Genomic DNA, 72,089 nt, shown 5'->3' on the forward strand with positions numbered 1-72,089 from the left:
ATAATCTACTTTCAATGTCTCTGGAAGACAGACTTTGTTTGCAGTGGAGACACAGGAATCTGCAGGTGCTGAAATTTGGAGTAAGATAAAACAAACTACTGGAGGATCATCTCTTGCAGCATCTGTGGAGGAAAAGGGATGTTGGATGTTTCAGGTCAAGATCCTGTGTCAGGACTGGCTGTATAGAGAGGAGATGATCATGTATGATCAAACTGAGAGATCACATAGCGTTAGAGATGTATTAAAACTGGTACACAACAGGAGACCAGCCAAAACTGATTTACCTAAGCATGAATTTGTTAGGGCTTTTATATTCACAATCGATGGGATTACCAGTAAAATTACATTTTGATACCATAATAGTGGCTAAAGGAAAATTTAATTTTAACAGACTAGGTCCTGATTACAGAATTATTATGCACAGATTCAATATAAATTCAATTTTCTGTTACAACAATGGGTTGAACTGTCTTGACCCGAAACATCGACTATTTGTTAATTTCCATAGATCCTGCCTGACCTGCTGAATTCTTCCAGCATTTTATATGTGTTGCTACCTTGAAACCTTCTTCTTAACAAAGTTTTTGCTAATCTGTCCTAGATGTCTAGGTGTGGCTAAGTTCCAAATATAAACGTGAGTTGTTGTTTTTATTGGAATGTATATAACTATAAGGTGTGGATTGTTACTGACAGACAGGATTCAGATAAATCTGAAAGCATTTTATGAGAATATTAAGAACAAAAGAATAACTGGGGAAGGAGAAGCCACCATTAGGGACGTCAGGAGCAATCTGTGCATGGAGTCAGATGGTATAGATGGGATTGTAAATTAATTCTTTTCATTGGTATTTACAAAAGGAATAGGTACTTTTAGTTACACACACAAAAAATGCTGGTGAACAGGTCAGGCAGCATCTATAGGAAGAGGTACAGTCGACGTTTCGGGCTGGGACCCTTCATCAGGACCAACTGAAAGAAGAGATAGTAAGTCCCCATAGTAAGAGATATTAAGGGACTTACTATCTCTTCTTTCAGTTAGTCCTGATGAAGGGTTCCGGCCCGAAACGTCGACTGTACCTCTTTTTATAGATACTGCCTGACCTGCTGTGTTTACCAGCATTTTTTGTGTGTGTTGCTTGAATTTCCAGCATCTGCAGATTTCCTTGTGTCTGCAGATATTTTTAGTTGGAGGATGCAGCCATGTGGAAGGCAGAATTCTGTGGCAAGTTTCTACAAATAAAGAGGAGGTACTCGATGCCTTGGTGGGGTTAAAGTTGGATAAATCCTCAAGGTCAAATGAGGTTTATTCCAGGCTGCTATAGGAGGCAAGGGAAAACGTTGCTGGTGTTAGGCCTAATACTGCTGACACCTCCTAACCTGCACATGCAGACCCCTCCCAGTCTCCAACAGCTAATAGGATGTACCTGTCACTCATTCCAGACTCATCAGCCTACTTAACCTCAATCATTCATTGAACCAGCTAGACTCAACCAATTGCTCCTAGCTGGCATTCTCCCTGCTTAAAGTTTACTGTGTTGCCCATTGTGTTTAGTGGCCCTCTGTGGCTTGTTATTCTGAGGTCTATTATTAAAGTTATCGTTCGCTGCTAAATCATCTCTGCTGAACTGCTTTTGTGTCAAGCACCCTCTACATTTCTTGGCAGGATGAGTGAACCTTTGATTGATCCAGCAGAATGTGTTCAGCTAAAGGAAGTTGTCTGCAGACATGAGAACACGATCCAGAAGCAGGGGGAAAGCACTGACATTCTGCCCGTCTCAGCTTTTAGCAGCTTTGGGTCTGTGCCCACTGGAACTTAGAAGAATGTGGGAGGATCGCAATGAAACCTACCCAATATTGAAAGGACTAGATAGGTGGATGTGGAGAGGATGTTTCTTATGGTGGGGGTATCCAGAACTAGAAGGTATGGCCTCAAAATTGAGGGGTGACCCTTTAGAGCAGAGGTAAGGGGGAATTTTTTTTAGCCAGAGAGTAGTGAGTCTGTAGAAAACGCTGCCACGGACTGTGGTGGAGGCCAAGACCATGGGTATGTTTAAGGTGGAAGTTGATGGTTTCCTGATCGGTCAGGGCATCAAAGGATATAGTGAGAAGGTAGGTGTATGGGATTGGGTGGGATCCAAAATCAGCCATGATGAAATGGCAAAACATACTCGATGGGCCACATGGCCTAATTCTGCTCCTATGTCTTATGGTCTTATGATCACTCTCATGAAACTCTCTGCCTTGGTGCAGCAGCTCTGCATCAGTCAACCTCCTCCCTCTGAGCCCTGGAGTCCCAGGCCCAAATGCTTTCAAGGATCTCAAACTTAATGCCACAACTTCCTGTCCCAGTTTATCTTATACTGCAAGCTCCAGCCATCTCTATATTCTACAGCTGCCTGGCTTGCTGAGTTCCTCCAGCATTTTCTCTGTCTTGTCTGTATTCTACAGATTGGGCCAAGATCACCTTCATTGTCTCTCTCTTGACTGGGTGAGTTTGACCTGAACCAGCGCTAAGTAGGACAATAAAGCCACCATTTGCAACAAATATGAGGATTTCACTGCGGAGATGTGCCAGGTTTTGGCCCACCTGGGAAATGGAAGGGAGGCAGTGGATCAGACACTTCTCTTAGTGCTGGATTACACTGCAGAATTCATGACCCTCATGGTAGAGTGTGGCTGGAATGCAGAAGCACTGCTGGCTAAATACCATCATAGACTCTTGAAGTGCTCAAAAGATGAACTGTCTAACCAAGAGACTCATCACTCTGTTGCTCTCTGTTGACAAGTGTATTATAGAATGATCCTCCAGACCATCAGGCAGACCTCAGTTCCATTTCCAGACCCATTTCCGGCTGCAGAACCCTCATCACTAATGCTTCCCGAATATATACAGCTAGGTAAAACTCCCTTAACCACCCCCCCACCCGCCTTTAGTGAGAGCTTTGTTGAAGAAACAACTTGTGTGTCTACAGTGGAATAGCTGACCACCAACTCATCAGATGCCCACTGGCTGAATTGTGCCTCCAGGTAGACATAAGTGTCTTTCTATCCCCGGCCCCTTGTTTCAGCATCCATAATCTCTCTGTCCTCCTCCACACTCCACACTCATTTGGCTCTACATGTACAGAAGGCTCTGGTGGATTCGCTACCGAACCTATCTCTCGCCCCTTCAACATAACAGCCACTGACAGGCGTCCCTTGGTGTTCAGGATAGTCAGTGCGCACACATAACCTGTGCACATGAGCTTCACAGATTACTACGAGTCTATCCAATTCCTCCCAGTCCATTCACTCCTCTCATCCTGGGTTATTCCTTGCTCTCCACTCATAACCTGGTTCATTGCTGAGTTGGGGACTCACCTGTCAGATCCCCTGCCGGCAACCTCAGTTGACTTCACCCCATAGGAATATCATGACTTAGCCCTCGTCTCCAGTAAAAAAAAGGAAACCAGCACCTTGTCACCTCATATACCACATGAATGTGCAATCGACCTCCTCCTGGGTACCATACCTCCTCAAGGTCATCTATTCTTCCTTTCCCCTCCTGATACGCAAGCCATGAATGACTACGCCGTCAAATCCCTACAACATGGCTTCATTCAATCATCCAAGTCCCCAGCTGGTGCAGGATTCTTCTTCATCAAAAAGAAAAATGGGAGGTCTTCATCCCTGTATTGATTACCATGGACTCAACAAAATCACCATTAAATGCTGCTACCCTCTTCCCTTGATGGATAGTAAATTCAAAACACTCCACGGGGCCCAGATCTTCACGAAACTGCACACAACCTGAACCTCATCCAGTGGGATGGCGAGTGGAAGACGGCATTCATAACACTCACAGGACACTAAGAATACTTGGTGATGCCTTTCAGACTTTCCAATGGTCCAGCCATTTTCAAAGCCTTCATTCATGAGATCTTCTGAAACATGCAACACAGATAATGTGTTTGTCTACCTCAATGACATTCTCATCTTCTCCAAGACCCCCCAGACAATGTCTGTCACGCCCATTCAGTCCTTCAGCGTCTCTTCGAAAATCAACTCTACTGCAAGTTACAAAGATATCAGTTCCACACCCCAGACATGTCTTTCCTTGGTTTTGACCTTTCACCTCCAAGGCGTAACCATCAACCTAGAGAAAGTGTGTGTTGCCATTGAATGGTGTCCATGCACCCTCAAACAGCTAACTTCTACCTCCATTTCATCAGAAAATACAGCCAAATCGCCACTCCTCACACCTCCCACACCAAGTCACCTACCTCGTGGATAAGCTGGTTTGCTGCCACGGACCACTCTTTCAAGAAGCTCAAGAGACATTTCACCATCACTTCCGTTCTCCGCCATCCGCCATCCAAACACACCAGACCTTCTGTGGTAGAAGTGGATGCTTCTGATGTGGGCGCTGGGGCCATCCTCTCCCGGCAAGGACTGGATGGGAAGACACACACTTGTGCCTGCTTCTCCCACAAGCTGAACCTCACACAGCACTATTATGGAGTAGGAGACATGGAGCTACTCGCTATTAAATGGGCCTTGGAGGAATGGAGACCTTGGTTGATGACGGAACACTGAGCCCTTGCTGATCCGGACTGACCACCAGAACCTCATATCCATACAACCAACCCTCCAACTCTAATAAAGTTAAGCTTGCTGGGCTTTCAAATTCACCATCTCCTACTGACCCACTTCCAAGAACATAAAGGCAGTTGTCCTGTCATGACAGTTCACCCCAGATGAAACAGAAACTGACCCTCAGCCCACCATTCCATCCTCTCAGATCCTTCCTCCAATCATCTGGGACCTTGAAAACCAGATCCACCAGGCTCTACCGCCACACAAGCCTGCTCCAGTTGACAGTCATGTGGATGTTCCAGTGGCTGAGCACTCAGACGCTTCTACTCCTCACCCCTCTGTGAGTGCATGACAGTGCGGATTTTCTGCGTTGCCAGTTCTGGTTGTTCACCATGATTGCAGGTGTACGTCAGTTGGCCGCTGTTTGCCCTCAGAGCACCTGGTCCAATTCCTCCAGCCAGCAGGCATCTGGGCTGTTGGGACCCCTATGAGTCGCTTGACGCTGGCGGTCCCACATTTCCATGGATTTCATCATGGGTTTGCGACCTTTTGATGGGGCCACTCTGATCATGACAGTGGTGGACTGGTTCTCCAAGGCGGCCCACTTCATGGCTCTGGTCCAGATGCAGGTGGATCGGGCTAGGCAAATAATAGCTTGGCATGGACTAGATGGTCAGAAGAGCTTGGCATGGACTAGATGGACAGAGGAGCCTATTTCTGTGCTGTATTGACCTATGACTCTATGACCTGATCACTCTGTAACAGTGAATCTTTTGCTTCCCATTCGCAGTCAAGTTTAAATGTAAGAGAGTTCTTTACTCTCCTGAGATGCTGCCTGATTTACTTGAGCTTCCCTATAGCAATCTCCTTTATTTCCGATTTTCATAAACTGCTGTGTGGAACGGCCTTTCTTTGTTTTATTTTTTTCTCTTCTCTGTTCTCTTTTCATAACCTGTCCTGCTGTTAACAGTTCTCCGGTGCCTATCCCCATCCCACAGTTGATACTCGTCATGTTATCTGTCTTCATTTGGTCTCAGTGGCTATTTTGTTAGGTACCTCCTGTTTTTCTGCTGCTGTAGTCCAGCCACTTCAAGATTTGATATGTTGTGTATTCAGATACCATTTTTCTGCATGCCACTGTTGTAAATGTAGTTATTTTAGTTAGTTACCTTCCAGTCAGCTTGAACCAGCTGATCATTATCCTCCAACCTGCTGACCATTATCCTCGAACCTCTCTTTCCACCCACAGAAATGCTGCACACTGGATTTTTTTTTTTTGTTTTTCGCACTATTCTCTGTGAACTGCTGTACATAAAAATCCCAGGAGATCAGCAGTTTCTGAGATACTCAAACCACCCTCATCTGACACCAACAGTCATTCCACGCTCAAAGCAACTTAGGTCACAGTTCTTCCCCATTCTGGTGTTTGTGCTGAACAACAATGGAACCGCTTGACCATGTCTGTGTTTTTTTACGCATGGAGTTACTGACACAAGTCTAACTGATTAGATATTTACATTAACAATCCGGTGTACCAGTCTGCCAAATACAGCGGCCACTGAGTGCACGTTCCTTTGGCTTTTGCCCACCCCATCCACTTCTATGCAACTTTAAATACAAATGCTTTCTAGATTTTCCCTTTTCTACTACAAGCCATTGGCCTTAATTGATAACTTGATTTCTCTACCTGATGTGATGAGTATTTTCCGTTTTGTCTTCTGACATAATAATCTGGATTATGAAGATCAAGTAAGGTTGCATGTTGAGCTGCAGACACAATACTTTGCAACATAGGTAGGTGCAGACTGAAGCCTCTACGGCTCTGTCTTATCTCTAACCTCATCAATGGTTTGCTACAGCAAGCCTAACACTTTTAGGTTCCAGAAATAGGTGCACCTGGCTTTCAATGCATACAACAATAGTGTCAATTAGCAGTTTGTACTGTGGATATATGGTCTAAAGAAATTTAGCTCATAGTGAAGTGGCATCTAATGGAGGAGAAATTTGATCTCAATTACATATATTATGCAAAAACCAAAAGATGCTACACAGGTACAATTCCATTACAGCCCAACTGTAAAACTGGCAGTAAGTTTCAGTATTCAAACTGTGTTTGAATTCAATGTCGATTTTTGAGATCATAGGACTCTTTGCTTAATTGGTTATTAAAATTATAAAAGGGTTTCAAAGTTTCAAAGAGTATACTGCATATGAGAAAATATTCCCACTTATAGCTGAACCCAAAAGGGCAGACCAAGGATATAATGTAAAAATTAAAAAGACTGGAAATATTCAGCAGATCAGACAGCCTGTATAACAGCACGATATAATTTCCTAATTGCAATATGATCAGATAAAAAGTAAGTGTTGAGCACATTTCAGAAAATAAAAGCTTATTTTATAATTATGCTCTATCAATAAATTACTGGATTGTCATTGAATAAAAGCATCTGGTTTACGTCTATCAATTGGTAAGGAAATATGACATTTTCCCCAGATTCGTAATGCTGGAATTATAAGATACAAGGAGTGGATTGCTGATTAACCAACAATGTTTAAGTCAATGGACCAGATCAAACAGCAGCCGTGGACAACTGTGAGTTCACAACATTGAGCAGGTCAATTGATTCCTCACTTCTGTGCCTGCACATTGCAACACAAGGATTAACATTGAAAGGATCAATATTGACAAACGCGAGAAAATCTGCAGCAATCCAAAGCAATGCACTAAATGCTGGAGGAACTCAGCAGGTCAGGTAGCATCTATGGGAAAAAGTAAACAGTTGACATTTCAGGCTGAGACTCTTCATCAGAACTCTTTGGAAGGATTAGCATTGACCAGGTGGTTAGTTGCCAGTGCCTCTGCTACTGGACTCAGCGCACAATCCTGGTGGGAGTACACAGTCATCCTGAGCTGGATACACTTCATCAGATGTACTGAGTGCCTGTCAAAACACAAGGTGGCAGGAACAGGCTAGGCAGCGGGGTCTCAGTGTTTGCTGTCTGAGACTATATTTCTGGTTGTGGACTGCTTCACTAATGTGACAAATGTGCAAGTGATGCCCTTGCTCATAGAGATCCACATTATTGAAAAACGTAAGTATAACACAGGACAAGAATGGAGATGGGGCGAAGACATCATGATCTGTCTCAAAGTTAGATCTAGACTGCTGTATTGTGCGCAGAGATGAGGTGAGGTTACTTCAGCTTGTATTCAACTAGTTGAAGCAATATACAAGGTAAAGTAGGAATGTACTGGAGAATTAAAGCAAAAGGCAACTGCAAGTTGTTCTTGCCTTATGCATTCCAAGGAGATGTTGTGCAAAATGGGCCCCCAATTTGTATTTGGTTTCCCCTACATAGAAACCACATCCTGAGCACTAAACACAATATATTAAATTGACAAGTCACTTGGAAAGTTTGTTTGGTTGACTTTAAAAAGTGGTAAGTTGGTTTATTATTGTCACATGTACCAAGATGCAGCAAAAAGCTTTTCTTGCATACTGTTTACACAGATCTAATCATCACAGAGTGTGCTGAGGTAGAACAAGGTAAAACAATAACAATGTAGAATAAAGTATAAAAGCTACAGAGAAAGTGCAGTAAACAATAAAGTGCAAGATCATAATAAGGTAGATTTTGAGGTCAATCATACAAGCAGAACATTCGATAGTATTTTAACAGCAGGATGGAATCTGTCCTTGAGTCCAATGTTACCTGCTTTCAGGCTTTTGTATCTTATGCCCAGAGGGAGGAGGGAGAAGATCGAATGTCCAGATTGGGTGGGGTCTTTAATTATGTTGACTGTTTTATCAAGGCAGAGAAATGTAGACAGAGTCCATGGAAAGGAAAATGGTTTCTATGATCTGCTGAGCTGAGTCCACAACTCTACAGGTTCTTGCAGTCTTAGACAGAGCAGTAGTCGTACTAAGCCATGGTGTATCTGGATAGGATGCTTTCTGTGGTGCATCCAAAAAAAATCAATGAGGAATGATGGAAACATACTGAATTTCTTTGACGTCCTGAGGAAGTAGAGGCCCTGATACACTTTCCTGGTCATGGTATCTATGCCTAGGCCAGGATAGGTCTAAGTTGAAATAATTGCACCACAAAAACTATTACATACTGCATATTAGTAAATTTAATCCTGTGTTGTTCTTTGTGGAAAATCAAATGGCATACTACCTATTGCAGTCAGAACTATATTATATACTATAATGTAGCCTTGGGTTAGGGGTATGTAAACTCACTTCCCCTTTTAGGGCTTCATAGTCCAAAAGATTTCAACTTCCTGAGACCAATTAAAAATGAAACATTCAAGCAGTAAGAATAATTCAGATAAATACATTTTTGTCCTGTTTTACCCATGTTTTCTTGTCTTTTTTAAAATATGGATAAAAATTGTGAAACCAACAACTCAAACTTCTGAGAGTTCTTGCCTTATCTTTTATACATGGTTAAACATCTCTGTTTTCTACAAAACATAGATAACATCAACTCAACGATTTTATCAAATTTGCAAATAGCAGCTTGTTTATAATACACCACAATTCTCACAGAATTTTTTTGCTTTGCTAACAATTTGACTTTTTACAATTTGAGGATAGAAATTCAAAATGAAAAATACAAGCCTCAAGTCAAGAAGTATTAAATAGTTAGCAAATGTAAGGCTCCTATAAAGCAAATTGCATTATTGGACATCATTCAACAATTTAAAAACAAATTATTTGTCAACAATTTAAAACAGCTAAGTTGATACTTCAAAACCCAAAACAATTCATTAAGAATATTTTTATGAAATAATGCTACTTACCAAGAAACACGATTCAAATGCTTGCCATTTCTCAGATTTTTGCATCCATTTTCTCCACATTTTGATTACTTAATTGGATAATTGAGGTAATATAATTAATTTATACCTTTTTTCCTCTGAATGATCAGGAAATGCTTCTTGACTTTAAACTATTTTAAGGAAAGGTTCTATTTTAATCCCAACATAGCTCTGTGCACACCAATTATTGTGATTGGTGATCCTTTAATAGTGTTCGATCAATCAGACAATATTTGGGGAAATCGTTTATGCAAATGAATAATGCATTTCCTGGAAGATTAATTTATTCAATTCTTAAGTAAGTCTAGAATGATCACTCCTCTCTGATGTATACTGTTGCAGTTAGTTTTCCTAAGAATGCTTGCAGGCAGTGTTCAGGAAGCCTGAATTAACAATGAAGAGTAAAAGAAACCAGTTTGCACACACTGCCTAGATGCCCAATGACCGTAATATGTAGAGTTTGAACTGCCACGTCATTCCCACATGAGCCACTGGGAAATAAATCAGAACTTTAATTTCTGTAGGAGAATTGAAGAGCAGAAGGCTTCCAAGAAGATGGTCTTGGGTGAAGAGAGGGGGCACATATCTTGGCATCTGTGGCCACTTCCATTCACTCTATTATCACTGGCACCAACTGTCTAGTGTTAACGGTGAGCCCTAGCCACTGAGAGGAAAGGCCTACCTTTCAGGCGAATATTGCAGCATTGATTTTAATTAATTTAGCCACAATATATATGACCTGTAAGCATCTATATGTTATGAATTTGCTGGTTTGTGCCAGCAGTACAGAGCAAGATATAAAAATTACTGTGTTTAAGTTACAACAAAGTATAAAATAGGTAGGTAGTGTAAAAGAGGAATAGTGAGGTAGTGTTCATGAGTTCATGGACCATTCAGAAATCTGACACTGGAGGAGAATAAGCTGTTTCTGAAGCAGCTGTGCATATTCTGGCTCCTGTACCACCTCCCTGAAGGTAGTAATGAGAAGAAGATTTGCCTTGGATGGCGAAGGTCCCTAATGATGGTTGCTGCCTTCTTAGGAACCACATTTTGAATATGCCCTCGATGGTGAGGAGGCTCATGCCCATGATGGATCTGGCTGAGTCTACAACCCTCTGCGACTTCTTTCAGTCCTGAGCATTAGAACTTCCCTACCAGGCGGTGAAGCAACCAGTTGGAATTCTCTCCAAGATATGTGTAGAAATTTGCTGGAGTTTTTGGTGACATACCAATCCGCTGGCATGCCTTTATTGTGATTGTGTCAATATGTTGGACCAAGGATGGATCCTCCAAGATGTTGTCAGATCCTCTGAGAAGGGACTGACGAAGGGTTCTGGCCCAAAATGTCAACCGATCTTTTCCATGGATGCTGTCCGACCTGCTGAGTTCCTCCAGCGTGTTGTGAGTGTTGCTTTGACCCCAGCATCTGCAGATTATTTTGTGTTTTTGTCCTCTGAGATGTTGGTGCCTAGGGAACTTGAATATGCTCAACCTTTCCATTACTGGCCTCGTGATGGGACTGGTGTGTGTTCTCCCATCCTCCCCTTCCTAAAGTCCATAATCAATTCTTTGTCTTGCTGATGTTGAATGGAGAAGATATTGGAAAATATTCTGACGAGAATCAATAATTATTTCTTGTTTAAGATGGCGCTACTGAACATGTGTGACAGCTCACAATGGTACTTCAAAAGGCAAGAAATTTGACTAAAAGCATTACTAATAACAACTTTTCTGAAGCAAATTGTAGTAAATTATCACACAAATAATGAAGAGGCGAGTGAAGGTGAAGCGAATTCCAGGGATGAACCGTGAAGAATTGACGCAGATGGAGTGAGCCATTCAGAGAGGAGAAGTTGAGGCAGAGGAGGTCCGATGCCCATACAAATGGCCCGGGTGTGAGGTTGGATCATTCTGGGTGCCGTGCTGTGCCGATTTGGAGAAATTGGAAGTGGCTTTGAGCTGGGTAGTGAAATCTAGGCCGGAGCGAGTCACTGGGTGGCATGGTCTGAACTCAGAGCCTTTCACTCCAGCAGTGCCCAGGTCCTAGTGCGAGGTACGATATGCTGTTTGGACAATTTAAGTGCTGGCCCAGACAGGGTGTTGGGATCAGAGGCGAGAACCAACTTTGTTGGCTCTCCCACGATCTTCACTCCTCTCTCCATAGCACAGAGGCTATGAAGACACCTCCTGGCTGCTGTGCTCCGTGCCCGCTAATATGATGGACTGATACCAAAACTTTGGGCCTACTCCTGGGTTCAGATCTGAGAACCCATTTTACTTCGGAATGTTATTGCTTGCTTCTATTGTTTGCATGATTTCTGGCTTTTTCCCCCTTTCCCTGCACATTGGGTGTTGGTCTTTATTTTATTTACTTTTTAATTGGGTTTTTAACTTTTACTTTTTAATACAAATCTCAAGGTTGTATAGTTTATACATTATTTGATATCAATTAACTTTAAATTTGTAAAGGCAAAGATAAATCAGACAGCCAATGTGACTTTGAAAAAGGCAAATCTTCCCAGACCAATCTGAAAGAACTTTTTGAAGAGACAGTGAAGTACGACAGTAGGACAGTAGATGTGACTTTAGTAAACTTCTATTGCAACATGGACTTTAGCAAAACATTAAAAAGGTTTATGGCCCAAGGGACGGAGAGTAAGTTGGCAAACTGGACCCAAAACTAGCTTGGCAATAAAAGAAAGAGGGTGATGGTAGAAGGTTATGTTAGGATTTGGACATCTGTGCTCAGTGTAGTTCCACAAGGACCTTTGTTGCTTGTAATATAACTGATTAATTTGGAATTGGATGTGGAAGGGAAGATTATTAAGTTTGTAGATAGCACAAAGATTAGCAGAGTTGTTGACAGTGTGGAAGGTAATCTTAGGCTGCAGAGAGATTTTTTAAAATTTATTTAGTGGTACATTGCAGAGTAGGCCCTTCTGGATCTTCGAGCTCCGCTGGCCCAGCAACCCCAACAAACTCTATCAAACCTAACCTAATCACGGGACAGTTCGCAATGACTAATAAGCCTGCCCGGTACGTCTTTGGACTGTGGGAGGAAAGTGGAGGAGCTGGAGAAATCCCATGCATTCCTCGGGGAGAACGTATGGTGACTCCCTACAGAATGGCACCAGAATTGAACTCAGAACTCTGGAACGCCTTGAGCTGTAACAGCTTCGCTCTAACTGCTACACCACTATGGTGCTGTGGCGTGGTGAGACTATTTTGGTGAAGTGGACTGGAAAATATAAATGGTGTTTAAACAAACAAATGTGAGGTGATGTGTTTTAGGAGCACCAACGAGTCTACGCCACAGACCATGAACTGTAAGGTCTTGGGAAGTATTGAGGAACTGAGGGACCTCAGAATAGAAGTACATAAAAATCGATGCTTAAAGGTGGCAATGTAGGAGATTGAATAGATTATTACTGGGGTGATTGTTAATGATTGTTAAATTTCTGGATATGAAGGAAATAGAAGGACATAGGAATGGCGTGGGATAATGAAGCTAAGATCAGCCAGAATCTTGATGAATGGCAGTTAGGTCTCAAAGGCAAACTGACTACATTATTTTTCAATTTTTGTTCTGAGGTTTTGGAAACAGCTTTTTATTTGATGTTAAGTACAAGGGAACTATCTTGTAAGTTTTTAAGTTATCACTTCCACGGAAAGCAATATGATGGGGGTGAAACTGTCTGAAGGGTGCAATTACCATAGCTCAACATAAAAAATACAAAGAAATGAAGAGGGTATCAACAAGCTCCACTACTCACAAACAGTGAAGCAGTGGAAAGAGTCTCCAGCATTAAGTTCTTGGGAATGGACATCACAAAGGAGCTCTGGTGGACCACCAGCACCTTCTTGATAGTAGGGAAAGCTCTGCAATGCTTATACTATTTTAGGAGTTTAAAGAGCAAATCTGCCCCAAAAGCTGCTGGTAAACCTTTACCGATGTGTAATCTAAGAGTATGCTGACCTGCTACATGACAGTATAGTACACTAGCTGCACCAAAATCGACCGAAAAGCACTTGAATAAATGATCAGGTCACAACTACCTGATACGGGAACTATCTACAAATCACTATGTCAACACCGGGCTTGCAAAATCGCACCCCAGTAATAGCCTTTCAATCTCTACCATACAGAAACACCTCTCCACAGATACCCAGATTGGAAAACAGCTTTTTTCCCTCAGGGCTGTCGTGCAACTGAACAACGCCCTCCCAGCCACCTATCAACCACAGGCACGATGGATAACCTCTAATTGCAATACATGGGCACAATTCAGGATGATATTTTATAATTTATGTATTTTATAACATGGGCAAGTGCAACACTTGAATGGGGTAGCCACTGTCTCCTTCAATGTTAGATGTTTGTCTTTAATTCAGTTGTAACTTAGATGTCATTCTAAATTACTCAGAGGTTATTTTAAATTTAGTCACTGTGCTTTTAGTAATAATTGAGTCACCTGAAAGCTGTTCTGCACTGAATGGAGTAACATTGCAATCTCGTTGCCCTCGGCAATGACAACAAATCTCCAAATAACTAAAATTACGACGCTGCATGAGCAAGATACTATCTTTAAACAACTTAGTTAAAACTTGGCATTTCCACATATGGCCTAGTCGATGTTTATTTATCTATTTATTTATTTGTCTGCGCATTGCTGTTACACAACTTCAGCCCTCATCACAAAAAGAGCTAATCAGATTCGGCGCCGCCTCGGAAACTCACCTGTCAAGACCCGCGGGGCGTTGCATTGTGGGTTTGTAGTTTTCTTGCCGCCTTGTTGTGGTGAAATGTTGTCAAAGGACCACAGCTCCGACAATCCCTTACCCGTTTAGCCTTCCGGGATTTTGCCCGTCAAAGTGACGAACGAGGTCTTACCGGTTAGTCTAGTTGTCAATCATCACTGAGCCCGCTGCTAGTTGGTCAGTTTTGGGAGCTTTGCCGCAACGCGCCGTTGTCCCGGATACAGAAGGCGTCCGCAAATGATCGATGGCTCATGCCTCCCGAGCTCATCTTTGAATGGCTAATTCTCACGTCAATCCAATCCAAGAGGCTGCGTAGGGAGGTGGAGGCGTTGGGCGGCCGTCGAAGGGTGCTGAGGTGGACAGTGGCGCACTATGTAGGAAAGTAAGCTGGCGGACGGTTGTTTATGTTATTAATAATTGCAATGAAATTATTTTCTTTTGTTGGTAACGAAGGGATTCTTATGATGTGTTAGGAAGTGCGTATGGCGGTGGGGGTGGCTCGGGCCTCTTCTGCTCTGGTGGTCTGTTGGGGTAAAATGATGTCGATTTTCTTCCACTCTGCAGGAAGATGTTGAGGCTTATTTCGGACAGCGATCTCCCACACACCCCTAGAAGATGTTAGATGAGCGACCTTATTATCTTGGGCTGATGTAAGGTTGTGATCAAAACATTGGAGATTCTTGGTGCCAACCCAAATTCTCTCTCTCCATTTTGAGTGCTGTTTGTCTCAGATGCTCAAACGTTGCTGTGGGCAGAATATTTTATGGAAGCTTTGAGTGTATCCTTGAATCTTTTCATTTGGCTGTCTGGTAATCTCTTGGCTGTGACAGGGCTCAGAAAGTGTCTATTTTGAATGTGAGAGTGATTCTTAATGCCAATTAAAAACAAACTGGGTGTAATTGGTACCTTTTAGAGTTGGTGATGGTGGTTGTAGTGAAGATGCTAATGTGCATTTGCAAATACTTTCAGTGGATTTTGAGGGTTTTTTGAAAGTAATGAAGACATCTCTTACGGAAATGCTATTTGTAACTTGGAAGCATAGAAGTGGGCATGCTAAAACATTTTTTAGGGTTTGAGATTTAATCTTTTAAATACTCTTTCCCTCTAATAGGCCAAAGTCTGCCTTCATAGCGAATTTGTTACTCAAGTGGAAAGTTTACCATGTTTACTAGAGTCTTGTGGAGATGGATTTCCACAGGATCTGAGTTTTGCAGATACTAACTCTTGCTTCATTGGAGTTTGGCCTCTGAAGCTTGAATATACAAGCATGTCTGTAGTCTGTAACTGGGATTGGGCTGTTAGAGTACAAGTCAGTTAGATTGAATACTTTCCATTTGTAGTGTAGCTCCACTCCATTGTTGAAGCCAATTGGTTTTACTGTCCAGCATTATGGTGAGATAGCCTGAAATTAATATTGAGGTAATGAACCTCTGCTTGATACCAGAGGTCTTTATGGCCCTGTTGGGTGAGGTACACAAAATAGCAGAAAGCTGCAGATCCAGAGTAACTTTAAGAAATTGACTACTTAAAAAAAACATTTAACTGCTAAGTTGCTGAGATCCAATTACCTACATCATAGGATTTTGGAAACAGTGCCTACTGCTATAATACACTCATTGCCATCTCACAAAACCCTTTGGGTTCTAGAATAAATTTCACAAATTGAAAGGTAGCAAATGCATCCCACAGAGAGAAAGGGCCAGTTATAAACCAACTACATACCTGATAATAATTGAGATGTCTTGGACATCTCAAAGAAAATCTTTGCCAATGTGTTAAAAAAGATTAAGCAAAATTAGAATGCAGTATTTGATGTGATACACTGGTGTAGATTGGTTAGTGAAAAAATAAAGTAAGAATAATTAGGTTTTTTTTGTGGGGATTTGTGCTGAGGCAACATGTACCCTAGTTATCAGTACTGTCAATGAGAAATCAAGTGTTTTATACCCTGATTTGCTGTGGATCTCACCAAAGTGGAAATGAGTTGTGGGGGACAAGGAAATAAGGGACAAACTGAGTACAAATTTTACATTAGTCTTCACTGTGGAAAACTCTAGCAGTAGAGTGGAAGTTCCGGGTGTCAGGAGTCATGAAGTAGTCCGTGAGCCAGTAGGGTTTGTTGGTACCATCTGAGGGGAATAATTCTGATAGTGATTCTTGGCAAGGTATACATCTCTAGAGTTAGAAAATATGTGATAGTATTGCACCAGTGGTAGTTTTATTACTTCAGATAAGTAATTACTTTTTGTGTATATCCTGTGTTAACATCAGTACAGCAGAAAATGTTACCCCCCCCCCCAAAAGGTAAAAAACCTCATTTGGAGAGATTTCTCGAGTTTTATCAATGTCATGATATTTTCCATATTGTTTTATCAAATCAAAACAATCAAAACAATATGCTTTTGTCATTGCATGTAGAATTACAGTACAATAATTCAAATGTGGGGTTCCACGGCCATAACCTAGGCCCCATTTGGTTGTAAGATGAATATATTTAATCAACGACTGCTTTCCATACTTTCATAACCTATTAATAATCTTAATAATTTTCCAAGTCTTCCTGGTTCTCACAGTCTACACATGTCAGTACACCTGAAGCCATTTGCAACACACATACATCTTGGGAGTGAATATTTTTTTTTTTGGACAGTTACAGGCCAGTAGATCCAGGACGACATCGGGTGCTGGCTGGCCTTCCATCCAGTGCACCACCAACTGTTCAGCTTCCTCTTCATTCTCCATCTTCCATCCTCTGCCAATGGGGCTTGGCACTTGTGGGTCCTTCTCCAAACATCATCTTCATATACCAGCCTGGTAGTTGGCTCGCTGTGCATGTTTTGTTAAGCAGTCCTTGCATGGTGGGAGTTGACGACTTTCGATTTCACCTTTTTTGGCACAGAAAAGGTGATACCTGAGCTCATTAATCTTGGTGGTCAATGCTTTTGGGGCATACAGGAGACATGTAAATGCCTCCAGTTTGTCCATCAGTTCTGGGGAGAGGTCCCATTCCTGACCCAACTCTAAGAATGTGTCCTGAGTTTCTCTGTTGCTGGTCAGAAGTTTTTAGGGCACTTGTATTCCCTTTGCCTGCAAAAGCACTTACAATGTCACATCCTGTATATGCGTGCAACCTGATGAGAGCCCTACAAACCTCTGTGCCAAAAGTGGCAGCAATCTTCCTGATGTCTACAAGCCTTGTACGGGTTCTAGTGCCACACTTCTGGAACAATGGGGCCTCAAGCCCAATTTATACTTCTGTGTCAAATGTATGGTGTAGGTACCGCATACCCTACGCCGTAGGGTGATGTGCACCTCCCCAAAAATGTAATTCACGTGTCGCGGTGACGCAGACCGCAACAACTGTGATTGGTCCGCTTGGTAGCATTGCATTTCTGGTTGCTTTTCTCCACCATGTCTGTACACTGATGCAAAATAAATGGTTGGAGACGATGAACTAGCGTTTTGGCAGTAAATTGCAGAGCGACGCAGACACAACTACGCATGCTTGCTATGATGTAGGGCTGTGCAAAAGTATAAATCAGACCTATGGCGTAGGCTCCGGTGTAGCCTGTACGCACCAGTATAAATCAGCCTTCAATCTTGGCATGTGGCCAAGTGGTTAAGGCGCTCGTCTAGTGATTTGAGGGTCGCTAGTTCGAGCCTTGGCTGAGGCAGCGTGTGTGTCCTTGAGCAAGGTACTTAACACACATTGCTCTGCAACAATACTGGTGCCAAGCTGTATGGGTCTTAATGTCCTTCCCTTGGACAACATCGGTGGCGTGGAGAGGGGAGACTTGCATCATGGGCAACTGCTGGTCTTCCATACAACCTTGCCCAGGCTTGTGCCCTGGAAACCTTCCAAGGTGCAAATCCATGGTCTCATTAGACTAATGGATGCCTATAAAAATCTTGTCACAAAATGCTAAAGACACCTGTGTCTTCTGAGCAGATCACTACAGATTGGTATCCCTTGCTTGTGGCATGGGCAGCATGGAGAAGTAGGCGGCCATCTGCTTCTTGTTGACACTGAAGAGCTGACACCTCCTCACTGTCTTGAGATATGATTCTGTAACATTTGTCATTCACAGTTGCATACAGAATCTTCTCCTGTAGCTTTGCTCTGTACTCCGCCTTCCTCCATCCATGGACTATGAAGCTAATGAGACTATTTTTGTTACTGACTTTGGTCACGAAGCTCCTCCACTGCCTCACCATCTGTGTGCCTGTGATGTCTTGCAACTCATGACCAGTCTCTTCACCCCGTAGAGATCTTTCACTATTCTTGATAGAGTTCTCCTTGTATGTGTCGAACACATCTATTCTGCTACTCTGACTGCCTTCCCTCAGAGCCATACCCAGAATTGTTGTGGCAACAGCTCTGAAAGTAACTTGATCACCTTTCACTCTTTGAACCAAGTTCATTCCATCAACCACTGTAGCAGAGTTTCCTGGGAGCCGCTCTTCTACTGCTACACTTTTCTGCAAGGCTGTGGCTAAAGTAGCTTTATTTGTCTTTCTCAGCAATCCTTGTGGTGTGGACAGGGCCCAGGGCAATGGTCCAAGGGGATGAGAAAGGATATTCTCCATACGTAGACTGCGCCTTTGTGCCATCACTATGATGCGTCCAAACAAAGACCTGTCTGCTTTCAAGGTGATCGCCCTCCCATGTGATTTCACTTCTCTCTTCTAACACGTATCACTGAATGTTTTCAGCTTGTGGGTTTTCATTGGGTCATAGAATTTCTTTGCTGGTGGGTCTTCCTCTAGTCTCTCATCCTTGAAGGTTGCATAGCATTGCTCACCAATCTCATATGCCTTCATCAGGTCGGAGGCAATGTCCTTGGGGGCTGCCTTTGCTGCAGAGATGCTAATGAGGTCCCGCTTCTCTGCAACTGGGTTGACCCATTCATGTGTGAGGCTAACCGCTGCTGAAACTGCTTCCTCATCTTTCTGGATTCTTGGCCGCTGTAGCTCGCATGACAAAGCGCTGATTTGTTGCCTTGCACCATCTCCCTTAACTGTCCCAGGAATGCACTGCAGTGCTCAGCTGTTATGTAGTAACACTTGATAGCTCCAGCATTCAGGCTGAATTGTGATGTGCCTCCAGGAGTCTGTGTGTCTTTGTTCACTGTGGCTTCAATAGCCTGGTCCACAAGGATCTGCCCAAAGGGGTTATTACTTGACAGCTGCACTGAGAATTGGCCTGTCTTGAAGGCCTCATACACAGAAGGATTCTTCTCTGGGAGGTTCATCATCTGAGCAAAGTAAGGGGACAGGTACCGGGCATAATTCATCTTATCATAGGAAAAGCACCATAGGATCATGGTTCTTAAAGCATGGAGGTGCAACTCCCAGTCTCCCTCACAGAAAGCTACCACCACTGCAATGCTATCACATATTTTCTAGCACTAGGGGTGTATACCTTGCCAAAAATCACTATAAGAATTATTTCCCCCAGGTGGTACCGGTGGCCGAAATTTGGAGTCTTGGCTCACGGACTAAAGTGTGTGAAGCTCTATTGTATGCCCTCTCTTTGGTTTTTATGTTGGCTTTGACTTCTCTTAGCCATGGCTGTGTCATCTTTCCTTTAGAATACTACTTCTCTTTGGATATACATATCCTGTGCCTTCTGACTTCCAGAAATTCCAGGTATTGCTGCTCTGTGGTCATCCTGCTGGTGTTCTTTTCAATCAATTCTGGCCACATTCTCTCTCGTGCCTCTGTAATTCACTGTAATACTGATACATCTGACTTCAACTTCTTCTCAAATTTCAGGATGAATTCAATCATATTAAGATCACTTGCCCCTAAGAGCTCTTTTACCTTTAACTCTCTAATCAAATCTAATCCAGGGTAGCTGATCATGAGCTCAACCATGAGCTGCTCTTAAAAAGCTATCTAGTAGGCACTCTAGAAATATCCCTTCCTGGAATTCAGCACCAACCTGATTTTCCCAATCTACCTGCATATTGAAATCCTCAATGGCTATTGTAACATTGCCCTTTTGGCATGCATGTTCTATCTCTCGTAGTAATTTGTAGACCACATTGTTACTATTTGGGAGTCTGTATACAACACTCACCAGTGTCTTTTAACCCTTGCAATTCCTTTGCTCTATCCACAATGATCTAATACCTTGCGACCCTATGTCACCTCATTCTGATGATTTGATTTCAGGTAACGGGGGACGGCGGACCATGGAGTGATGGGAAGGTGATGAGGGGAACTGTGGGAGGAGGAAGGTGTGAGTGATTGTCAGATCGAGAGTGCAGGGGACTGGAAAGAAGGGATATATGAGGGCTGGTGGGATAAGGGGAAACAGTGGGTGGACATATTGGAGTGCTTATCTCAAGTTGGAGAAATCAGTATACATACTATTGGGTTGGAGATTACCAAGGAGGAGTATCAAGTGATGTTCCTATAATATGTGCCTGGCCTCAACTTGGATCTTGGCAGCAGAGGAAGCTGTGGATAGACATGTGGTGAAGTAGAATTAAAATGATCAGTCACGGGAGAACCTGGTTGTTACAGCGGTGGGAGGGAATGAAGTTGCTTGACAACGATTTTCTTTCCTCTCCCTACATCACTTCCCCAACCTGCAAATTTTTGTCTGGTCACATGGATTCAGAGGAAGCCAAACTGGGAGCATTGGATGCATTAATTGATTCTGATAGACTTGCACGTGAAGAGCTGCCTCATTGTTAGTGGATTGTGTTGGTGATGGTGTAAGTTACAGATTGATGGGATATATATAGAGGCCCTAAGGGTGACAGTTGAAGACAAGGAGAGCTGTATTCCTGTTATGTTTGGGGGTGGGGGGTGGGGAGAGAAGATGAAGTGAGGGTAGATGTGTGAAATAGAAGTGATGCAGGTGAGGACTGCATTGATAGCAGTAAGGGGTTTCCCATTCATTTTCTGGGGGGGAAAATAGATGACATCTCAGATTTTCAGGAATAGAAAGCTTTGTGATGAAGAGTCTCTGATCAGGAGGCCTGATGAAGAATGTTGGCCCAAAATGTCAGCTATTTATTCTCCTCCAAGGATACAGCCTGGCTTGCTGGGTTCCTCCAGTATTTTGCATGTGAAGAGGATAGTTCCCTTACAAGTGGAAAAAATGTGAAGAAATATAGTTGAGGTAAGTTGGTGGGTTTGTAGGGGATATTGGTGGTTGATCTATTTCTTGAAATGGAGACGGGGATCAAGAAAGGGGAGGGAAGAAAGAGGAGTTGGATATGGACCTAGGGAATTTGAAGTTGGCAGCAAAGGTTTTATGATAGATTAATTAGTAGTTATTTTAAAATATAGAACATTGAAAGTTACAGCTCATTACAGGCCCTTTGGCCCACAATATTGTGCCGACCATGTAACCTACTCTAGAAACTGCTAGAATTTCCCTACCACAAAAAAAAAGTTAAATGAAATTGATTTGTCATCTGGTAGGAGCCATGAAAAGGAGAATTGTTGAATGTGTATTGCTGTGTAGTGGACATTTTCTAATGGGAATAATTTTAGTTCCTCTATGTTTGAAAGGGATTTGATTACTTGGAATTATGAAAGCAGGGATGAAGCAGGTGAGTGGAAATACAGTGATCATTTAATGAAGCGAAGACCTTCTGGTTTAGTAGGTGTTACTTGCATAAAACTGATTTAACAGAAGTTTAAATCAGCACAAAAATGAAATAATGCACTATGGTGTAATGTTAATGCAACTGGCGATTCCTCCACGTTATTGCTGCTTATAATTAAATGCTAAATGTATATTTACCAGTAGAGATGGGGAGGGGAATGGAGGCATCAGGTCCATAATATCTCACACGTTGAACGTGATGTTAATTTTTTGTTAGTCTAATTGTATTTCTGGTGCCTAAAACTTTTTTTGCTGGGCTTGTTGGTGGTTGATAGTCAGTTTTAAAAAATGAATTAAATTGTATTAATTTTGTTTCATTATCTTCATTATTTAGTTCATTTATTTTAAATAGTGCATAGACTAGCACAGCCTAGGATCAGGCCCTTTGACATTAATGTCTGTGCTGACTACTACCACTTGAAACTGTACTTCAACTTGGACATGATTCATATCCTTTTATTCCCTGCCCTCATCTAAATACTTGTTAAATGGTGTACCACCACCCTCTGGCCAAGGAAATTTTTAAATTTAATCTACCAAGTCACTGTGTGTTCTAAGTACTTCAGTCTTTTGAATAAGCCTACCATTAATGGCTTTGCCAAATGATTTAGTAAAGCCTATGGAAACAGCATGCATTGCTTGACCCTCATCATTTTTGTCATCACCTCGAAAACAATTCACATTTGTAAGACCTAGCCTCCCGTGCACAAAACCAAACAAAATTGTCCAAAATAAATTTTGGATTGATTCTGTCTGTAAGAATCTTTAATTATTTCCTTGTTTGTCCTTATTGACCTTAAAGTAATAACAGGCAATTCCCCACTCATCTGGGATTTCCTCTATTGCTAAAGAGGATCTGAAGATCTCTGTCAAAACTCTAGCAGTCTCTTGCTTCTCAATAACTTGGGATATATCCCATCAATCCCTAGAGACATCCGTTTTCTGTCCCTGATCATCTATCCCACTTCTTTTAAATTCCTTTCAGAGTCCTGGAATGTTGAATTACCAGTACTACTCTTCTCTCAACCAAGTTTCTGAAATGGCTACAATGCCTATGTACTAATCCAAGCCCCAGGTTTATATGCATTGTCAATAATAGTGCTTGTATTAATACAAATACACTGCAGCACATCAGACCAGTGTTCGTTAACCTTGCTTGACATGTATTTCCTTCAGACTTGACCCAACCTCTACCTTCCCCACAATCTCTCCATTCACTGACCTATCGTCCTGGTTCCCGCCTTCCCGTCACCCTGACAGTAGTCGGAACCCCCCCCCCCCCCGGGTAGTTCTCTCTAACCTCCTTGTGGGATTTGCTTGTGCAATTCTGGATGGTTTAAACTTATTCAGGTGTGACCTCTTCTTGTACAGATGGTACCTGCCCTGGAAGAGAAATTGATGATTCATGTTCTTGGAGCCTGCCCTCTGCACCAGCTCCTTACCCACACTTTCAACAATACTTACTATGTATCTATTTTGTGATTTCTAACATATGCCACCGGGAGTAATCCTGCAATTAGACTATAAAATATAAAAGCATAGTTAGGCCATTTAGCTCATTGATAATGCTCAGCCATTTAATCATGGTGTTTTTTTCCTCCCAACCCCAGGAATTCTATTTCTTTTTAACTTTCTTCCTAATTCAAATTCTCTCACTCTTCTATTCCTGTCTACTTCATTAGTACCAATGTGGACTGTGATCTCTGACTGTTCTCCTTCCCCTTTCAGGATTTCCTATGCCCACTCAAAAGCATTCTTGACCTGGCCGCAGGGAGTCTCACTTGCAGCTACAGAAACATCTCTCTACCCCTGACTGAAGTGTCTCTCATCACTATTGCTCACCAAATCTTTGACCTCTCCTGTTAAACAACAAAGCCAGTCATGGTGCTACTGATCTGCCTGCTGCTGTTACTCTGAGAAGCTATCCCTCTCCACAACAATTTATAAGGCTGTATAGTTTGAGAGGAGTAGCCATAGATTCCTGAAGTATCTGCCGACTACTGATAGTCACCCATCATTGTATTACATCTCAGAATTGGAAGTAATAAATGTAAAATCAATTTGATTTTAACTTTTGAACTTGGCATTACCAGTGATAACTAGATTAATTGGTTGTTTATAATTGTACATTAGCTCTGAAATCCATAAAACCTTGCTTGTGGTAGAGACCATTGAAATTGAAACACTGAATAAAATTTAGAGGATGTCACATTTTCTCCCAGCAACCTTTGAAATTAGGGAGTCAGATGGGAGTTTTAGTAATTTGCCTCTTGCGTGTCTACATTTGTTTCGCTAAATGGCAGTCTAGTAAGAAGAGGGAATGAAAAAATGACTACGTTCATACTAGAGGCCGAGATTTGCAGATCCTTCCCAGATAGTGACACGGTTCTGTTCATGAGAACCATCCATATCCTGTACAGTTTGTAAATTGGAATTAGAATTCAGTCAGCTTCACTGGTACATTGAGTGAGTGACTGAGTTAGAGGTTGGATAGAGGTGATGGTCAGTGGGGTGGAGAGAAGACAGACAGAAGTGCCTCATTCCCACCCAGCAGTGTTTGGCAACTTCACCTTGCCAGTCTCCCAAAAACTCACTTGCATGTAAAGGCCAGGTGTTTGTAACCTGGGGAGGGCATGAATATATTAATGTTCTGATAGTTAGTGGTATGCAGTGCCTCGGGTAGAAATTTGTGCAATCTCTATGACTAGTTATTTAAGTTAATTGTTGTTAGGACAGTAATTTATCTGAAGTTTTTAACTTTACTCCCTAACAACAGCATTTTCAAGATGCTGGAAAATCTTCAGGAGAAATCTTCATTACATAAAGATTTGGGAGGTATTAAGCACTTTAATATTAGACAACTTTAAAATGGAATAATGCTATAGTTTTCTTACGTTATTAATTTTGGACCACAAGCAGTATTAACAGAATAAATCATGAACCATTACATGGGAGCTTTTTATTTTCAAGTTGAACTTGCATGGTTCAACTTGTACCTGTAGAATTTACTATTTTTCCTACTTTTATTTCTTGTGTAAATTCTGTGTTAACACTTCGAAATTTATGGCAATCTAAGTTGCATCCTTTAATTCCCAACAAAAAATAAGATGAGTTGTTGAAATATGTGCTTTCGGGATTGATATATATAAAATTTATTTTTGGACAAGAGGCATAATTGGTGTTCTGTAGAGTTAACTAGCACTCCATGTTTAATATTTGAGTTGAAAATCAAAACTGCATATGCTAGTAATCTGGAAAACAAGCTGAAAATGTTGGAAACATTCAGAGGCGGACAGTATCAGTTCTGAAAGGTTCTTCTATTTGAAGCATTAACTGTTTCCACTGGTAATGCATGATCTCAGTATTTTCATAATTTTCTGTTGTATATGGTGTTACATTTGAAAGCTGGAAGTTTTACAAGTTAACAAAAATATGGATACTTTGATTTGAAGCTAAGCAGTTATTTGCAATAAATCTAAGCAGTTGTATCACATACATCTGTCTCTCACCTGCTGTACAACTATTTTCATAGAACTTTGCATGTATACAACCTTGGTGGGGAGTGGGAGAACAAGAGGTTTGTTAATAATACAAACATATCTATGCTGAGATCTAATGCAGTTTTCAATTTATATTCCCAAAGCTGCTATTTTGTTAACAATTTCCAAGCTGATTTCTCTCTTTCTTCTCCCCCCCCCCCCGATCTTTGTTGGCAAAGGTGAGCTACTTTAAACAAGATTTAGTGCACTGTGCTCATCTACTGAGTCCATATGTATAGGGCTAATTGAGTTAACCTCCCACACCCAGGCTAAGGTACATTGTAAATTCTCTGTGTGATGTAGCAATGTTATCTGCAGACTGATCTAGGAACTTGGTGTTCCTGTACAAGGAGATGTCTTCGAGTAAACACTGCCAACTGTTACGTTGTAAGGTGTAGGAGAGGGAAGCACTTAATAGGGCATCCAGAAGTATTAGGAACAACTTTAAAAGTCCCGTAGAGGGAAACCTAAGAATGCTGCTTGAGTTTTGCTGTGAGGCTTTTAAATCACTTTCTTTTTTGTATCATTACAGAAACATTGTAATATTTTACCATTTTATCCCAAGGTTGCTGTGATAATTTGAATTTTGCAATATATTGTATTAAATGGATTAATATTAATGCTTGCAGTATGAATTTGCAAATGGATTTAGAATAGTCAGCAGAAATGTTAAAGGAAGTTCCTTACTAGCGAAAAAAGTTAGCTAATTTGAGACAATGCACAAATAACATTAGCACTGATCAATAAATGTGGTGAACTCCAGAAATTTTACTAATTTTCAAGTCAAAAGAATTTCAAAAGAGCATTCAAGATAAGTTAGGGAACTGATATTAGAGAAGCACAAATTTGGGCAAGGGTGCAAGACCACCTCAATGGCAATGAACATACTTCAGAACTTAGTGCAGTTCATCATGGAAAATGCATGAAACCGCACAGCCATACTGCCTAGGTCAAGCCAGCCCTCTAAACTTAGTCACCAGAGATGAATGGCACTTGTAAGAGAGGCTACTATAACATTAACAGTCACTGTGATGAACAACTGGCTGATGAACAGTCGGCGGGAGGAGAGAGAAGCAGCGCGCTGCACATGCTCAGCCCTCCGGTGAAAAATGATATTGTATCCATTAAATAGGGGCCGTGGACAATTCTGATTTGATGGAGATGGACGTGAAAGCACAGAGAAACATCTGGAAAAATTTCTGAAACGCTCGTTCGCTGCTGTCGTTACTGTGCGGTGGGGAATCTTTTGGAGGGAAAGCCTCAAAATCCCCGTCTTTGCCTGCTGTTGGCGACCGAGATGGCGCTCAGTACTCGGTGATGGAGAGCTGATCAGAGCTCGAAGTTTTCGGATGACTCGGAGTCGGACCGTGGTCGGGTATGGCAGGGAGAGTTTTTCTTCCTTCTCCTGTCTACGTGAGATGTGGGACATTTGAGAGACTTTGAACTTTTACTGTGCTCATGGACTACTTCATCAAGTTATGGTATTGTTGCACTGTTGTAACTATATGTTATAATTATGTGGTTTTGTTAGTTTTTTTCCAGTCTTGGTCTGTCTTGTGTTTTGTGATATCACAGCAGAGGAAATATTGTATCATTTCTTAATGCATTCATTACTAAATGACAATAAAAGAGGACTGCGTGTCTTCATAATCTAATCTAATGTATTTACGAGAATTTTCAATCTCTCTCTATCTCAGGCAACGGTTCCCAAGTGCCTGTCCCGAAGAAAACAAACATCAACAATTTGAATGACCATCGTCCGGTTGCCCTCACACCAACAATAATGAAGTGCTTTGAGAGATTGGTCCTCTCCCACATTAAAGTCACTATCCCTGCTACACTGGACTCACACCAGTTTGCCTATAAAGCAAACAGGTCCACGGAGGATGCCATCTCATTAGCTCTTCACAGTGTCCTGACACACCTGGAGGGAAAGGGCACAGATGTGAGGATATTGTTTGTTGATTATAGCTCTGTTTTTAATACTGTCATCCCCAGCAAGCTCATCTGCAAACTCTACCAGTAGGCCTCAGCTCATCACTCTGCAACTGGGTCCTGAATTTCTTGTCAGAGCGTTCACAGGCAGTGAGACTGGGCCCTCACCTGTCCCCCACTACTATCCTGAACGCTGGTACACCACAAGGTTGTGTATTGAGTCCCATACTCTACTCCCTGTTCACTTACGACTGTGTACCTGCATTTAACACCAATACCATCGTCAAATTCGCAGACGACACAACAGTGATCGGGTTGATCTCCAACAGAGACGAATCAGTGTACAGAGCAGAGGTACAGAACTTAGTGAGCTGGTGTTCAGAGAACAACCTGTCTCTTAATACAGCAAAGACTAAGGAGCTAATTATCAATTTTGGAAAGTCACGGGATGACAAGTACGCTGCAGTCTACATTAATGGAGACATAGTGGAGAGTGTGTCCAGTTTCAGGTTTCTGGTAATACATTTCTCAGAAGACCTTACATGGTCCACTAACACCACTACAATAGCTAAGAAAGCACAGCAACGCTTGTTTTTCCTCAGGACACTGAAGAAAGCTGGTCTACCTGAACAGATGCTGGTGACCTTTTACTGCTGCACCATAGAGAACATCTTAACATACTGCATCTCTGTGTGGTATCTCAGTTGTACAGCAGCTGATAGGAAAGCACTTCAGCGGGTCATCTCCAGCGCACAGAAGATCATCGGGACACAGCTCCCAGCCCTGGAGGACAACTACAGCTCTCGCTGCCTAAGGAAAGCTACAAGCATCTGTAAGGACAATACACACCCATGCAATCATCTGTTTGAACTTCTTCCTTCTGGCAGACGTTGTAAGATTTTCTATGCCTGTACTTCCAGACTGAAAAATAGCTTCTTCTCCAGAGCTAGAATTGCTCTGAACCAATTGATCAAGCATCATCCATAAAGGTGTTATATTGCTACTGGTTTTATGGCTGTCATGCATCTGAGTTGCGCTTTTTTGCTGCTGGACAATGCTTGTACTGGCTGGTTTACTTGATTTTATTTATTGTTTATTTATTTTACTTGTTGTTTTATAGCATTGAGTATGAGAGTTGCACACTCATTTTTGCTGTATTGGTGCATGACAGATTGTACTATGCAGTGACAATAAAGATATTTCATTTCATTTCATTTCATTTCATTTCATTTCACTGAATGAGCTGCAGAAATCAGTGGCTGTAACTAGAGATGAAGTTCATAGCTCCACAAACTAAGGCATTGCACAAAAAGAGTATGGAAGAGTGGCAAAGAAGCAGCCCTGTCTTTTTTTTTTAGAAAAAATGCATATACTTGCCGACTTTTAAAAGAAAGATTTTTTTTTTGCAAAGTATCACTTGCTGTAAAGATGTGGAAGGAGGTCTTGTGGTCAGTTGAGACTAAAGTGGAACTTTTTAGCCTTAACACTAAGTGGTACATATGGAGCAAATCCAATACTGCACATCAGCCAGGTAACACCATCCCTACTGTAAAGGTTTGGTAGAAGTAGTATCATGCTCTAGGGATGCTTTTCAGCAGCAGGGACTAGAAATCTGGTCAGGATTGATGTAAAGATGAATGCTGCTAAATACAGAACAATTCTAGATCTAAAAACCTGCTACCCTCTGCCAGAAAGCTTAAACTGGTGAGGAAGTTTAGCTTTCAGAAGGACAACGACCTAAAATGCACTGCCACAGCAACTATATTGTGGCTTCAAATGAAGAAAATTGATGTCCTTGAGTGGCCCAGAGTCCTGAACTTAACCTGATCGAACATTACTGGCAAGACCTCAAGATTGCTGTCCACTGCACGTCTTTAATAATTTTGCAAGGAGGAATGGGCAAACCTTGCCCCGTCACCTTGTGCAAAGCTAATCGAGATTTATCCCAAAGGGCCGCTGGCTCTAATAACTGTGAGCTGGTTCAACTAAGTACAGAGCAAAGGGAGATGAATGTTTTTGAATTGCTGACACTTAAGGTTTTGAATTTTTAGTTTTTCATGCTTCTGCAATTTTATGTGTTTTGGGCTGTACTATGGAAAAAATGAACATGTTAGTCACAAATAAAAATTCTCCGTTGAATTGATCAAAATCCCTGGTTGTAATAGTTATGTGAACACGGGGTTGGGTGCTGAATAGAGTACTTTTATAAGACATTGTATGTTGAGTCAGAGTTACAAAGAGATAGGGAGAATAGGCTGTATGTAAGACTGATGGATTTCTGGGTCCCCTCCAACATTGCAAAGATCAGCTTATTTAGTGGATAAGTATTTTTATATTTTTGAAATACAGTGAGGAATTGCTGGCCCTTCAAACCGTTCCCTCGATTTAATCCTAGAGTAATTACAGAACAATTTACAATGCCCAATTAATCTACTAACCGGGATGTCTTTGGACTGTGGGAGGAAATCCACGTAGTCATGAGAATGTATAAACTCCTTACTGATTTTTGAACAGCTATTACTATAGACATTTGTTTATTCTTTCTGTATTGCACTTGTGCTTGTTCTAATCGTGTTTTCTTGTGATTTTAATACATATGCAGTGTCTCCTTTGTTTGCAAATGCATATGAGAATACCCTGAGCTGAATGAGAAAAGAACCAGATTGATTTCTGGGATGGCAGGACTTTCATATGATGGAAGACTGGATCGACTAGGCTTATACTCGCTGGCATTTAGAAGATTGAGGGGGGTTCTTATTGAAACGTATAAAATCCTAAAGGGATTGGACAGGCTAGATGCAGGAAGATTGTTCCCGATGTTGGAGAAGTCCAGAATGAGGGGTCACAGTTTGAGGATAAAGGGGAAGCCTTTTAGGACCGAGATGAGGAAAAACTTCTTCACATAGAGAGTGGTGAATCTGTGGAATTCTCTGCTACAGGAAATAGTTGAGGCCAGTCCATTGGCTATATTTAAGAGGGAGTTAGATATGGCCCTGGTGGCTACGGGGATCAGGGGGTATGGAGGGAAGGCTGGTACAGGGTTCTGAGTTGGATGATCAGCCATGATCATACTGAATGGCGGTGCAGGCTCAAAGGGCCGAATGGCCTACTCCTGCACCTATTTTCTATGTTTCTAACACTTTACAAACTTTTAAAATTTTCATTAGATAGAAAAAAAGTGTTTATTTCTGATTTGCATCACTTGTCATTTAAAGTATTTTAAAAGCAAAATGTGCAACAATGACTTTATCCTCCTAAAAAATCAGAAATAATATATTTCAATATGTATTTTCTTTTGGGTACTAAGGGAGAAGTAATTTTTTAAAAACACTTTCAAACTTTTTCAATGCAGTTTTGATATAATCTCATTATAGAAAGTTTAATAAAATGTTTAATAACTGTGGGTGCAAAACTGATGTAATATTTGTTATAATTGAGTGGAGAACGCTCTGTTTCAATTAAAGATGACCAATTCTCTTTCCTTATCTTGTAGGATGAAGCAGAGCAGAGTTAAACAGAAGGTTGGGATCCGGCCTTCTTCCATTGTTGATAAGGGAAATAAAAGACAGAAGACTGGCTTGGCTCAAGACATTGAGACGTTGAGTAGTTCCCATGCAGATTGGGGAAACCTGCACTATGATTTAATTCTGCACATCTTCCAGTACTTGCCATTGGTGGATCGGGCTTGTGCATCATCAGTGTGTAGAACGTGGAATGAAGTCTTTCACATGCCTGAACTATGGAGACGGTTTGAATTTGAACTGAATCAGCCAGCAACATCCTATTTGAATTCAACTCACCCAGATCTAATCCAGCAAATAATCAAAAAGCATGCTGATCATTTGCAATATGTCAGTTTTAAGGTAAAGAATCATGTGTAGTTTAGAAAGAAAACATGGCTCCAATGCACATTAGACTTGGGTATTGTTTACTGTTCCAGCCATCATATTGCAGGAAAAAGGGACAAAGGGGATTTATGAAAATGTTGCTGGGAATGGAAAATATGAAGACTCTGATTACTTGGGCTTATATTCTTTGTGACAGCAGAACTTGTGGGAAAACTAAATTGAGGTTTGTTAAATCGAGGGTATTGGAGAGTAATTAGGAAGTACCTATCTTCTTTGATCAAAGGTCATAAATGTAAAATAATGGGTAGAAAGAGGAGAGATGAAGAAGTAATTCCTCCCAGAGATGGTGGCCGATAGCTCACCATGCTTCAGAAATGCCTGGATGTATACTTTTAAAGAGTTGTGATTTTCAGGACTATGGGTAAATGGTAGAAGGTGGGATTTAGGTTGTTTATTGACAATAACGGTATGGACCAAATCATTTTGTCATTCTGAGGTCAATGTTTTATGACACCTAATTCTTCCTGCTTACTTTCTCTCACTGCAAATACATTGCTGTCCTTTTCTGAATTCCAGGCTGCTGATAGTCATCTAATCCTGAACAATGGGGCATATTTAGAGAATCACAGGAGGTTGGTTTACTGTGTGGAAGAATCACAGTTGAGTGTTACTACTTAATGTTTAATGTTACTACTCTTCATTTGATAATCATTTTATGTTCAGAGGTACAGATTCTAGTTCTTTTGCTCATTATGCCTTTCCTAAAAGTCCTGGGAGCAACGGAATATAATTTTAACATGCATATCAACCTCGGAGAAAATGCAAGCAGCTCATGTGAGGAGTGAGATGTATTTTTTTTAACCCTCTTGGTATTCATTTGTACTAGAATAAAAATCTCAGTATCTGCAGATGTGTTCTTTCTTTAAGCTTTTTAGTCTTAATACTACTGTGTTAGTATTCAGGCAGGAAAGAAAGTATTGCAGTCAGTTTCTAAAGTTTGGATCAGAACAAAGAAGCAGTATTTGTAGTGCTTGAAATTTTAAGCCATAGGCTGCCCAGTTACCATTCACAAATTCAAAATTGCAGTGTTATACAAACAATAGCCACAAGTAGAGGATCAAGCAAGAGCAAAAATAAGGATGGGGGGATGAAATTAAAATATTGTAAAGGAAAAATATTAAGTTGTGAGAGGGCAGAATTTAAGCATAATGTATTTTTAATTGAACTTGTGATCATAAATATCTATTATGCGTATATTTTGAAATTAGAATTACCATTGAGTTTGCAACAGTTTATGAAAAATGGGTAAATATTTTGGGTATTATAAAATAGTTTGTAGTCAATTGTAATACTTGAAAATTAATTCTTCAGTAAGGTTGAAGAAAGAGTACAGAGAATATTGATAAGGATGTTGCCGGGTCTGGAAGACCTGAGTTATAAGGAAAGATTGAATAGGTTAGGACTTTACTCATTGGAGCACAGAAGATTGAGGGGAGATTTGATAAGAGTTTACAAAATAGATAAGGTAAATGCAGGCAGGCTTTTTCCACTGAGGTTGAATGGGACAAGTACGAGACGAGAGGGGAACATGAGGAGAAACTTCACTCAAGATGGTTGTGAGTGTGGAATGAGCTGCTAGCACAAGTGGTATGTGCAAGCTAGATATCAATGTTTAAGAAAAGTTTGGATAAGTACACAGATAGTAGGGATATGGAGGGCAATGGTACTGGTGCAGTTGGTGAGGGTAGGCATTTTAAATGTTTTCAGTACAGACTAAATGGGCTGAGGGGCCTGTTTCTGTGCTGTGCTTTTCTCTGACTCTATGACCTGTCAACTAAGTTAAAGATATTTTTTCCCATTTGATCCATACAAAAACTTCTGTGGGAAGAGTTCCATATTCTCATTATCTTGAATTTTTTTTTATTGCTAAATGTTTAACTCTTTTAAATGATACCCTCCTATTCTGGAAGAGTAGTTTGAGTTTGGCTTCTGTTATTCTTATTGAGACCTGTGTTAAATAATTAGTTGAGGTTTGGCAATGTTACTCTGCATGAAAATGGAATTAAAATCAAATGCATGGTTAAATATGAAGAATACTTTCTTTTAGAAGGCAAAGGGCAGCTTGATGTCTCTCAATGCAGAGAAAGGTGATAGTTGGAAGAGGATGTACAAGGACAGAGCAGCCACTATAACTTGGTGTTAAGATATACAAATCTTTAGTTTTAAATTAAAAAGTAATTCAAGTGGTATTGTAAGTTTGTAAAGAACAACACTTACTGATTTGGCTGGAGTTAGAATACTGTCCTGTAGGGTCTGGGATATAAAAGGCTTGTGGACAAGGAATGCTGCAGTGTTTTTTCATTTTGTATGTATTTTTTTTAATTGCAAGGATATCTAGTGGACGAGTAAAGTTGTTTAAACCTTCATTCCATTATATATTTTTGCAATTTTTTGTAAATCTATGACTCATTTTGTGATACTTTTGCCAGTGTACTCACGTCTCTGTGGAATCCTTGGACAAAGATCAAAACTTGCAGTCCAATGTAATAAGGAAGTTTTGCCAGAATGAGAATTAAAGCCAATTTAGGGGACTAAATGATACCAAACAAGAATTGACACTAATATTTAGAATATTGTTCAAGCTAAAGTGAATTCACATCAATCCTTGCTCTTCAGATTTGAATTATTGTCCTGTTTTTCTTATTTTTAATCCTTGTTTAATATCTTCAGCCTCTAAATTGGTTTACTTTCTCATTTTGGAAGCATTTGCTGAGCTAGGGCTGTGAAGATAGAAAAATGTAGGTTATATTTAACTGCAGTGATGGGGCATATGGATGTTATGATCTGGGATCACTGGACAGAGCAGGTTCTTCCTTCTGATGTTTGGATGATGAGGCTAGAAGAATACTATGCTCGGTAGTGCAGTTGCAGCTGTTAGTCAGAACCTTTTGAAGACTTTCATGTAGGATATTGACAATATGAACATCAAAAGCATGCTATGAGATACTGACTACTCATGTAACTTTTTTGAAAATGGTTATTAAGGGAGATAATTGAAAGCCTAGGTCATTAATTTTGTTCTAATTAATATTCTTTGAATCGGTCATTATTGTGCAAGGAGGAAATTTGAATATTTCAGTTTCATTATATGGTGCAGAAGAAGATTATCAGTAATGGAGTTATTGCAATTCTATCAAAATGGTGTAGTGTTATTTTTGTATTTGGTTTAATGTGGAAAAGGATGGGCTAACTGAACAACTATTAGATTTTCTTCATCCCAAGAGTCCTGGAAATCCTCTAAATCTGTAGGAAAACAAATATTCAGGATTGCTGCTGTGAGTTCCATCTCAGTGGACTGGCCTTTCCTGGCTGCATTTGATACATTTGTTTGAAGCTTAAAGAGTCATCACATGGCCTCCTTTCTCATTTCTTCTGTCACTTTTTCCACCCTGCACTTATCCTTGTCCTGTAACTTCTCTGTTAACCTCGTGTAATCTGTGTTAATCTTTAACAATGTCCAAAGGTCTGAACTTTTTTTCCATTTAGTGACTCTCAAAATGCCCATAATTTTTTGTCATGTTGCTTGTCCACTTTCCAGCCCTAGAGGAGTGATCTTTCTTCCAGCTCTAGATGAGTAAATTTCTTCCAGCTAAATGCAGAGAACCAAATACATTGCTTTTGATTCCTGCTATGATGGTGCTAACCGTTAACACCATCCTGCCCCAAGGGTAATCAACCATTTTGCAACTACAACATACCATTTTGCATTGAGATGAGTTTCTATTACCAAGTTGCCAACAGTCACCTTCATGCAGGGTCCCAATTAATGTTAACAGGTTCTTTCATCACCCAGATGCTGTTAGACCTGCTGTATTCCTTCAGTTGATTGTTGTTTCACCTTCATAACATTCAGTCTCTGGTTACTAGCTCTGTCGATTTGCAGAAATCTCTAAGCTTGACCACATCATTGTGCTGTTGGTGATCTACCTTACATAAATTTGAATTTATTCAAACTTATTTTTCATATTATTCATACCAGTTCTGAATGCACTGATGCCTTGTTTTCAAGTTTCCATTGACTTGGCCTTTATCTCTCTAATTTTCCCCAGTGCTGACCCTGTGCCCATGCTATCCAGTTGTGGTCTTTCTCCTTCAAGTCAATACTAAAAGCTATCTGACCAGATCTTTGGACATTTGTCTGTTTACCTTCTTTTTGGTGTCAGGTTTTGTTTTGATATTGTGGAGTAGTTTGGGATGCTAAATTATCAGTGGTACATTTGTACTAGATGTGATGTGAGCAAAATTTTTCCATACATTTTTGATAGATTAGGTGGTGTCAGATGTAATTTTGCGTTGTGCTCAGGCAAGCTATGCGGTCAGACAATTTTAATATTAAATCCAGTTCTAGTATTTTATTAAGGCATCAGTGTGTACCAATTTCATCTTGATTGCTGTGGATGTTTGTGTTCTTTGAAACTTTAATTACTGAATCAAAGATGTAATTGCTTTGTTCGGCTTAACTTAAGGTCTGCTTCTTGTCTTCACTAGGTTGACAGTAGCACTGAGTCTGCAGAGGCAGCTTGTGATATTCTTTCACAGCTGGTCAACTGTTCCATAAAGACCCTGGGGCTGATTTCCACAGCAAGACCTAGTTTTATGAATTTGTCAAAGGTACTTTTTCCAGTTTTATTCCTTTTAAAGTTCTTGCTTATTACGTAGCATTCATTGTTACCTTTGTTTTCATAGTCACGCTTCGTATCAGCTCTGACTGTGGTGTTTGTGAACTCTAAATCGCTTTCGTCAATCAAGATTGATGACACACCAGTAGACGATCCATCTCTGAAAGTTTTGGTGGCTAATAACAGTGACACTCTGAAACTCTTGAAAATGAGCAGCTGCCCTCACGTTTCACCTGCAGGTAAATCCTGGTTTACAACGTAATTTGCAATTCATCAATAAATATTTTGGAGTACTGCAATAGTGTGCCCAAAATGTTTCTATTCTAGTAATACTGATTCTGGAAAGCTATTGAATCTTAATTTTCTACCCACCCCGCCACTTAAGATGTTTAACATCACGCTATCTAATCTTTATTTAATAATTAGAAATTCATTTTTAAATCAGTTCATTCAGAAATTATGTTCGCTATTCTATCATCCTAAAGATGGTGTTGTGTTAAACTGTTGCTACTTTCTGAATAGTTTGCAAAAGTGCATCAGTTTATTTACAATATATTTATTGTTTTGAAAGAATTTGGGCATTATATCTGACAAATTAATCTTGCTTTACCTAGTACCTAGTGTTTTTCTCATGGATCTAATTTTACAAGTAAAATCACTTTTGTGTTCTCCCTGCATCTGTTTGTTTGTTTGTTTTTTTCTCTCTCTCTCTCTCTCTCTCTCTCTCTCTATCTCTCTCTCTATCTCTCTATCTCTCTATCTCTCTATCTCTCTATCTCTCTATCTCTCTATCTCTCTATCTCTCTATCTCTCTATCTCTCTATCTCTCTATCTCTCTATCTCTCTATCTCTCTATCTCTCTATCTCTCTATCTCTCTATCTCTCTATCTCTCTATCTCTCTATCTCTCTATCTCTCTATCTCTCTATCTCTCTATCTCTCTATCTCTCTATCTCTCTATCTCTCTATCTCTCTATCTCTCTATCTCTCTATCTCTCTATCTCTCTATCTCTCTATCTCTCTATCTCTCTATCTCTCTATCTCTCTATCTCTCTATCTCTCTATCTCTCTATCTCTCTATCTCTCTATCTCTCTATCTCTCTATCTCTCTATCTCTCTATCTCTCTATCTCTCTATCTCTCTATCTCTCTATCTCTCTATCTCTCTATCTCTCTATCTCTCTATCTCTCTATCTCTCTATCTCTCTATCTCTCTATCTCTCTATCTCTCTATCTCTCTATCTCTCTATCTCTCTATCTCTCTATCTCTCTATCTCTCTATCTCTCTATCTCTCTATCTCTCTATCTCTCTATCTCTCTATCTCTCTATCTCTCTATCTCTCTATCTCTCTATCTCTCTATCTCTCTATCTCTCTATCTCTCTATCTCTCTATCTCTCTATCTCTCTATCTCTCTATCTCTCTATCTCTCTATCTCTCTATCTCTCTATCTCTCTATCTCTCTATCTCTCTATCTCTCTATCTCTCTATCTCTCTATCTCTCTATCTCTCTATCTCTCTATCTCTCTATCTCTCTATCTCTCTATCTCTCTATCTCTCTATCTCTCTATCTCTCTATCTCTCTATCTCTCTATCTCTCTATCTCTCTATCTCTCTATCTCTCTATCTCTCTATCTCTCTATCTCTCTATCTCTCTATCTCTCTATCTCTCTATCTCTCTATCTCTCTATCTCTCTATCTCTCTATCTCTCTATCTCTCTATCTCTCTCTTCTCTCTCCCCCCCCCCCCCACACACTTTATCCTCCCATCTTTGGCCATCCTAGTACCCTATTCCTGCTTATTCATCATATTCTATAAAAAAAACCTCTGTACCCCTTTAGAAAAGCTAAAAATACCCTAACCTGTGCTCTCTCACCCATGCCCAGTAACCCTTTTAATGTGAGTTCCTGCACCCCCAGTTCCCTTAGATTAATTCTCATCATCTCTCTCTGTATCCCATACTTCCTGCAACTCAGAACTACATGTTCTACTGACTCCTCTTCCTGACATTCCTCACACAGCCCTGTCTGGTGTTTCCCTATCATTTTCAATAATAGGCTTACCAGGATGCTACTTGGATTAGCGAGCATGTGCAATACGAGAGGTCAGACAAACTGGGTTGTTTTCTCTGGAGAGGCAAAGGCTGAGAGAAGATCTGATAGAAGTTTATAAGATTATGAGAGGCATAGATAGAGTGAACAGACAGTATCTTTATTTTCCCAGAGATGAATATCTAATACTAGAGGGCATGCACTTAAGGTAAGCGGGTAAATTTAAAAGAACGTGAAGGTAAGTTTTTTTGAGAGATTGCTAGTTGTGTCAAGTGCACTGCCTTGGGTGATGGTAGATGCAGATATGTTAGGGGCTTTTAAAGGATGTTTAGTTAAACAGATGAATGTGAAGGAAATGGAAGGATATGAACTTTGTGTAGGCAGAAGGGAGTAGTTTAGTTGGTCATTTGATTGCTATACCGAACCAATTAAACTAGCATTGTAGGTTGAAGGGCCTGTCCCTATGCTGTACTATTCCATGTTTCTGTTTCTCTGTTTATCTTGAGGCGATATTTGACAGGAATGTATTAAGTGAGAAGGAGAGTCGGAGGATTTAAGGATGGGGTCATGTTTAAAGAGAAGTCAAAGTAAATTTATTATCAAAGTGCATTAATGTCACCGTATGCAACCCTGAGATTCATTTTCCTGCAGGCAACCACAGCAAATAGAATCAATGAAAGACCACACCCAACAGGATGGGCACAACCAATGTGCAAAAAAAAAACTACAAATACAAAAAGAAAAAATCATAATAAATATTATTTATGAAGAATCCTGGAAAGTGAGTCCATAGGTTATTGGAGCAGTTCAGTGATGGGGCGAGTGAAGCTATCCCCCCTGGTTCAGGAGTGTATAAATTTGAAGGGTAAGAGAATTACAAATAACAAAAAAGAAAAACATTTTACCATGGTTGGAATCTGGAATATGCTGCCTGCAAGTGAGGTGGAAGCAAGATCCATGAGACCATCAAAAGTAAATGGGATAAATAGACGAGTCTAGAGAAAAAGCCATGACATAGAAGTAGAGAACCAGTGCAGGTGTGATGTGCCAAATGGCCACCTGTGTGTAATCATTAATTCTAAGAATGTGATTATGTGTTTTTTTAAAAAAAGGGTCTTAAGTAATTTTTTAAGGATTTGGAGCGGTAATATTTCACAAATCACATGACTCATTGCTGAACTTGAAACTGATAGTACCACTACATTGCAGGGGAAGTTACTAAATTTATATTAATGCCTATCCATATTGCATCTTGATCCTTTCTCTGCATATGCAGTCAATTCCCTCTTACAATTTTGTTCAAATTGCCCTTGATTTAGTTGTGTTTTTTTAATTGACCGAATTCTTGCTTTTCTTTAAATATTGTGTTTTATAATGTACACAGGCATTCTTTGTGTGGCAGACCAATGCTATGGACTCAGAGAGCTGGCACTAAATTATTACCTTTTGAGCGATGAATTGCTATTAGCTCTTTCCAGTGAAAAACATGTTCACCTGGAACACCTTCGCATTGATGTGGTGAGTGAGAACCCTGGACAGACCCAATTCCACAGCATAAAAAAAAGTAGCTGGGATGCTCTTGTTAAACACTCTCCAAAAGTCAACATCGTCATGTACTTCTTTCTGTATGAAGAAGAGTTTGACCCATTTTTCCACGATGAGACTCCAGTCACACACATCTACTTTGGCCGTGCAGTCAGTAAGGAAATGTTGGGTCGTATTGGAATGAACTGTCCAAGACTTATTGAGCTGGTGGTCTGTGCAAATGGTCATCGGCCTCTGGATGACGAGCTCATTTGCATTGCAAAGCGCTGCAAAAACCTAACTGCCATGGGCCTGGGTGAATGCGAGGTTTCATGCAGTGCATTTGTAGAATTTGTGAAGCTGTGTGGAGGACGATTAACTCAACTATCCATCATGGAGGAAGTGCTGATACCAGATGAGAAATATAACGTGGAACAAATCCACTGGGAGGTTTCCAAATATCTGGGAAGGGTATGGTTCCCAGATATGATGCCTACATGGTAAAACTGATGCATATTAGCTGAGACAGGGAATAGGGAAATAGTTTGCTCTGCTTCAACAAATAAAAGTTACTTATAAAACAACTACTATACTAAAGAAGTAATATGCTAAGATTGTAAAAGCCAAGATCTACTGGGGTGTACTTTTTGTGTGGATTCAGATGATTACCATAATTATGACTATTTCTGATTACTTGCAGATTATATAATTTCAAAGCATAATTACTTTCAGATTCTGAACCGATTGAGTTGAAAATTGATATTTAAGATACAGGTTGAATACCTCTTATCTGAAATTCTGAAATCCAGATTTTTGAGTGCTAACATGATGTCACAAATGGAAAATTCCAAAAGGCATTGGGAAGATTCCCAGGCAATGCACAGGTCTCTGCATATCATAGACAGTTCTGAAATGTGAGAAAATCTGCAGATGCTGGAAATCCAAATAAACATAGAGTTCGGATGTGTAATGAGCTGGAATTAATGAATAAATAGAAAAACATTGCATAAAGTGAAAAATGAGGATCTCTATGAAGTATTTTTTTAAAAAAAGGATTTGTTAGTGTTGGAGGTGAACATGTGCCGCTTAACGGTGTGATGATGATGGTTGGTCGTTGCAAAGATCTGGAAGGAAAATGACCATCGCTGTTGGACTTTTCTTCCTGCCTGGGTTGTGTAGGTTTATAGTGAGGATTGGTGTGCGCAGACCAGTTCCACTCTTTAGGCCGGGGCACGTTCCACAGTGGGACAGCAAGTTGTGATGACTGCAGTGACCGCAAGGCTGTAGGAGAAGTATCAAAGTTTTCCTTCTCCTAGACTGCTTGGCAAGGCTAATGCATCCCATCTACCCAGGTTTGGAATCTGAGTTGGGCTTCTCCTAGGCTGGCTGCCAATGAAGGCTGAGCCCTGCCTGCCCTCCCAGTTATACTGCTGGACACTCGATCACACCGTAGCATAGCAAACTCCATAAGAACAGGGATGCCACTTGAAGGCATTGCTATGGCATGGTAGTGTCGGAGAGGTCAAATGTGAGTGAACTCCTGCCTGGCAAGCCAAACAGTGGTCATACAGCGATCACTCCACCCATAACATTGTGCTGATCATGAAACGAGTGAAGATCAATCGTGATGAATTAAAATTTGAAGGTAATTGTGAATATTCAGCAGGCTGGTTGCAGAAATTTAAGAAAAGGCATAGCATTAAATTTTTAAAGTTTAAAAAAATTTTAAAAGGTAATGAACCTGCTGATCACGAAGCAGCAGAAAAAATCATTAAGTTTCATTAGGTGGAGACTGAAAGCCTGCCATTGCTTGTTCAGTAGCTGATTTGGGTAGTCTCCCAATGTTGCTGTGCTGCTTTTGTTACTCTGGACACATTATATTCATGGTACGTAATTGTTACTGTTAAGTACCTGTGTGATAAGCAAATGTAAGACAGCTTACTGGTAGTACATAAATTCAGTCAGAAATATGGCTATCTCATGTATTCCAAAATCTGAAGAAAGCACTTCTGACCTCAAGTATTTCAGCTAAGGGGTACAACCTGTATTCACTTGGTAATCACAAAATTGAGCTGAATATTGTGGACTGCTCAAGACAATGGCATCTATGAAGATTTTCTTTGGCTCAAGTATAGAAAATCTGAACTGATTGACAATAAGCTAATTTATTTGTGATTTTGAGCAGCTGCTTTTTTCTGAACTTCCTAAGCCAGTGCAAAAATCTGTCTGCTTCACTGTTAAATTTTGTTTTGATTCCATGGCACCTTACTCACATTGTAAGCATAAGCAGTAGCATATTTAATAAAATGTAACTATTGCTTTGGCAAAAAGAAAACAAACCACATGAACCGATACACTTTAAAACTTGTTTTGAAGAAATGCACCAGATATCGTATCCAGTTAACTGCTAATTTTTTACTACTGATTTTTAATTTAATCCTCTTACTTTTTGCTGTAAATATTACTTGATACTTAATCTGAATTTTAAAATCTTTCTGTGTATCAGCTTAATCTTCATTGAGGCAAAACAGATTTTGTTTAGTTTTCAATGTATTTATTCGGAGTTAGAACTACTGAGTTATGCTACCTTATTTATCTCTGCATAGGTTATATGGGTAATATTTGATCTGCCCGCAAGTGTATAAGCTTGATAAATATCTGGAATATTTAACTCTATTTGAGATTTAAACTTGCCATTAGATAGTGGAAAATAACTTTAATGGTGTAAATAGATATCAAGAATTAATATGGATGTCATTCAAAGTTGTGATGCCTCCATATGCATTATATTGGATTCTGATATAACTACAGTGTAGTTGATTATTAAATATTGTACAATTGAGTTTTTTCCTGTAAACACCTGTGCAAGAAAATGACTCTCGAAGTAGGATATGGTAGCATGTATATTTTGATAATAAATTTACTTTGAACTTTATTGATGTAAAAATAGCAATGCTAGATTTTGAACATGTCATTATACAGAAGCAGGACATTTGGAATTAATTTGGAATGATATTACTTCATCTGACTTCATCTTCTCAACATTTCCACCCTATTTGATAGGTCAGCTCTGTAAATGCTATTGTAAAACTTGACATTAGTTTTGCATTGCCATGGAAGAACCCAACATAAATTTCACTCCAAATAAATTTAGCAGATTAGTAACCTTGGTTGATCAGAAAGCTCTCAGATCATGGAAGGTTAATTAGAATATATTAGTATTTGAAGATGATGCCTCATTATTGATCCAGTTCAAGTGGAGTGTCTAAAGATGATAAATAAGACAATAGTAATCTAAGCACAATGGTTTGATATCCACATTGCATTTGACATGCCTGAGTTTGAAAAGTTGGAATCCAGTTGAGGAAACAAAAACATTAAAATGTGGCATCGTTCCATGTGAAGGCACAATATCAAAGATACTTGGGTATAGCTGAACATGAAGGTCTGTGAAAATTTATGATGATGATTATGAAGACACATAGTCTTTTATTGTCATTTAGTAATGCATGCATTAAGAAATGATACATTATTTCCTCCAGTGTGATATCACAAAACACAGGACAAACCAAGACTAAAAAAACTGCCTAAACCACATAATTATAACATATAGTTACAAACAGTGTACCAATACCATAACTTGATGAAGTCCGTGAGCACAGTAAAGTTCAAAGTTTCTCAATTTATGGTTTGGAAGTAGCTGTAATACTGTGCTTCATTACACCATAAACTAAGGTCATCAACGAACAAGTAGCTAAAGCTAAAAATGTTTTTGGAAGTGCAGTAAATTCGTGTACATAAAATCCTTTAATAAAGTTACTGAGAATATCCTGCAGTTGCTAAAAATATAGAAACAGCAACCCTGCTTGTGTGTTTATATGAATTATTAGTAATGTAGCAATAACAGTTAGCAATTCTAAAACAAAATCATTTGATTTGTGTCCAATAAGCTTAAATTGAATATGTCTCTCTCATAATATGACTGAACTTTGCATTTAATTATTAAGATTACTATCCTTTGGGAAAGCTTGGCTTGGAACAACAAATGAATTTAAGACAATTTTATTTGGGGTGAAACGTCAACCAACACGTACATCTTAAAAACACTTACCAAATTTAGATGACTATCTTGAAATATTATTTTTAAGTTAATTAAAATTGCTGTAAATGTATGAACTTGCTGATAATACATCTTCAGGAAAACATTTACACTGCTCATTAAGTTTTCTGTATTTTCTTACTGTGATTATAAAATTCAGAAATCAAAAGTAATTGTTTGACTGGAGCAGATAATTAATAGATGCATTAGAAGTGGAATACTTTGGTCATTAAAGCAAACTGTGTTCCATATTTTGGTTTGTTTTTTAAGATAATTTTGTGAAGCTTGTGTATTTTAGAAATCATTTTACAATCCTTTTTTAAAAATGGCCAGTGATTGATATTCATCAATCCATGTAAGTTCTGTTTTAGAATTTATTCCAGGAATTTGCCAAAAGATTTTGTTCAGGTGCAAAAATACACTTCTTAGATTCTGTCATTGCCTCAGTTCAGAGGTCCAATTTAATGTCAGAAATGTATACAATATACATTCCGAAATACACTTTCTTTGCAACCATCCATGAAAACAAAAGTGCCCCAAAGAATGAACAGCAGTTAAATGTTAGAACTCCAGAGTTCCCCCGGCTCCCCTCCCTCCCTCCCTCCCTCCCTCCCGTAAGTGGCAGCAAGTAACAATTCCCCCCTTCCCCCACAGGCAGAAAAAAAGCATCGGCACCTGCCACTGAGCACTTGAGCATGAGCAAAGCAATAGCAAAGACACAGACTTGTAATTACCCCAAAGACTTCGCATTTCACCCTGTATATGACATACCACAGGCTCTCTTCCTAATAAGGGAGAAGGAGGTGTCTGGTTTCCCAGCGAGCGAATTGTTTGTCATGTTTCCCCACTAGTTTACGATGTTAAAGATCTGTTACATCTCTTTTTCCGAGCTCTGTGCCAGAAGATCGCAAATGCACAGCAGATATCCTGACTCCCCCGCGACACATGGGTCTCCTGCCATAACACTGCCCCTCGATCCACCCTTCTCCAGAGCCCCAAGATCCTAGGCTTTCAAATCTGAGCCAGACTCTTAGGCTGAGCCCTTGGCATGCTGAACAACAAGAGTCGGTTATGAAACCCCGAGAGTGACTCCCATTCCCACCGATGTTGGCATGTAACTCCAGGTCAAGGTCTTCCAAAGAACCCTGAAAGGGAAAAATAAAGATATGAAAGATGGAAGTAGAGCTGTTTCTGAAGATGGAAACAAAGGAAGTCGCTGTATAGCACCAGCATTACTCCGCTCCACCTCTTCTGGGTTTTAGTAGTGATGTCCACATTCTGTGAGCAAACTCTCATACACTCTTGTATGTATGAAAGGCCTCATTATCTGTCATTAATCTATAATACTTTCTCCAAAATTGGCTAATTAATAACATTTGTAAAATTAGAATTTTTAAGCTTTCAGTTTGGAGATAACACTTTGAGGAAAGCAAACTTATGCATTTTCAAAATATCCATCTTTTAATTTTCATTCAATAATAAAAAGAAATAAGTTCTGAGAAACCCTCCTACTAACACTGGATTTTTCTCTCTTATCTCTGAGCCACTTCAGTGCTTGCGTATTGTGATTGAGTGGAATGATTCAGTACGTAGATAAAAAAAAATCATTTGCGTATTTCTCATATCAAACCATTTGTTTTTCTGAGAATGAAAGCCTTAAGTGATGGATAGCTTTACTGGGAGCATTATTTATTAAGATATCTGTAAAACACGTTGGAGCTAGGGCGTGGCCTAGAACTTTGTTATACAATGAAGAGTAAAATTTGCTCTTAAGGTAACAGTGATGTGTACAGCTGTTTAGTTAATTAAAGTTGCAACCCAAAAGCCATTTGATCTTTCAGTAGCAATAATAATCTGATAGGGCAGTTTAACTCTTGAACAACATAATAATCTTGAATCATTTCCAAGCAATAAATTATTCCTAGTGGTTCTCATTAGCTGTCATGCTTGAGTGAATTGTCAAACTTTTAAAGTTAGGGCTTGCTCAGATAACTTAATACATTGTTCCAGGCACCAAGGAATTATCTATCAACACATTTTGACTTCTTCCACAACAGAAGATCTGATCTTAGTACCAAATTTATATGACATTTTAAATTTTGTTTAATTATTTTTATGTACTCTTGTTGCCTAGTTAATAGCTTGCCATTAACTGCTACAAATACTCAAGATTGTCCTGGATGCCAAAGAGGAAAATGAGATCATCTTCGTTTTTTTGACTTGTCCCAGGTTTTTGGTAATTTTTCTGCCAAGGGGATAGATTTAGAGGAATTTTACACCAGCATGCACGATGCAGAGGAAAAGAGATCTGCAAATAGACACTTCCAACATCCCATGTTGTTTTTTTCACTCCTGCAATTGTAACTTGAAGTGCAGTGTTTCAAGGGTACATTTAATGTCAGCGAAATGAATACAATATACATCCTGAAATTATTTTTCTTTGCAACCATCCACAAAAACAGGAGTGCCCCAAAGAATGAATGACAGTTAAATGTTAGAACCCCAAAGCCCCCAGCTCTCCCTCCCACGTGTAAGCAGCAGCAAAGCAACAATTCCCCCCACCTCCCCCACCAGCAAAAAAAGCATCGGGGTCCCTCACAGAGCATTCCAGCATGCAGCAAAGCATCAATAAAGACACAGACTTGCAGTATCCGGAAGACTACTCGTTCACTCAGTAATTTGACATACCACAGACTCTCTCCCCAATAAGGAAAAAAGAGGTGTCTCCGTTTCACAGTGTGAGGGGAGACATAATAAACAACTCACTGATTTACGATGGTAAAAGTCTGTGTGGATTTTTCCAAGCTCCATGCCTAAAGAACTCTGATCTCTGGGCACACAGCCAGAGATTTTAAGTCTCCCATGGCACACCAATTTCCTGCAGAGGCACCGACCTCAGGTCCGCCTGCCCCAGAGCCACGAAATCCTAAAACTCTGAAGGTGAGCAAACCTTCTAGGCCACGGCCTTGGTATATCGAGTAACAGCCAGGCGTGAGACCCCGTTCCTGCAAAGAGCCAAAGTCAGCATGTAACTCCAGGGCAGGGTCTTCAAAAGATCCCTGAAAGGGAAAAAGAGATAATAAAGTAGAAATGGAGCTGTTTCCAAAGATGCAAGCAAAGGAGTCGCCATTAGGCACCATTGTCTCCTAAGCTCCATAGTCTTCAAAGTCTGTACCTCCAGACTTATTTTGGCAGGTTAGATGAGCACTCCAGCACAAATTATGAAGACTAATGGTTTCAGTTTTTCAAGTTGTCTTCCAAGTTAAATCAAGTTGCTGATTTCTGTGGTGGCCAACAAGCTGCAACCTCCATGGTTGGCTGCTGCTTGTGCCCCACCCAGTGATGAAAGAGATATTCTCTGACTACTTTCAATACTACAGGTGCTGAATGTATCTGGAACACTGGATGCAAAGAATCAAACTACAGCATCATCTCTATACCAGGTTGGTTGTTCAAGTTCCACTAACTTGAGTGTGAAAACAATACTCTGTCCTGCTTATTTAACCATTTTAATGAAGGTGGGGTATGAGAATGATGTCCATTTTGCTTTTGAGTGGCTGATTGCAGATCCCCAACAGCAGGGTTGCACAGAGAGGGTGAGGTTGCAATTTGTGAAATCTCCAGTAGTTTGCCCACCACTGATGCAAGACTCACTGACTTATACTCAGTGGCTGCTTTATTAGGTACAGAAGTGAAACTCAATGTGGTCTTTTGATGCAGTAGTCCATCCACTTCAAAGTTTATCTTGTATACTCAGAGCTGCTCTTTTGTAATGTGTGATTATTAAGTTATTGTTGCCTGTTAGCTGGAAACATTGGGTCATTGACCTCTTTCATTAATGAGGCATTTTCACCCACAGAACTGCAGCATACTGGATGGTTTTTTTTGCACCATTCTCTGTAAGTAAAGGGATCCATTAGTCTTGCGAGACCATGGATCTGTGCCTGGAAAGTCTTCACTCTCCAGGGCGCAGGCCTGGCCAAGGTTGTATGGAAGACCAGCAGTTGCCCATGTTGCAAGTCTCCCCTCTCCACTACACCAATGTTGTCCAAGGGAAGGGCATTAGGACCCATACAGCTTGGCACCAGTGTCGTCGCAGAGCAATGTGTGATTAAGTGCCTTGCTCAAGGACACAACACGTTCCCTCGGCTGGGGCTCGAACTCACGACCTTCAGGTAGCTAGTCCAATGCCTCAACCACTTGGCTACGTGCTCTTTCTCTGTAAACTCTAGAGATTTGCACCTGAACATCGCAGGAAATCAGCAATTTCTGAGATACTCAAGCCACCTTGTCTGGCACCAAAAATCATCCCATGGTCAGAGTCACTTAGATCACATTTCTTCTTTCTGAACAACTGAATCTCTTGAACATGTCTCCATGCATTCATGCATTGAGTTGCTGCCACATGATAGATTGCATGATCAGATATTTGCACTAATGAGCAGGTGTACATAATGAAGTGGCAACTGAGTGTATAATTTCCAGGATTATTGCTATTACTTTTCTTGTAGGAAGGAAGGAACAACATTTTCCATGCTCCAGTCTTCTGGTAATACTCCTGTGACCAGTGAGGGTGCAAAGCTTGTCGTCAATGTTGCAATCTCTTCCCTTGCTTCCCGTGGTAACCTGGGTATACTCTGTCCGGCCCTGGGGACTTATTTATCCTAATGTTTATAGAAGTGCCAACACGTTCCAGCATTTTAGAAAGAAACGAGGGTGGAAGCTGAGTGGCCATTGTGGATCCGCCAGCGTTAGTGGTCAGACTTCAGCTAAAGAGGCTTAGGCGAGATGTGCTGAAGGCTCTAAGTAAGATTTAGTAAGTTTTTAAAAAATATCTTTCTTCAACTATTATTACATAGCTAGTATGAAAATGGGTCAAGGGTTAGTAGTATGTTCTTCAAGTGAGATGTGGGAATTCTGGGAGACCTCCAGAATCCCTGATAACTACATCTATATGCGGTGCATTGAGCTGCAACTCCTTAAAGACTGTTAGGGAATTGGAGTTTCATGTGGATAACCTTTGGCTCATATGGGAGGAAGTGATAATAGAGCAGAATTGTAGTCAGTGGGATGAGTTGAGGCATAACAAGGGGCAAAATTGAAAATGGTGATGAATACAAGACTGCAGGTGTATTTGAAGGCATGTAGTATAGGGAAGATGACCTTGTGATACAGTTTAAAAATTGGCAGGTATGTCATGGATATCACTGAGTCATGGCCAAAGAAGGTCATGTATGGAGCTCAATATCCAAGGATACATATTGTATCAAAAGGATAGGCAGGTATGCAGAGGGGTAGGGTGCCTCTGTTCATTTAAAAAAAAATGAAATCAAACTCTTAGATGTGACATAAGATCGGAAGATGTAAAATCCTTTTGGGTAGAGTTAAGAAATTGCAGGTGTAAAAAGGTCCTTTTGGGAGTCAGTGTATACAGGCCTCTTGATAGTAGCCAGGATGTAGTGGACAATTCTAATGGGAGATTGAGAAAGGATATCGAAAGAGCAATGTTTTGATAGTCATAGGGGATTTAAATATGCTGGTAGATTGGGGAAAATCGCGTTAGTACTGGATCCCAAGAGATGGAATTTGTAGAAGGACTACAAGGTGTTTTTTTTAAAACAGCAACTTGTGGTTGAGCCCACTAAAGAAAACTCAATTCTGGTACAGGTGTTGTGTAATGAACTAGACTGATTAGGTAGCTTAAGTAAAGGAACACTTAAGGCTGATTTATACTTCTGCATCAACTGGACGCTGTAACCTATGCAAGTGGCCTACGTGTGATGTGAGCATTTATACTTGTACGTTGGTGTGTCTGCATCACTCTGCAATTTGCACACGTCACACATGTACACACACCTGCCCATGCAAGGCTCCATGGTCATGATAGTCTCTCTCGGGGTAAACAAGTTTAAAGCAAGCGTCTATGTTCGTAAAAGCGAAATGTGTCCTCCATAATTTAGGAGGTCTGTAAAGCTTTATGGAAAGCATTGCAGCCAGAGTTGCTTCCCTGCCCTTCAGTCGCCCAATGAGAAGCTATTGCAGCGTAGGAGGAAATGCAATGCTACCAAGCAGACAAATCACAGTTGTTGCGATCTGCGTTGCCGTGATGTGTAGTTACATTTTGAGGGAGGTGCGCGTCAGACTACGGCATAGGGGTCCGCGTAGGCACTGCATAGGGTTCGCAGCTACGCCATACCTACGGCATCGATTTGACGCAGACGTATAAATCAGCCTTTAGGAGGCAGGAATCATAATTTAACAGAATTTGCCCAGCCATTTGAGAGGGATGAGCTAAAATCAGATGATTTAGTATAACAGTGAAGTAAAGGGAACAGAGGCATGAGAGAGGAGCTGGCCAAAGTTGATTGGAAGGGGATACCAGGAGTGATGTTAGAACAGAAATGGCTGGAAATTCTGAGAGCAATTCGGAAGGTGCAGGACAGATGCATCCCAAAGAAGAAATTTTCTAAAGGGAATGCAACACAACTGTAGCTGAAAAGGGGAGTTAAAGGTAGCATTAAAGCAAAAGAGAGGGAATGCAATATAACAAAAAATAAAGGGAAGCTAGAGGATTGAGTAGCTTTTAAAAACCAACAGAAGGTAAATAAAAGAGCAAAAAGGAGAGAAAAGATTAAATATGGTAAGCTAGTTAATAATCTAAAAAATACCAGTTTTTTTAGATACAGTATTTAAAGCCTAAGAGATAAGAGTACATATTGGACTGCTGAAAAATGTTGCTGGAGAGGTAGTAATGGGACGGGGAAAATGATGGACAAGGTGAGTAAATATTTTGTCAGTCTTCACTGTGGGAGATGCTAAAAGTTCACAGTACATTTATTATCAAAGTATGTATACATTATACCACCTTGAGATTCCTCTAACAAGCAACCATAAAACAAAAATTCGACAGGGTTATGGAACAATTATGAGTGTGGTTTTTATTACTAAGGAAAGGGTTTGTGGGAAGCTGAAAGTTCTGAAGGCAGATAAGTCACTACTGGGATGGACTACACTCCAGGTTCTGAAAAAGGTAGTTGAAGAGATTGTGGCAGCATTAGTAAATCTTTCAAGAATCACTAGATATTGGAATGGTTCCAGATGACTGGAAAATTGCAAGTGTTACTCCATTCTTAAAGAAGGGAGGGAGACAAAAGAAAGGAAATTATAGGCCACAAACACAAAACGAAGGGTTTCGGCCCGAAACATTGACTGTTTGTTACCACGGACGCTGCCCGACCTGCTGAGTTTCTCCAGCGTGTTGTGCGTGTTGAAATTATAGGCCAGTTAGCCTGACTTCAGTGATTGGGAAGATGTTGGCATTTATAAGATGTTTTAGGGTTCTTGGTAGCACATGATAAAATAGGCTAAAGTCAACATATCAGAATCAAGTTTATTATCACCGGCATGTGACGTGAAATTTGTTAACTTAGCAGCAGCAGTTCAATGCAATGCATAATCTAGCAGAGAGAGAGAAAAAAAATAAATAAAATCAAACATAATAAATAAACAAGTAAATCAATTATGAACATTGAATAGATTATTTAAAAATGTGCAAAAACAGAAATACTGTATATTAAAAAAAGTGAAGTAGTGTCCAAAGCTTCAAAGACCATTCAGGAATCGGATGGCAGAGGTGAAGGAGCTGTTCCTGAATCACTGAATGTGTGCCTTCAGGCTTCTGTATCTCCTACCTGATGATAACAGTGAGAAAAGAGCATGCCCTGGGTGCTGGAGGTCTTTAATAGTGGATGCCACCTTTCTGAGACACCACTTCCTAAGCGTGTCCTGGGTATTTTGTAGGCTAGTGCCCAAGATGGAGCTGACTAGATTTACAATCTTCTGCAGCTTCTTTCGGTCCTGTGCAGTAGCTGCTCCATACTAGACAGTGATTTAGCTTGACAGAATGCTGTCCACCGTACAACTATAGAAGTTTCTGAATGTATTTGTTGACATGCCAAATCGCTTCAAACTCCTAATTAAGTATAGTCGCTGTCTTGCCTTCTTTATGACTACATCAATGTGTTGGGACCAGGTTAGATCCTCAGAGATCTTGACACCCAGGAACTTGAAGCTGCTCACTCTCTCCTCTTCTGATCCCTCTATGAGAATTGGTATGTGTTCCTTCGTCTTACCCTTCCTGAAGTCCACAATCAGCTCTTTCGTCTTACTGATGTTGAGTGCCAGGTTTTTGCTGTGGCACCATTCCACTAGTTGGCATATCTCACTCCTGTACACACCCTTATCACCACCTGAGATTCTACCAACAATAGTTGAATCGTCAGCAAATTTGTAGATCGAATTTGAGCCATGCCTAGCCACATATACAGAGAGTAGAGCAGCGGGCTAAGCACACACCCTTGAGGTGTGCCAATGTTGATCGTCAGCGAAGAGGATATGTTATCACCAATCCGCACAGACTGTGGTCTTCCGGTTAGGAAGTCAAGGATCCAATTACAGAGGGAGGTACAGAGGCCCAGACTCAGGATTGTGGGAATGACAGTATTAAATACTGAGCTATAGTCGATGGACAGCATCCCGACGTAGCTGTTTGTGTTCTTGCCTGACAAGTCTGTTGGAATTCCTTGAGGAAGTAGCAGCCAGAAGCGACGAAGGAGAGTCAGTGGATGTTGTTTACTTGGATTTTCAGAGGCCTTTGATGAGGTGTCGCACATGAAGCTGTTTAGCATGAGCCCAAGGTATTATAGGAAAGATGGTAGCTGACTGGCAGAAGCCAGAGTGGGAATAGAGGGGTCTTTTCTGGTTGGCTGATGGTGACCGGTGATCTGCAGGGGTCTGTGTTGGGGTTGCTTCATTTCATGTTATATGTCAATGATTTGAGTGAAGGAATTGATGACTCTGTGGTCAAATTAATGGACAATACGAAGATAGATTTGGGTGCAGGATGTGTTGAGAAACCTGAGAGTATGCAGAAGGATTTCAGGCAAATTAGGAGAATGGACAAAGAAGTGACAAATGGAATATAGAGCTGGAAAGTGTATGATCATGCACTTTGGTAGAAGGAATAAAGCTGTAGAATATTCAGAGCTGATTTGGGCCCCTTATATAAGAAAAGATGTTTCACTAGAGAAGGTCCAGAGGAGCTTCATATCCTGGGATTGAACGGGTTAACATATAAGCAGCATTTGATGGCTCTGGGCATGTACTGGCATTTACAGGAATGAGGGTAGATCTCATTGGATATGGAGAGGATGTTTCCTATACTGGGGGAATTGAGGACCAGAGGGCACAGCCTTGGAATGGAGGGAAGTCCATGTTAATCTGTGTATTTCTTTACCACAGACAGCTGTAGAGGCCAAGTCATTGGGTATATTTAAAACAGAGGATGATAGATTTTTAATTGGTAAGAGTGTCAAAGGTTATGGGAAGAAGGCAGGTGAATGGAGTTGAGGGATAATACATCAGCCATGATGGAATGGCTGAGCAGACTCGATGGGCCAAAAGGCCTAATTCTGCTCCCATATCTTATTGTCTTATTTGCACATTAGCCTGTTCTGTGCTGAACTTGCATTCATCAAGGTTCCTCTCACTGGTGAATACTGAAGCAAAGTAGGGTTCCTTTTTTATCCTTTATCAGTTCTACCTTTTCCCAATTAAATACTTTTCCATACTGTCTGTTCATATTCCTGGCTATTGTAAAGCTCAGGGGGTTCTGGTCACTGTGTCGAGTTGCTCACCCATTGAAAGATCTGTCACCTGATCAGGTTCACTGCCTAACACTAGATCCAATATGCCCCCGAGCTGGCCTGAGTACATATTGCGCCAGGAATCCTTCCCGGATGCACCCTACAAACTCCACTTCATCTAAGCCTTTTGCATTAATGAGGTACCATTCAATATTAAGGAAGTCAAAGTCATCTATGACAACCACCTTGTTATATTTACACCTTTCCAAAATCTGCCCCCTTATCATTCTTCAGCATCTCTTGCTGTTTGGTGGAATATAGAATACTCCCAGTGGAGTGATTGCTTCCTTGTTTCTGACTTCCACCTATACTGATTTGTTAGATGATCTCTCCACAACATCCTCCGTTTCTGCAATTGCTTCCCGTGACTTTGTGTGTCTCCTCAGGATGCTCCAGCTTCCTCCCACAGAGCAAAAACATATCAATGGGTAGGTTAATTGGTTATTGTAAATTGTACTGTGTTTAGATTAAGATTAATTGGCGGAATTGCTGGGCGACATGGCTCGAAGGGCTGGAAGGGCCTACTCCCTACTGTATCTCAATAAGTAAATAAAAGTTTCTGTAATGTTGTAGTTCCATGTATTGATCCATGTTCTAAGTGAATTACCCTTGTTCCTGATATGCCTCGCATTCCCAACAGCTCTAGCAAACTTGCCCGCAAGGGTATTAGATTCCTCAAGTTCAGATGTAACCAGTCTTTTTCGTACAGGTCATACCCTCTCTGGCAGAGAGCTCAATGATCCACAAAGAACGGTTTTACCTTTCTTCCTGCTGCTGCCTGTAAGAAGTTTGTACATTTTCCCTGTGACCACGTGGGTTTCCTCAGGGTGCTCTGGTTTCCTCCCACAGTCCAAAGATGTACTGGTTGGTAGGTTAATTGGTCATTGTAAATTGTCCCACAATTAGGCTAGGATCAAATCGGGAGATTGCTGGATAACATGGCTTGAAGGACCAGCAAGGCTTATTTGGCACTGTATATCAATAAAAAAAGTTTAAAAATCTGCACCAATTCTTCAGCCACATATTCAATAGTTATATCATCCTACAATATCCCTCAATAACCGAAGCCTTGCCTTTTATTCTAACATGGAACATAAGAATTCTGTACTCTCAATATTTCACTTTCAAAAGCCTTCCACTTAACCAAGCAACCTATGTCAATCCACACATGCCTGTTATCTTCAGATGCTTTCAAAAATTAGCTTTGGTCCTGGTCTGAAATGTCAACTGTTTACTCTTTTCCATAGATGCTGCCTGTCCTGCTGAGTTCCTCCAGCATTTTGTGTGTGTAACCTTGATTTCCAGCGTCTGTAGATTTTCTCATGTTTAAAATTGGCTTTGCTTCAATTTAGAATTTCAATCTGAGGACCAGTCCTGTCATTCTCCATAATTATCTTGAAACTAATAGCATTGTGATCAGTAGATCAAAAATGTTCTCCTACACACCGTTCTGTCACTTGCCCTGTCTTATTTCCTAAGAAGAAGTGCAGTATTGTGTTCTATCTTGTTAGGATGTCTACCTATTGATAAGGAAACTTTCCTGAATGCTACAAATTCTATCTCATCCAATCCTTTTTCAGTATAGAGTCCAGTTGACATGTGGAAAGTTAAAATCACCTATTACCACAGCCTTATTTTTCTTGCAACCGTCTGCTGTTATCTGTCTACAAATTTGTTCCTCTAAATCCTTCCTTTCAATAAAACTATAGCATTTAAGTAAAAATCATAAGGCTTTCATAGATCTAATTTGTATATTATTCTGCATTTTTAATGAGTACACATACATAATTAAATGCATGAATCAAGAAGTCAATGTCTGATGTGCTGTGTTTTTTTTTAGTAGCTGCCTGAGAATGGTACCTCACCAGCCTCTCATGTTTGAAATACAATGTGAAATTGCTGCACCTATCTGGCGTATAAATGCCTAAATTAGTAGCATGTGTCAAACCTTGTCTGAATTTTAGCAAAATACTCTCCTTTGAATTGGTAGGTAACTTTTAAGTGTTTTTTTTTTCAAATTTCAGTTAATGCAGGTGGAACGCCTACATTTTCTATACATACTCTGTTGTATTTAATGTTTTTGCCAGCACTTCCTTGTTGAGATAATTTGAAACAACAGCTCTTCTAGGAAGCATTTGGGATGTTGATTCTTTTAATTACTAAGCACCTCAGATTTTATCGTTCTTCCAAGTTGAACCATATTTGGGTTTCTTGGAAACAGGGAAGTGAAGGCAGTGACAAGGAAGAGGTAAATATCCTTCTTGGTAGACTACTGACAAAGGTACAAGTATATGATCTAACGTGTACTGTGAAACCCTGACAATCTGTAATCCAGTAATTCAGCATCTAATTCATTGGGGACATGAGACAGCAGATGCCAGGAGCTGGAGCAAAAAAAGGTTCCTGGAAGAACTCAATGAGTCTGGCAGCATCTCTGGATGCAAAGGAATTGTTGTCATTTTGAATCAAGATCCTGAATCAAGCAAAGTGTAAAAGGGAAATGGCCAATATAGAAGTAGTGGGGTTATAGTGAGCCAAGACAAAAACTCTACAACATCAAAATGCCTGAACGTGCCACCCCTTTCTCCAGTTCTACTTGGAAATCTCCCTTCAGTAAATTAATGACCCTTAAATTTTGGTGAATTATGCTGAAGTAGAAAACAATATTCCCTGTGTGTCAATGACCTATCTTACAAAAAATCTGATTTTATGCACGTGCTTCCATATTTTTGAATATTCTTCAAGCTAGTAATAACAGAAGTAAACTATATTCTTATATTCGTTAATGAATGTATACAGTATATATTCTATCAGTTTAATCATGGGTAGTGTTTGGGTAAATACTTAACGACATGAAAGTGCATGCAGAGCCATATGGTATGCGTTAATAAAAGAAATACAATTTTTAAATGATTCCACAATATATAAGTTGCATCCCTTTCTTTAAAAAAAAGTAAAATATGTTTTGAGTTGACAAAACAATATTTCAGAAAGTGATTTATGAATTTATTTACTTTAATACATGTGGAAAATTCATACTATTAGCCTAACGATCTTAGTAAATGAAGAAAGAAAACAAAAATCAAAAAAGATTTGTAAAACTGAACATGATTATGAAGAACACAACTCATCTTACCTTTTAAAAAAATACATGGTTTTACAAGTGGTTAAACTACATGCATAACAGGGGCCTGAAAGAAAGAGCCCTCCACATTTTTTTACCCAAACACAAGAGACTGCAGATGCTGGAAACCCAGAGTAACTCGTACAAAATACTGGAGGAATTCAGCAGGTCAGGCAACATCCGTGGAAAGGAATAAACAGTCAACGTTTCTGGCAGAGACCATTCAGGGCATCGTTTTTTTTTTAACCAAGGCTTTGTTTACATGAAACAAAAATGATTATTAAAAGATGAAAAAATCAATAAGATATTATTAGAGTAATTTCAGTTATATTGATAATGTAGAATCAGAATCACGTTTATTATCACTGTCTTATAAAAACATGAAAATTGTGGCAGCAGTACAAGGCAAAAGATATAAAATTGCTATAAATTACCAAATAAATAAATAACTTGTTTAAAAAAAAGAGGCAATTCATGGACCATTCAGAACTCTGATGACTGAGGGGAAGAAGCTGTTCTTGAATCATTGAACATGTGTTTTCAGACTGCTGAACCTTCTCTGTTAAGGTAGTAAAGAAGGCAAGTCGCTGATGATAATGATAGATGCCACCACCTTGAGACCCGGCCTCTTGATGCTGTCCTTGATGGGGAGAATGCTTCCACTCGTGCTGAAGATGTCTGAGTCTACAATCTTCAGTAGTGTTTTGCAATTCTCTGATTTGGACCTTCAATATCAGGCTGTGATTCAACCTGTCACTACAGACATTTGCAAGAGTCTTCGATGACATACCAAATCTCCTCAAACTCCTAATTAAGTAGAACTACTAGCATGCCTTCTTCATGATTGGATCTATGTGTTGGGCACAGGACAGATCCTTGGAGATGTTGACACCTAGGAACGTAAAGCCGCTCATCCTTTCCACCGCTCACCAACTGGCTGGTGTATTCACGGATATCTTCAACCAACTTGGTAACCACCTGCTTCAAGCAGGCTTCAGTCATACTGGTGTCCAAGAAGAGCACAGTAACCTGTCTAAGTGACTATCGCCCAGTGGCACTTACATACACTGTGTTGAAGTGTATTGAGAGGCTGGTGCTGAAGCATATCAGCTGCTGTCTGAATAGTGCCTTGGATCTGCTCCAATTCATCAACTGAAGCAATAGGTCTACAGCAGATGATATCTCATTGGCTCTTCACACAACCCTGGAACATCTGGACAGCAAAGCTGGATACATCAGGATGCTCTTTATTGATTACAGCTTGGCATTTAATACCATCATCCCCTCAAAACTAATCAGTAAACTCCAAGACCTGGGCCTCAATAACCCCATGTGCAATTAGATCCAGGATTTCTTAATTGTAGTCTTGTCAGTTTAGATTGGCAAAAACATCTCCTCCACAATCTCCATCAGCACAGGAGCACTGCAGGGATGCGTGCTTAGCCTCCTGCTCTTCTTGTTTTACACCTATGACTGTGTGGTTAAGTACAGCTCCAACACCCTATCCAAGTTTGCTGATGACAGCACTGTTGTGGGCTGTACCAAAGGAGATGATGAATCAGTATACAGGGGGGAGACTGAAAACATGGCTTAGTGGTGTAATAACAACAACCTCTCACTCAATGTCAATAAGACCAAGGAATTGATTGTAGACTTCAGGAGTTGGAAACCAGAAGTCCATGAGCTAGTACTCATCGGAGGATCAGAGGTGGAGAGGGAAAGTAACTTTAAACTTCTGGGTGTCACTATCTCAGAGGACCTGCCCTGGAGCCATCAAATAAATATTATTGTGAAGATAGTATGGCAGCATCTCTACTTCCTGAGGAGTCTGTGGAGGTTCGGCATGTCATCAAAAACCTGGACAAAATTCTATAGATGTGTGGTGGAAAGTGTGCTGACTGGCTGCATTACAGCCTGGTATGGGCACACCAATGCGTTCCAGCGTAAATTCCTACAAAAGGTAATGGATTCAGCCCAGTACATCACGGGTAAAGCCACCTCAACCATTGAGCACATCTACATGAAACATTGCTGTAGAGAAGCAGCATCCATCATCAAAGATCCTCACCACCCAGGCCATGCTCTCTTCTCGCTGTTGCCATCGGGTAGAAGGTACAGGTGCCTCAGAACTTGTACCACCAGTTTCAAGAACAATTACTACCCCTCAACCATCAGGCTCTCGACCAAAAGGAGATAACTACACTCATTTAAGGACTCCGTTAGATTGTTATTTCATGCTTGTTACTTATTGCTATTTACATCTGTGTCCTCAGCACACTACTTTACGGCAGCGAGACCTGGAGCCTCTACTCCAGACAAGAGCGGCGTCTCAACACCTTCCACCTTCGCAGCTTGAGATGCATCCTGGACATCACGTGGACTGACCGAGTCACCAACAATGAGGTCCTGGCCTGCGCCCAGATACCCAGCTTCTTCACCCTGCTCCAACAATGCCGTCTCCGCTGGCTGGGCCACGTACACCGCATGGCAGACGGGAGGATCCCGAAAGACCTGCTGTACGGGGAACTGGCCTCTGGCAAGAGAGCACAACGGTGGCCCCATCTTCATTTCAAAGATGTCTGCAAGAGAGACATGAAGTCACTGAACATGAACGTCGAGAAGTGGGAGGACATCGCAAGTGATTGCTCTCGCTGGAGGCTGGAACTACGCAGAGGTCTAAAAAGAGGAGAAGAGAAGCTGAGGCTTGCTGCTGAAGAAAAGCGCACTTGTCGGAAAAGCAGCACCAAGACAACACTGGAGGACAGTGCCTTCAAGTGCAGTCACTGCAACCGAGACTGTCACTCCCGTGTGGGCCTCCACAGCCACAACAGACGCTGCTCTACCTACACAGACTTTCCAGACACAGATCCATGGTCTCGCGAGACAAACGGGTGCCACCAACATATCTGCATTTGCACAGTTTGTTTACAATTAACAGTTCTGATCTTTACGGCTTACCGTTACTGTTCTTTCAATTTGCTAAGTATACCTGCAGAAAAAGCATCTCAGGGGTTGTATGTGGTGACATGTATGTACTCTGATAATAAATTCTACTTTGAACTTTAAGCACATATCCCCGAGGTGCACCTGTGTTTATTGTCAATGAGGAGGAGATGCTATCAATGATATGTATTGACTGTGGCCTCCCAATAAGGAAGTCAAGAATCCAGTTGCAGAGGGAGATACCGAGGTCACAGATGTCCTAACATGATTCAACCAGTTGGTTGACACAGATTTTCACTATCCAGCCAGGTACATTGTTGTAGTACATTGTCAAGATTTCACCCTTTTGAGAGATACTCTGATTTGGTCTCTGAGACAGATGCCAGGGTCACCAAATTCTATGGGAATTTGCATAGCTGTAGGGCTACTTTTCTTTTCAGGGCATATATAAAAGGTTTTGAACTCATCAGAGAGTGAAACATCACTGCTTATTTTTGCCTTATGGGAATATTAGCGTTCAGACCTTGCCGCAGCCGTCACACATCCAAATGTGTCTCTAATTTCACAGGAAATTGCCTTTCCATTCTCACAATGGCCTTCCATAGGTCATACCTGGATATCTTGTAGGATTCTGGATTGCTGGTCTTAAATACCGCCGATGTAACCTTCAGCAGACTGTTTCCATCCAGGGCCTCAGGTTTGTGAAAACTTGGTTGTTCTCAAAGGCACACACTCATCTACGCAGGCCTGGATGAAGTCAGTGACAGGTGTGGCATATTCATTCAGGTATGAAGGTGAGCTTCTGAATATGGTTCAGTTCACTGATTCAAAACAGTCCTGTAAACATTCCTCTGCCTCCCTTGCCCATACTTTTATGGTCCTTCTCATTGGTGTTGCAGTCCTCTGACTTTGTCTATATGGCAGGATAGAAGTACAACTGGAGGACTGGACTTACCAAAGTATGGGCAGGGGGCAGCACAGTAAGCATTCTTGATGGTGCTGTAACAGTGAATGAGTGTGTTGGCTTCTCTGGTTCTACGTGTTGGTGATAGTTTGTCAGACACTTCTTCAATCTAGGCTCATTCCTCCACAATAATTGGGAAGGCATCAGAATGTGACGTCTCATCACTATTGATCACAGTGCTTAGCTCCACCAGTGCCGCTTGACGCTTGCCAGTGGTGGAATGTACGTTTCTATCCGGTTGATAGTAGAGAGCTCCCTCAGCAGGTAGAACGGTTGGCACTTGACTGTCATGACTCTGTGTATCAGAGTACATGAGAGACCCTGATGTCTCTCTGATACTGCAAACTTGCTCTAATGTCTTTAATTTTATTTTCCAGAGATTGCACATTTGCCAGGAGGATGGTAGAGAGAGGGGACATTAGAAAGTTTGGATTCTATGGCTGCTTTAAGTAGCCACTGCACTCTAGGGGCTGCTAAGGTACCTAAAATGTGGAAGAAGCTTTTCTTATAAACATTTTTAAATGTAGGAAGAGGAAATTACAGGACGTATTTGTTGCTCAATGTGAGATTAAGCACAAGTGACTTTTCAAAGATCAAACACAGTTACAACAGATCAAGCAACTTATTCCTGACTCTATGATATTAATCTAAAAGGCACACTCAAGGTTTAGTTTTGGAAAATTAAAAGATTAAAATTTAGTAATGTAAGCAAAATGCAAACCTAGCCAAAGAAAATAACAAAAATTGCTTTCAATTAGGTTCTTACTGAGTAAATGAAGGCAAATTGTAATGCTGATTATTGTTCTTGTAATTAGAGCCCACAGTTATCACCAACAATACAGAGAAATAACAATATTATCAGTACATCACCACGTAAAAAAGATCATTGCTTCACGTTGCTGTCTTGTTATGTTCCTTATTTCTCTTTATTGTGCTTCCTGTTATTGGAACCAGGCACAGATCTTGATTTATAAAAATGTGAAATGAGAAACACATAGACATTGATTCAGGTGGCTAGACTTGGTGCAATTTTAAAACCAAAGTAGGAATGTGGGAAACAGTTCTGCTAGTTGAATATTGATTCCTGAACAGTGGTGGTACGTATAACTTATGCATCAAATGAGAAGTGTTTGTAACAAGGGAGATCCAAATCTCCTGTGTAATTTAATCTACATAAAGATTGGAGAAAACTATTTTGCAGTAATAAATGTGAAGAATGAATTAATGGGGTGCAAACAAAATAGTTTATATCAGAAGATTATATTTTATATCCAACTGGTTTATTTTGATCTCATGTTGTACAATGAGGAAGAAGTAATTAATAATCTTATAGTAAAGGTACCTTTAGGGAAGAGTGATTATGATCATGTTTTAGATTAAAATTACAAGGATTTGGTAAATTCAATCTAAACTCCAAGCTCTTGAATATAACAAAAGTAGAGTGCAGGAGTGCAAGACTGAGCTCCTGCGGTTGAATGGGAAACCACCTACTGATGTAGAGAAGATGAACAAAGAGTGAAACAGCCCTGTCCTCTGCCTGCAGTCATCATCTTGAGGTTCTGTTTGCATGTCATTTCAACTTCCCATCTCTACTTCAAGCTATCTGATGTCTGCCTTCTTCAAATGCATAGTGAGCCCATTGAAAACTAGAATAGTGTGTCATATTCCACTTTGGCAGCCCAGTGGTGTGGAAATTGAATTTTCCAAGTAAACCACACCCTTCATGTTTCTCAACATGGCCCTTTATTGTGTGTATTTGGGTGTACATTTGCTTGAGGATCCACCATGTGTTTACCTCTAAGTACATGATCATTTGATTCATGAAATCCAATTTATAGGAATTGTTTTGGTCATCCCTTTGATAAATACAGAGCACCTCTACTTACAATGATATAAGGTGACTATGTATAGTTCAGGAGAAAGGATAAATATATCCTTATACAGCATGTTATCCAATCAGAATACTGGAAGCACACATAGAAAATGTTTGCACATGTGAAGAAACACTTTGGCTTTGTAATGGGTAACGCTGTAAAAGATCAGCTTGTGCAGAATTTATCCTTTGGGCACCAATTCCTAACCTCCCAGAACACATGGTATAGCTCTGAAAGGAAATTACAAGGCTAACATTACAGGGAGGCATGGTAGTGTAGCAGTTAGCATAATATTATTACAGTGCTAGAGATCAGCGACTGGGGTTCGATTCCTGCCACAGACTGTAAGGAGTTTATACGTTCTGTCCAAGACAGCGTGGGTTTCCTCTGGGTGTTTTGGTTTCCTCCCACATTCCAAAGACATACTGGTTAGGCTTAGTGAATTGTGGGCAGGCCATGTTGGCACTGGATGCAAAGTGACACTTGTGGGCTGCCCCCCACACATGGTTGGACTGTGTTGGTTGTTGACATAAATGAGCATTTCACTGCATGTTCCAATGTACATGTGGTAAATCAAGCTATTCTTTAACCTTTAACAAGAAAGAAAGCACACATTTTTTTTTTTAATTTTATTTTTATTTGGATAAGGAATTCACAATTGCCAGAAAACACACATTTAAATATTTAAAAAATGGACACTTTAGGGAGAGATAGAGATGATCCAAAGAAAGAGCATGGTGGCCCAAAATATGGAATTTGGATATGAATATTGATATCCATCTGTCGATCAGAATCGTTTCTCATGTTTTGTTTGGGGTACAAGTTCAGGTGTATTTTATTTTGAAAATTGTTAGCTATGTTGTCTGCAAGTGCAAGTGGTGAAAGCAGTATGCCAAGATCAACTAAAGCATGCTACTGAAAATAAGCGGAAATATTATCAGACATATGATAATAATGAGAGTATTACTTAAAATCTAAGCACCACAGCCTACTGAATGGCCACAGGAACTGGGGAGGAATGGTTTTAATTTCGTAGGGACTTCTCAAAAAGTGAGAATCAAAGTAGTCAGACCTTGTCAGTAAAGCCAAATTACATGTCATTGGGATATAAAGAATGTCATAGAACAAATAGTATCTCCACCTTATCAAACAAAGAGCTCTGCTGTGAATAGCTAAACTATATTGCATAGAAACAAGCAGCCCGTGGGAGTGACTCCTTAGGAATAATCCATTCATCACTATTAATGATTGCATGGATGTAGTCTCCAAACTCCCTCTGTGGCAGGGGTTCCCAAATATTTTCATGCCATGGACCCCTACCATTAACTGAGGGGTCCGTGGACCCCAGTTTGGGCACCCCCTACTCTACAGTAACCAAGGGTTTGAATAAGGACAACAACTTGACAAGAAATACACAGACATATTCCATAGCAACGGTATAGTGGGAGTTAGTAGGAACAGTTAATTAATGGAGCATAAAAGACACAGAAAGCTTCTGGAGGAGTGAGCTTACTGGAAATGACAAATTTGTTCTTAGTACTATCACTATGGTATCCAAAGCCTTAAATGAATAGAGGGATGCTTTGGACATGAAGCCAACAGAGACAAGGGTGGGTTTGTATCTATTGGCACATGGTGATCATACAAGGAAGGTGTCACAAGAAGGGACTGATTGCACGTCTTCTGCTTGTGGATTGGTCAGGAGGTGATTGCTGAATGTCTGCACCTTGATGTAGATTATCTCTAAATGCATAAAAAAGTGCTATGCTTTTTTAAAATCAAAGAGGATGTGTGGACTGCATCAAAAGTGTCAACTGGCCCATCCCTCTCTCTTTCAAAGGGAAGATCAATTGAATCAGTCGAGATATGTTTATTCTTAGAAAGGATTTGAGCAAGTGACTCTCATGTACCACAGCAAGACAGAGAAATTGTTGTTTTAGAATATCATTGTTCTGCTTATCACATTCTGTGCAGCAGTTGGCTTTCACTATGTGCACTCTACCCACTCTCTGGAGTGAAGAGCCATGTCATTCGTGGTTAGCCACTTATCTTTTGAGGCCTAAGTGCAAATGTCAGAGTTTAATACAGTAGATACAATTAAAACAACAGGACAACTGTCAGGATATTGGGTCTATTCTTTTATTTCAAGGCTTTTTTTTTACCATTTGCGCATAAGAGGACTGGGCTCCATTTAGGTCTCTATACAGAGTAACAATAATCTGCAATACAGCACAGGTAATCTACCGTCTTCAGGAAGTCACATGGTTTTTTCTCCTAATTGTTTACATTAAGAGAAAATTAGACTTATTTAGGTGTCCTTGTATGGAGAGTATTGGTGCTCTTTCCCATGTAACAGTGGTTAACATCAGTTAGAGTTTGATCTTAAGAATTGTGAGATAACGTTGCAGCTCTATAAAATGCTGCTTAGACCACACATGGACTATTCCACTCTCGGAATATTGTGCTCAGTTCTGGTTGCCTCATTATAGGGATGAGTAGAAGCTTTATAGAGGGTGCAGAGAAAATTTGCCAGGATGTTGCGTGGATTAGAGAGCATGTCTTATAAGGATAGGTTGAGTGACCTAGGGCTTTTCTCTTTGAAGATGATAAGAGGCATAGATTGAGCGGACAGCCAATGGCTTTCCCCAGGTGGAAATGGCTAATAGCAGCAGGCATACTTTTAAGGTCGTCGGAGGAAGTATAGAGGGGATGTCTGAGGTAAGTTCTTTACATAGAGTGTGCATGGAATGCTCTGCCAGGAGTGGAGGCAGATACATTAGGGGCATTTAAGAAATTCATAGATAAGCACATGGGTGTTAGAAAAAATGGAAGGCTATGTAGGAGGGATTTATCTTAGAATAGGTTAAAAAGTGTGAAGATTAATAGTAATGACAATTTGGTGATTGTGTTGGGTTTGCTGATCGTGAAGTTCTAAACTCAAATAAAGAACTAAAGCCCTATTGGATATAAATAGCCATGAATACCCTCACTACAGGGAGATTATACTGTAACTATCCAACCTTACAGTTCTTGTTTATTCTCCATGGCATTTATCTGCCAATACACATAATTCAGGCGATGAGTACCCTCTCCCTCCACCAAGCAGAAGATACTTCCAGCTAGTAATAGGCCCTCAGTTGATTAGAACATAGAAGAACGTAGAACATAGAAAACCTACAGCACAATACAGGCCCCTCGGCCCACAAAGCTGTGCCAAACATGTCCTTACCTTAGAACTACCTAGGCTTACCCATAGCCCTCTATTTTTCTAAGGTCCATGTACCTATCCAGGAGCCTCTTAAAAGACCCTATCATTTCTGCCTCCACCACCACCACCGGCAGCCCATTCCACACACTCACCACTCTCCGCATAAAAAAACTTACCCCTGACATCTCCTCTGTATCTGCTTCCAAGCACCTTAAAACTCTGCCCTCTCGAGCTAGCCATTTCAACCCTGGCAAAAAGCCTCTGACTATCCACACGATCAATGCCTCTCATTATCTTGTACATCTCTATCAGGTCACCTCTCATCCTCTGTCGCTCTAAGGAGAAAAGGCCGAGTTCAGTCAACCTATTCTCATCAGGCATGCTCCCCAATCCAGGCAACATCCTTGTAAGTCTCCTCTGCACCCTTTCTATGGTTTCCACATCTTTCCTGTAGTGAGGTGACCAAAATTGAGCACAGTACTCCAAGTAGGATCTGACCAGGGTCCTATATAGCTGCAACATTACCTCTCGGCTCTTAAACTCAATCCCACGGTTGATGAAGGCCAATGCACTGTATGTCTTCTTAACCACAGAGTCAACCTGCTTAGCAGCTTTGAGAGTTCTATGGACTCAGACCCCAATATCCTTCTGATCCTCCACCCCACCCAAAGTCTTACTATTAATGCTATATTTTGCCATCAATATTTGACCTACCAAAATGAACTACCTCACACTTATCTGAGTTGAACTCCATCTGTCACTTATCAGCCCAGTTTTGCATCCTATCAATGTACCGCTGTAATCTCTGACAGCCCTCCACACTATCCACAACAACCCCAACCTTTGTGTCATCAGCAAATTTACTAAGCATCCCTCCACTTCTTCATCCAGGTCATTTATAAAAATCACAAAGAGTAGGAGACCAAGAACAGATCCCTGAGGCGCACCACTGGTCACTGACTTCCATGCAGAATATGACCACTCTTTGCCTTCTGTGGGCAAGCCTGTTCTGGATCCACAAAGCAGTGTCTCCTTGGATCCCATGCCTCCTTACTTTCTCAATCAGCCTTGCATGGGGTACCTTATCAAATGCCTTACTGAAATCCATTTACACTGCATCTACGGCTCTACCTTCATCAATGTGTTTAGTCATGATCTGCCTTTAACAAAGCCATGCTGACTATTCCTAATCATATTATACCTCTCGAAATGTTCATAAATCCTGCCTCTTAGTATCTCCTCCATCAACTTACAATTAGGGTCGGCCATAGATGTTGTGTCCTAGCTGTCTACTCAAGCCAGGCCAGGATGATATGGAGACCAAGCTGTTGCTCATGTAGCAGGCCCCCCCCCTCTCCACGCAGCTGATAAATCCAAAGGAATGGCAGAGACTGACACAGTTTGGCACCAGCCGGCATTGCAGTACTTACCGTCAACATTGAACTCATTGCAGGAATCCAACTCCAGAATGTTTCTCAAAGTTTATTCTTAAAACCTTCCCCATAAATGGTAATAGTTGCAATACAGCGGAGGTTTGAGATCAGAATTTTCCTTCTCCTAGGTGAGCTGCCAACCACAACTGATGATCCCATCTACCCTGCCTATGCTCCTTCTGTCAGATCGCTGGGTTTAGTAGCTAAGCTACATGTGAAGGCTAGGAGCTAGACATGGTTGTCAGAGGCTATTTGAGGTGCACACCATTTAGAGCATTTAATAGGTAGTAGGAGCTTATCCCCACTACTCTCCCCACCTATGACAGCCTTAAGGAACCACTTCCTGCAAAGAATGTATTTTAAAACAGTTCATTTATTTTCAGTGATACACATTTAAATCCAAACTAGACTCTAAAAACACATTTCAAACTAAAAGAGGATTTCTATCTTAAACATTTTAAAATCACAACCCATTTTTAAAATACATACCATTTTAAAAACTCAAAGTACAAAGCACAAAGGATTTCCAAAATACAGACAAAATTCCTACAACCTAAAATGCCATAGCAACAAGTTGCAGATAAACAAATTGTCCATCAAAGAAATTGAAGCTGGAGGAAACACTTTAAGTTTCTTCCTTGTTTTACCTTTACCCCATTCCTCCTTTATAGCTGTGAAGCTTGGGTAACCTACAGCCATCATATCAAGTCCTTGGAGCGCTTCCACAAAAGCTGCCTCCAGTGCATCCTGGGAATTACCTGGCGTGAGCGGGTGCCTCACACTGAAATACTTGTAAAGACCAACTGCAGGAGTATTGAGGCCATGATCACCCAGCATCAGCTGCAGTGGCTGGGGCACGTGATAAGGATGCCCCCATGTCAGCTACCCCGCAGAATGTTATACGGCCAGCGACATCATGGTTGACGCTCAGCTGGAGGGTCGAAGCAGCACTATAAGGATCAGATGAAGACTGCTGTAAGGAAGTGCAAGATCAGACCCGAGGAGCTGGAGGAGGTTGCTGCAGACCGTACCACTTGGCAACAGCTGTGTAGGGACGGGGTTCGTATTCTGGAGATGGAAAGAACAAGCAGAAGACAGCAGAAGAGAGCCAGGAGAAATGCGGCCATGGTTGCCACCACTACCACATATACATGTCCCACCTGCAATAGAGCTTGTGGGTCCAGGATAGGACTGTATAGTCATCAAAGATCTCACCGTTAAAGGAGTGGATGTTGTCATCAGATTTCGATGGACAACCAAAGAAGAAGAAGAAGCCGAAGCTTCTCTCTACATTTATATATTTCCACTCCCACTTGAGTGATTTCACACACCTATGACATTTCTTTAAATATCCTTTTAACACAAGTGGACTATAAGCATCTTTTGGAGACACACACCTTACTTAAGGATGTGAGTTCTGTGAAGCTAACTTCTTTGCGTACATAAAACCTGCCACTAGAAACACATCAGTTATTGATATGTTCAATGATATATCCATCTAATCTTCAAGCTTCCTTGAACTAAGTAACTTAAGAGTCTGTTTTAAACAACACCAGTTAATCAACCCACACACATCAAAGTTGCTGGTGAACGCAGCAGGCCAGGCAGCATCTCTAGGAGGAGGTACAGTCGACGTTTCAGGCCGAGACCCTTCGTCAGGACTAACTGAAGGAAGAGCTAGTAAGAGATTTGAAAGTGGGAGGGGGAGGTGGAGATCCAAAATGATAGGAGAAGACAGGAGGGGGAGGGATGGAGCCAAGAGCTGGACAGATGATTGGCAAAAGGGATATGACAGGATCATGGGACAGGAGGCCCAGGGAGAATGAAAAGGGGGAGGACGGGCAAGGGGTATAGTCAGAGGGATAGAGGGAGAAAAAGGAGAGATAGAGAGAGAGAGAGAGAGAGAAAGAAAGAATGTGTGTATATAAATAATTAACGGATGGGGTATGAGGGCGAGATGGGTCATTAGCGGAAGTTAGAGAAGTCAATGTTCATGCCATCAGGTTGGAGGCTACCCAGATGGAATATAAGGTGTTGTTCCTCCAACCTGAGTGTGGCTTCATCTTTGCAGTAGAGGAGGCCGTGGATAGACATGTCAGAATGGGAATGGGATGTGGAATTAAAATGTGTGGCCACTGGGAGGTCCTGCTTTCTCTGGCGGACAGAGTGTAAGTGTTCAGCAAAGCAGTCTCCCAGTCTGCGTCGGGTCTCGCCAATATATAGAAGGCCACAGCTGACTCACCCCAGCTGACTCACAGGTGAAGTGTCGCCTCACCTGGAAGGACTGTCTGGGGCCCTGAATGGTGGTAAGGGAGGAAGTGTAAGGACATGTGTAGCACTTGTTCCGCTTACACGGATAAGTGCCAGGAGGAGATCAGTGTGAAGGGATGGGGTGGGGGGGAGCGAATGGACAAGGGAGTCGTTTAGGGAGCGATCCCTGTGGAAAGCAGAGAGAGGTGGGGAGGGAAAGATGTGAGTGGTGGGATCCCGTTGGAGGTGGCGGAAGTTACGGAGAATAATATGTTGGACCCAGAGGCTGGTGGGGTGGTAGGCGAGGACCAGGGGAACCCTATTCCTAGTGGGGTGGCGGGAGGATGGAGTGAGAGCAGATGTGCGTGAAATGGGGGAGATGCGTTTGAGAGCAGAGTTGATGGTGGAGGAGGGGAAGCCCCTTTATTTAAAAAAGGAGGACATCTCCCTCGTACTGGAATGAAAAGCCTCATCCTGAGAGCAGATGCGGCAGAGACGGAGGAATTGCGAGAGGGGGATGGCATTTTTGTAAGAGACAGGGTGAGAAGAGGAATAGTCCAGATAGCTGTGAGAGTCAGTAGGCTTATAGTAGACATCAGTAGATAAGCTGTCTCCAGAGATAGAGCCAGAAAGATCTAGAAAGGGGAGGGAGGTGTTGGAAATGGACCAGGTAAACTTGAGGGCAGGGTGAAAGTTGAAGGCAAAGCTAATAATGTCAACGGGCTCAGCGTGCGTGCAGGAAGCAGCGCCAATGCAGTCGTCGATGTAGCGAAGGAAAAGTGGGGGACAGATGCCAGAATATGTTCAGAATATAGATTGTTCCACAAAGCCAACAAAAAGGCAGGCATAGCTCGGGCCCATGCGGGTGCCCATAGCTACACCTTTAGTTTGGAGGAAGTGCGAGGAGCCAAAGGAGAAATTATTAAGAGTAAGGACTAATTCTGCTAGACGGAGCAGAGTGGTGGTAGTGGGGAACTGATTAGGTCTGGAATCCAAAAAGAAGTGGAGAGTTTTGAGACCGTCCTGATGGGTGATGGAAGTATACAGGGACTGGACATCCATGGTGAAAAATCATGAAACTTAAAATCATCGAAAAGTTTAAGAGCGTGAGAAGTGTCACGAACATAGGTAGGAAGGATTGAACAAGGGGGGATAAAACCGTGTCGAGGTATGCAGAAATGAGTTTGGTGGGGCAGGAGCAAGCTGAGACAATAGGTCGGCCAGGACAGGCAGGTTTGTGGATCTTGGGTAGGAGGTAGAAACGGGAAGTGCAGGGTGTGGGAACTATAAGGTTGGTAGCAGTGGATGGGAGATCCCCTGAGCGGATAAAGTCGGTGATGGTGTGGGAGACAATGGCCTGGTGCTCCTTAGTGGGGTCATGATCGAGGGGTAAATAAGAGGGGGTATCCACGAGTTGTTGCTGTGCCTCGGCAAGGTAGAGGTCAGTGCGTCAGACTACAACAGCACCTCCCTTAACGGCGGGTTTAATAGTAAGGTTAGGATTAGTGCAGAGGGAGTGGAGAGCAGGACGTTTGGAAGGAGTAAGTTTGGAATGGGAACAAGGTGCGGTGAAGTCGAGACGGTTGATGTCCCGTTGGCAGTTAGCAATAAGGAGATCCAGAGCAAGGTTCTCCTATCATTTTGGATCTCCCCCTCCCCCTCCCACTTTCAAATCTCTTACTAGCTCTTCCTTCAGTTAGTCCTGACGAAGGGTCTTGGCCTAAAACGTCGACTGTACCTCCTCCTAGAGATGCTGCCTGGCCTGCTGCGTTCACCAGCAACTTTGATGTATGTTGCTTGAATTTCCAGCATCTGCAGAATTCCTCGTGTTTGCGAAATTAGTCAACCCATTGTCTTAAAGAGCCATTGTCATAGAAAAGTACAGCACAGAAATGGGACCTTCAGCCCATCTAGTCCATACCAACTTATTTAAACTGCTTAGTCTCATTGAGGTCATAGCCTGCAGACCCCTCCCATCCATTTACCTATCCAAAATTCTCTTAAATGTTGAAATCAAACTTGCGTGCATCACTTGTGCTGACAGCTCATTCCACCCTCTCATGACCCTCTGAGTTAAGATGTTTGCCTTGAACATTTCACCTTTCACTCTTAACCCTTGACCTCTAGTTGTAGTCTCACTCAACCTCAGTGGAAAAAGCCCGCTTTCATTTACCCTAACTATATCCCTTGTAATTTTGTATTCCTCTATCAACTCTCCCCTCAATATTCTATGTTCCAAAGAATAAAGTTCTAACATGTTCAATCTTTCCTTATAACTCATGTCCTCCAGTCCAAATAACGTACTTGTAAATTTTCTCCGTATTCTTTCAACCGTATTTACATCTTTCCTGTAGGTAGATGATCAGAACTGCCCATGATACTCCAAACTGGACCTCAGCTATGTCTTATAGAACTTAAACATAACATCCCATTTCCTGTACTCAATACTTTGATTCATGAAGGCCAATGTGCCAAGAGCTTACTTTATGGCCCTATCTGCCTGTGCTGTCACTTTCAATACGCTATGGACCTGCATTCCCAGATCCCTTTGTTCTACAGCACTCCTCAGTGCCCTAACGTTCACTGTGTAAGATCTATCCTGGTTGGTCCTACTGAAGTACAACACGCGCTTGTCCACAATAAATTCCATCTGCTTTTCTTCAGCCCATGTCCCCAGATGGTCCAGATTCCACTGCAACTCTGATAGTCTTCCTTGCTGTCCATGACACCTCCAATCCTGGTGAGATCTGCAAATTTGCTGATCCAGTTAACCATATTATCATCCAGGTCATTGATATAGATGACAAACAACAATGGACCTTGAACCAATCCCTGCTGCACTCCACTAATTACAGGCCTGTAGTCAGAGAGGCAACTATCTACTACCACTCTGTGGTTTCTCCCACAAAGCCAATATCTAATCCAATTTACTACCTCATGTTGAATGCCTAGCAACTGAACCTTCCTGACCAATCTACCATGTGGGGCATTGTCAAGTGCCTTATTGAAGTCCATGTAGACAATATCCATCAACTTTTATGGTAACTTCCTGGAAAACTCTTTAAGACTGGATAGATATGACCTATCATGCACAAAATCATTCTGACAATCCCTAATCAGTCACT

General features: G+C 41.0%; 1 protein-coding gene across 2 annotated transcripts; it reads left to right on the plus strand.

Moving 5' to 3' along the window:
• The first annotated feature begins 14,480 nt into the window (after nt 1–14,480).
• On the plus strand, nt 14,481–43,709 carry LOC134349265 (F-box/LRR-repeat protein 3-like). Of its 2 annotated transcripts, none has more exons than XM_063053318.1 (5): nt 14,481–14,546; nt 30,759–31,128; nt 35,662–35,784; nt 35,860–36,031; nt 39,226–43,709. In XM_063053318.1, the coding sequence occupies exons 2-5, from the start codon at nt 30,760–30,762 to the stop codon at nt 39,867–39,869; spliced, it is 1,308 nt and encodes a 435-aa protein (XP_062909388.1). In that variant the 5' UTR covers nt 14,481–14,546; nt 30,759; the 3' UTR covers nt 39,870–43,709. The 2 variants fall into 2 exon arrangements, with proteins under 2 accessions (XP_062909388.1, XP_062909387.1); XM_063053317.1 differs by lacking the exon at nt 14,481–14,546 and adding an exon at nt 21,206–21,299.
• The last annotated feature ends 28,380 nt before the right edge of the window (nt 43,710–72,089 follow it).

The sequence above is a fragment of the Mobula hypostoma genome, chromosome 7 (genome assembly GCF_963921235.1).
Source record: "Mobula hypostoma chromosome 7, sMobHyp1.1, whole genome shotgun sequence".
Lineage (NCBI taxonomy): Eukaryota > Metazoa > Chordata > Chondrichthyes > Myliobatiformes > Myliobatidae > Mobula > Mobula hypostoma.

Coding starts and splice junctions, on each gene's coding strand:
- LOC134349265 (XM_063053318.1), top strand. CDS start 30,760: ATGAAGCAGAGCAGAGTTAAACAGAAGGTTGGGATCCGGCCTTCTTCC. Junction 31,129..35,661: donor TGCAATATGTCAGTTTTAAG/GTAAAGAATCAT, acceptor TGTCTTCACTAG/GTTGACAGTAGCACTGAGTC. Junction 36,032..39,225: donor CCCTCACGTTTCACCTGCAG/GTAAATCCTGGT, acceptor TAATGTACACAG/GCATTCTTTGTGTGGCAGAC.